General features: G+C 38.7%; 1 protein-coding gene and 1 pseudogene across 1 annotated transcript; one reads left to right on the forward strand and one right to left on the reverse strand.

Annotated features, from left to right (window-relative positions):
- Positions 1–45,459: 45,459 nt before the first annotated feature.
- On the reverse strand, positions 45,460–52,179 carry LOC100157015 (olfactory receptor 5AK3-like; annotated as a pseudogene).
- Positions 52,180–58,496: 6,317 nt separating this feature from the next.
- LOC146406257 (olfactory receptor 4A47-like) lies at positions 58,497–59,423 on the forward strand. Its single transcript, XM_085013716.1, has one exon. The coding sequence runs from the start codon at positions 58,497–58,499 to the stop codon at positions 59,421–59,423; it is 927 nt and encodes a 308-aa protein (XP_084869842.1).
- Positions 59,424–72,089: the final 12,666 nt, after the last annotated feature.

Here is a 72,089-nt window from a genome sequence, read left to right on the forward strand (position 1 = left end):
TTCTCATGTCTAGTCAGACACCTCGTCTAAGGAGAACACTTTTGGAATGACTTTCCAGCAAAGGAAACTCCCTTCCACACACCAGTGCTCCGAGAGGGAGAGGCAGGACATTATTAGTGTCTGTGCCATAATGATAGGAGATGTGTATGTGGGACGGAGGCATGGGTGGCTTTCCTGAGCAATGAGGCACTGAGGATGGAGTCCATATACTGAGGTGAAAGTACAGAGCAGCCAGGATGCTTCCAATCTCTTGTTTTCTGGAGTTTTTGCCGTGGCCATTCTGCCCTGTTTATACACACTAACCTTGTGCCACTTTCCCCCACTTGTGCAAACAAGGCATGTTCAAATCAGGCTTCTCCTCAAAGGAGATCAATTTTGAGGTGCCTATCCTGGGATGGGAACCCCATGCACAAAACCAGTGCTCAGAGATCAAGAGGCAACACAATAATTTATCTCCCACAACATGTAGGAGGAATAAGCCTAGGCTTGCTTTCCTGAGCATAGATGCATTTGGGATACTGTCTTTTCACTGAATTGAATACACATTTCAACATTGTCTCTTCCAATCTCTTGTCTGTGATGTTTGTGTAAAGGCCAGTTTTCCCTGGGTGTATGATATAGCTATATGCTGCTTATCCCCGAGACTGAAAAAGAAAGTTTTCTCATGCCACATCAGACTTCTTTTCTAAGGAGAACACTTTTGGTGTGTCTTTCAAGACATTGATCCTTCCCTCACCAACCTATTGCTCAGAGAGGATGAGGCAGAACATGTATTTATGAGCCCCATTGGTGCTGCTGTACCTTCATAGGGTATGTTTACAATTTGAACCTGGAGTGCATTTTCATAGATGGGAAATCCTTGCAATAAACCAGGGCTCAGAGAGTAAGAGGCAGCATATTGCTGTATTTGCCACAATTTTCTGGGAAAACTAGTTTGGAAATAGGCAAGTGTTGATTTCCTGAACCAAAACACATTGGGGATTGTGTCTATTCATTGAGTTGAATATGCTCTGCAACCATGATGCTTCCAAACTCTTGTTTCTGAAGTGAGTGAAATGTATATTGTGCCTTGGTTGTATGAACTATCTATGTGCTGATAGTCCCTGATATTTAAAAGAAGAACTTCTCATGTCTAATCAGACTCCTCCTCTGCATAAGACACATTTGGAATTCCTTTAAAGCAAAGGAAACTCTCTGCCACATACCAGTGCTCAGAGATGAAGAGGCAGGACATTGTTGTCTTTACCACAATGATTGAAATCTATGTGGGAAAGAGGCAAGGTTTGGCTTTTCTGAGCAAAAAGATATTGATGATGGAGTCAGTATACTGAGGTGTATGTACGAAGGAACCAGGATGCTTCCAATATCTCGTTATCTGGAGTTTTAGCAATGGCCATTCTGCCCTGTTTGTGTGAACTAACCATGTGCTGCTCTTCCCCACTTGTGCAAACAAGGCATGCTCATTCCCAATCAGATGTCTCCTGAAAGTAGAATATGTTTGACATTCTTTTCAGGAAATGGAAAGTAACTGAACCAAACCAGGGCTCTGAGACCAAGAGGGAGCCCATTGTTTTCTGTGACTTAATTATAGAAGTCCAGCTGTGAATAAATCAAGGGTTGATTTCCTGAGAGAAGTCACATTTTGGCTGGTGGCCGTTCATGGATTTGATGATACAGTTGAACAGGAAAGCTTCCAAAATCTTGTTTGTCGTGTTTGAGAAATGACTCTTGTGCCCAGGTTGTATTAACTAGGTCTGTGCTTCTTTTCATTACATGGAAAATAAAGAATTCTCCTGCCAAATCAGGGTTCTCCTCAATGGAGATCAAGTTTGGAGTGGCTTTCATGAAATGGAAACACCATGCAGGGCACCAGTGCTCAGAGAGCAAGAGGCAATTCATTGGTTTTTACCCCACATCTTGTAGGTGTATTGTACGTGGGAAAAAGGCAAAGTTTGCTTTCCTGGGCATAGATTCATTTGGGCTAGTGTATTTTCACTTAGTTTAATACACATTGCAAAATTTTGCTGACAATCTCTGGTTTGGGAATTGTGTTTAAAGGCTATTTTGCCCTGGTTCTACGAAATAACTATGTGCTGATTATCCCCGATATAGAAAAAAATGATTTCTCATGTCAATTCTGAATTCTCTTATAAGGATATCATGTTTGTAGCGGCTTTCAATCCACCTAATCTTCCTGCACCAACCAATTGCTCAATGAGGATATGGCAGTACATTGTTTTTTGAGCCAAAATTACTGGAAATGTCTACATGGGAAATAGGCAAATGTTGCTTTCCTGAGAATAGATCCATTTGGGCTAATGTCTTTTCACTGAGTTGAATACACATTTCAGTAATGTCTCTTCCAATCTCTTTTTGGTAACTTTTTTGTAAGGGCCATTTTGCACAGGTTGTACAATCTAGCTATGTGCTGCATATCCTCTAGTTTGAAAAGCAGTACTTCTCATGCCAAATCAGACTTCTCTTCTAAGGAGAATATGATTGGAATGTCTTTCAAGCCATCTAAACTTTCTGTACCAATCTAATTCTTAGAGAGGTTGAGGTAGCACATTTGTCTATGAGGCATAATTACTGGAAATATCTAGTTGGCATATAGGCATGGGTTGCTTTTCTGAGCACAGAGGCATAGGTGCTGCTGTACAAACACAGGTTTGGTTTACCTGTTGAACCAGGGAGATACCAAATGCTAGTTGACTCACTTTGTGAAATGGCATTTTTGTCCTGGTTTTACAACCTGGCTATGTGCTTATATACCCTGATATGGAAAAGAAGGATTTCTCATGGCACCTCAGATTCCCAAAAGGGAGTACACGTTTGGAGTCATTTTCATGGATGGAAAATCCGTGTAATGAACTTGGGCTCAGAGAGTAAGAGGAAGCACACTGGTTTATTTCCCAAAATTGTAGTGGAAATCTAGTTTGGAAATAGGCGTGTTGCTTTCCTGAACCAAGACACATTGGGGCTGGTTTCTGATCACTGACTAGCACTGACTAAAATATCTTTTGCTACCATGAAGCTTTCAAATTCTTGATTGTGATGTTTGTGAAATGTCTATTTTGTCCTGGTTGAATGAACTAGCTGTGTGCTGATATTCTCAGATATTAAGTAGGACTTCTCATGCCACATCAAACTCCTCCTCTACACAGAACACTTTTGGAATACATTTCAATCAGTGGAAACTCCCTGCCACATACCACAGCTCAGAGAGGAAGAGGCAGGACATTTGTGTATTTGCCATAATGATAGGAGAATTATATGTGGGAAAGAGGCAAGGGTGTCTTTCCTGAGCAAAGAAGCATTGGGAGTGGGGTCTGTATACTGAGGTGAATGTACAACGCAAACAGTATGCTTCCAATCCCTTGATTTCTGGAGTTTTCTCAGTGGCATTTCTGCCCTTTTTGTATGAAATAGCCTTGTGCTGATTTTCCCTGCTTGTGCAAACAAGGCATGGTCATGCCCAATCTGTTGTCTCCTGAAAGGAGAACATGTTTGTAGGGACTTTCAGGAAATGGAAAGTCCCTGCACCAAACCAGGGCTCCAAGACAAAGACAGAACCCATTGGATTTTGTGCCATAATTATAGTAGAAGTCTAGCAGTAAAAAAAGCAAAGGTTGATTTCCTGAGTGAAGTCACATTGGGCCTGGTGTGAGCTCATAGACTTGATGATATAGTTGAAAAGGGAAGCTTGCAAACTATTCTTGTGGTGTTTTTGAAATGGCTATATTGCCCTTTTTTAACAACTAGCTATGTGTTTCTTATCCCTGATATGGAAAAGAAGGTATTCTCTGGCCAAATCAGGCTCCTTCTCAAAGGAGATCAGGTTTGGAATGTCTTTCATTGGATGGAAATACAATGCATGGAATCAGTGATCAGAGATCGAGGCACTACATTGGTTAATCTCCTGCAATGTGTAGGAGAATTCTGGGGTGGGGGAAGGCAAGGGTTGTTTTCCTGAGCATAGACACATTTGGGCAAGTGACTTTTCACTGAGTTGAATACATATTGCAACAAAGTCACCTCCGGTCTCTTGATTGTTACTTTGGTGTAATGGCCATTTTGCACAGGTTGTAGGAACTAGTTATGCGCTGCTTACCCACGAGATTGAAAACAATAATTTCTCATACCCAATCAGAATTGTCTACTAAGGAAAACAAGTTTGTAGTGGCTTCCTAGCCACCTAAACTTCCCGCACCAACCCATTGTTCAGAAATTGATGCAGCACATTGGTTTATGAGCCATAATTACTGGAACATTCTAGGTGGGAAATAGGCAAGTTTTGCTTTCCTGAGCACTGTGTCATTGGAGCCACAGTACCTCCACTGTGTTGGTTTCCCTGTTGAACCAGGAAACTTCCAAATGCTTGTTGGCTGAGTTTGTGAATTGGCAATTTTGCCCTGGTTGTATGAACTGGCTATGTGCTGTTTTCCCTGATATGGAAAAGAAGGATTGCTCATGGCATCTCAGAGTTCTCCAAAAAGGAGAACAAGTTAGTAGTTCCTTTTCAATGATGGTAAATCCACACAATGTACCTGGGCTCAGAAATAAAGAGGCAGCACTTTGGTTTATTTCCCAAAATTGTAGGGGAATTCTAGTTTGGAAATAGACATGGGTTGCTTCCCTGAACCAAGAAGCATTGGAGCTGGTGTCCATTCCTTGACTTGAATATCCTCTGCACCCATGACACTTCCAAACTCTTGCTTGTGAAGTTTGTGAAATATCCATTTTGCGCTGGTCATACAAACTAGCTATGTGCTGATATTCCCCGATATTGCAAAGACGGACTTCTCATGCCATATCATACTCCTCCTCTACAGAGTACACTTTAGGAATGCCTTTCAAGAAATGGAAACTGCCTGCCACAAACCAGAGCTCAGAGAGGAAGAGGCAGGTCATTGGTGTCTTTGCCATAATGATAGGAGACATCTATATGGGAAAGAGGCAAGGGTGGCTTTCCTGATCAAAGATGCATTGGGGATGGAGTCCATATACTGAGGTGAATGTATGAAACAACCTGGATGCTTCCAATGTTTTGTTTTCTGGAGATTTTTTATGGCAATTCTGCCCTGTTTGTACATACTAGTCATGAGCTGCTATTCCCTGCTTATGCAAACAGGTATGGTCATGCCCAATCTGATGTCTCCTGAAATCATACCACGTTTGAAGTACCTTTCAGGCAGTGGAAATCCCTGCACAAATCCAGGGATCTGAGATTAAGAGGGAGCCCATTGGATTGTATGCCATATTTATAGGAGAACTCTAGCTGTGAAAAAAGCAAGGGCTAATTTCCTGAGTGAGTTCACAGTGGGGCTGGTATGCTTTCACACATTTGATGATACAGTTGAATGAGGAAATTTCCAAGCTCTTGTTTGCGGTGTTTGTGAAATGGCTCTTTTGCCCTGGTTGTAACATCTATCTCTGTGCTGCTTTGCCCTGATATGGAAAAGAAGGAATTCTCCTGACAAATCTGGCTTCTCCTCACAGGAGATCACGTTTGTAGTGCCTTTCATTCATGCAAAACCTGGGCACGGAATCAGTGCTGAGAGAGCAAGAGGCAATATGTTGGTTTCTATCCCACATCTTGTAGTAGTATTCTAGGTGGGAAAAAGGCAAAGTTTGCTTTCCTGAGCATAGATGCATTTGTGCTAGTGACTTTTCACTGTATTGTGTACATATTACAACAATGTCACTTCCAATCTCTCATTGGTGACATTTGTGTAAAGGCAGTTTTGCACTGGCTGTATGAACTAGCTATGTGATTCTTGTCCCAAATATAGAAAAGAAAATTTCTCGTGCCAAATCAGACTTCTCTTCTAAGGAGAACATGCCTGGAGTGACTTTCAAGCCATCTAAACTTCCTGCACCATCATATTGCTCAGAGAGGATGAGGCAGGAAATCATATATGGGGTGCCTTTTAAACAATGGTAACTTCCTGCACCTAACCAGTAGTCAGAGAGGAAGTGGCAGGAAATTTTTATATTTGCCATAAATGTAGTAGAATTCTATGTGGGAAGTATGCCAAGATTGCTTTCCTGAACAAAGAGCATTGGGGCTGGACTCCATATACTGAGTTCAATGTTCTAAGCAAACAAAATTCTTCCAAACTCTTTTTTTCAAGATTTTTTTAGATGGCCATTCTGCTCTGGTTGTATGAACAAGCTATGTGCTGCTTTTACCCACTTGGGCAAAGAAAGCATTGCCATGCCCTATTTGATGTGGCCTGAAAGCAGAACACCCTTGGAGTGCCTTTCAAGCAATGGAAAGAACATGCAACAAACCGAGCTCTGAGAGAAAGAGGAAGCCCATTGGTTTATTTGCCATATTATAGGAGATATCTAGGTGGGAAAAAGAAAGTGTTCATATACTGAGATAAGACACATTGGGGCTGGTGTTCATTCACATATTTGATTATACTGTTGAACCAGGATGCTTGTGAAGTTTGTGTAAAGGCAGTTTTGCTGTGGTTGTACGAACTAGGTATGTGCTGCTATAGATTTCTCATGCAAAATCATACTTCTCTTCTATGGAGAACAGGTTTGGAGTGAATTTTAATTGATGGAAAATCCTTGGAGTGTGTCAGGGTTCAGAGAATTAGAGGCAGCATGTAGGTATATTTCCCCAAATTGTAGGTGAATTCTCATTTGGCAATAGGCAAGGGTTGCTTTCCTGAGCAAAGACACATTTGGGCTGGATTCCACATATGGATTTGAATTTACTTAGAGCCCAGGTTGATTCCAAACTCTTGTTTTGTGAAGTTTGTGAGATGGCCATTCTGACAGCTTTGTATGAACTAGCTATGTGCTGCTCCTCCCCTCTTGAGCAAAGAAGGCATTATCATGCCCAATCTGATGTCTCCTGAAAGGAGAACACGTTTGGAGTGCCAGTCAAGCAATGCAAAGTCCCTGCACCAAACTAGGTCTCAGAGAGGAAGATGCAGCCCATTGTCATACTTGCCAAAATTATAGGAGAAATATAGGTGGGAAAAAGTAAGGATTTTTTTCCTGAGTGAAGGTACATTAGGGCTGGTGTTCACTCATGGATTTGATTATACTCTTGATCCAGGAAGCTTCCAAACTGTTGTATGTGGTGCTTGTGAAATGGCTACATTGACCTGGTTGTACAAATTAGCTATGTGCTGCTTTCCCCTGATATTGAAAAGAAGGATTTCTCATGCAAAATCAGGCTTCTCATCAAAGGACATCATGTTTTCAGTGCCTTTTCTACAGTGGAAATTCCGTGTATTGAACCAGGACTCATAGAATAAGAGGAAGTATGTGACATATCTCTCCAATGTGTAGGAGAAATATAGGGGTGGGAAAAGGCAATGGTTACCTTCCAGAGCAAAGATGTATTTGGTCTGGTATCTTTTTACTGAGTTGATTATATATTGCGACCAGGTCACTTTGAATCTCTTGTTTGTGTAGTTTTGTGTAAGGCCGATTTGACCTGGTTGTATGAACTAGCTATATTCTGCTTATTCACAATATAGAAATGCATGATTTTCCATGTCAAATCTGACTTTTCTTCTTAGGAGATCACGTTGGGTGTGCCATTCAAGCAATCTAACCTTCCTGCACCAACCTATTACTCAGAGAGGATGAGTCAGTACATTGGTATATTAGCCATAATTATTGGAAAATCTAGGTGGGAAAAAGGCCAAGGTTGCTTTCCTGAGCAATTAGGCATCAGGGCTGATGTCTGTTCAAGGAATGATTATACTGTTGAACCAGGAAGCTTCCAAACACTAGTTTGTGTAGTTTATGTAATAGCAATTGTGCCCTATAAGCTGCTTTTCCCCAATATGGAAAAGAAGTTTTTCTCATGCCAAGTCAGAGTTCTCCACAAACAAGAACAGGATTTTAGTGCCTTTTACGTGATGAAAAATCCTTGCAATGTACCATGGCTCAGAAAGCAAGAGGCAGCACGTTGTATTATTTCCCCAATTTGTAGGTGAAGTCTAGTTTGGAAATAGGCAAGGGTTGCATTCCTGAAGCAAGAAGCTTTGGAGCTGGTATCTGTTCCCTGAGTAGAATATATTTTGCAATCATGACACTTCCAAACTCTTGATGTGAAGTTTATTAAATGGTAATTTTGCCCTGGTTGTAAGAGCTAGCTATGTGGTGATATTCCATGATATTGAAAAGAAGTATTTCTCATGCCAAATCAGACTACATCTCTAAGGTGAACTTGTTTGGAGTGCCTTTCAAGCAACAGAAACTCCCTGAAGCTAATCAGTGCTCAGAGAGGAAGAGGCAGGATATGGGTTTCTTTGCCATAATTATAGAAGAAATCTATGCGGGAAATAGGCAAGGGTTGCTTTCCTGAGCAAAGATGTTTTGGACCAGAGTCCATATATAGAATCGAATGTACTAAGCAACCAGGATGATTCCAATCTCTTGTTTTCTGGAGTTGGTGATATGACCATTCCGCCCTAATTGAATGAACTAGCTATGTGCTGCTTTTCCCTGCTTGTGCAAACAAGGCATTGTCACGCCCAATCAGACATTTCCTGAAAGCAGAACACGTTTGGAGTGCATTTCAAGCAATGGAAATTTCTTGCATCAAACGAGGGCTCCAAGAGGAAGAAGCAGCCCATTGGTCTACCTGCCATAAGTATAGGAGATGTCTAGGTTGGAATAAAGCAAGGATTGATTTCCAGAGTGAAGACATATTGGGGCTGGTGTTCGTTCATGGATTTGATTAAACTGTTCATCCAGGAGTCTTCCAAACTCTCGTTTGTGGTGTTTGTGTAATGCATATTTTTCCCTGGTTGCATGAACTATGTGCTGCTTTCCCCTGATATTGAAAAGGAGCATTTCTCCTGCCAAATCAGGCTTCTGGTCAAAGGAGATTAAGTTTGGATTGCCTTTCATTTAAAGGAAACTCTGTGCAATGTACCAGTAATCAGAGAGCTTGAGCTAGCTCATTGGTATATCTCCCCAATGTGTTGGAGAAATGAAGGGGGGAAGAGGCAGGTGTTCTTTTCCTGAGCACAGAGGCATTGGAACTGGTGTTTGTACATGGAAATGATTATACTGTTGTACCAGGATGCTACCAAACTCTTGTTTGTAGAGTTTGTGATATTGCTATTTTGCCCTGGTTGTATGAACTAGCTCTGTGCTGCATTTTCCTGGTATTCAAAGGATTTGTCATGTGAAATCATGCTTCTCCACAATGGAGATCACTTTTGGAGCACTTTTCAAGTGATGGTAATTCTGTTTACTGAATCTTTGCTCAGAGAACCAGAGGCAGCACATTGGTATATCTCCCCAATATGTAGGAGAATTCTAGGGGGAAAAAAGGCAAGGGTTGATTTCCTGAGCTAAGATTTTTGGGGCTTGTGTCTGTTCACTGAGTTGCATATACATTACAACAGGAGGCTTGCAATCTCTTGTTTGTCGAGTTTGTGAAATGGCCATTTGCCCTCTTTGCAGGAACTAGCTATGAGATGATTTACCCTGATATTTTAAAGATGGACTTCTCATGCCAAATCAGACTACACCTCTAAGGTGAACATGTTTGGAGTGCATTTCAAGCAATGGGAAATCCCTGACCCTACCCAGGGATCAGAGAGGTAGAGGCAGGACATTGGTTTATTTGCCATAATTATTGTAGAAGTCTATGTGGGAAATAGGCAAGGGTTGCTTTCCTGAGTAAAGACGCAGTGGAGGTGGAGTTCGTATACTTAGTTGAAAGTATTAAGTAAGGAGGACTCTTCTAAACTCTTGTTTTCTGGACTTTGTGAGATGGTCATTCTGATAAGCTATGTGCTGCTTTTCCCTGCTTGTGCATAGAAGGCGTTGTCATGACTAATCTAACTTCTGCTGAAAGGAAAACATGTTTGGAGGGCCTTTCAAGCAATGCATAGTCCCTGCAACCAACCAGTGCTCAGAGAGGAAAAGGCAGGTCATTAGGATATTTGCCAAAATTATAAGAGAATTCTATGTGGGAAATAGGCAAGGGTTGCTTTCCTGAGTGAAGATGCATTGGGGCTCCAGTCTGAATCCTGAGTTGAATGTATTAAGAAACCAGGAAACTTCCAATCTCCTGTTTCCTGGAATTGGTGAGATGGCCATTCTGCCCTGGTTGTACAAACCAGCTATGTGCTCATTTTCCCTGCTTGTGCAAAGAAGGCATTTTCATTCCCAATCTGATGTCTCCTGAAAGGAGGACACATTTGGACTGCCTATCAAGCAATGCAAACTCCGTGCACCAAACGAGTCCTCAGAGAGGAAGAGGCAGGACATTGTTTTATTTGCCATAATTGTAGGACAATTCTACGTGGGAAATATGCAAAGGTTGATTTCCTGAGCAAAGATGCTTTGGGGCTTGTGTCTTTTCACCGATTTGAATACACATTGCAGAAATCTTCCTTCCAATCTCTTGTTTGGAAATGTGAGAAAAGGCCTTTTGCCCTGGTTGTAAAAACTAGGTATGTGCTGCTTATCCCCAATATGGTTAAGTAGGATTTCTCATGCAAAATCAGACTTTTCTTCTAAGGAGAACATGTTTGAGTGCCTTTCAAGCAATCTAAACTTCCTGTATCAACTTATTACTCAGAGAGACTGGGGCAGCACATTGGTTTGTTAGCCATGACTATTGGAATATTCTAGGTTGGAAATAGGCAAATGTTGCATTCCTGAGCAAAGAGAAATTTGGGCTGGTGTTCATTCATGGAGATGATTATATGGTTGAACCAGGAAGCTTTCAAACTCTTGTTTGTGGAGTTTGCAAAATGGCTATTTTGCCCTGGTTGTACAAACTAGCTCTGTGCTGCTTTTCCCTGGTATTAAAAAAAAAAAAGGATTTCTCATGCCCAATCACGATTGTCTGCAAAGGAGATCACGTTTGGAGTGCCTTTCAAGCAATGGTAACTCTGTGCACTGAACGAGTGATCAGAGAGTAAGGATGGCCCATTGATTTATTTCCCAAAATTGTAAGAGAAGTCTGGGGGGTGGATGGCAATGATTGCTTTCCTGAGCTAAGATACATTGGGGCTTGTGTCCATTCACTGTGTTGAATATTCATTTCAAACATGAAGCTTCCAAATTCTTGTTTTTGAAGTTTGTGATGTGGCCATTGTACCCTGGATGTATGAACTACGAAGATGCTTCTTATGCCCGATATTGAAAAGAAGGTCTTTTCATGACAAATCATACTACTCCTCTAAGGAGAACACATTAGGTTTGCCTTTCAAGCAATGGAAACTTCCTGCACCAAACCAGGGCTCAGAGAAGAAGAGGCAGGACATTGGTATATTTGCCATAAGTATAGGAGAAGTCTATGTGGGAAATAGGCAAGGGCTGCTTTCCTGAGCAAAGACACATTGGGGCCAGACTCCATATACCGAACTGAATGTACTAAGCAACCAGAATGCTTCCAAACTCTTGTTTTCTGGAGTTTGTGAGATAGCCATTCTGCCCTGGTTGTATGAACTAGATATGTGCTGCTTTTCTCCGCTTGTGCAAAGAGGCATTGTCGTGACAAATCTGACATCTCCTGAAATTAGAACATGTTTGGGGTGCCTTTCAAGCAATGAAAATCCCTGCAACATACAAGGGGCCAGAGAGGAAGAGGCAGTCCACTGGTTTATTTGCCATAATTATAGGGGATGTCTAGTTGGGAATAAAGCATGTGTTGATTCCTGAGCAAAGACACATTGGGGCTGATGTTTTTTCACGGAGTTGATTATACTGCTCAACCAGGAAGCTCCCAAACTCTTGTTTGTGGAGGTTTTGAAATGGCTATTTTGCCCCGGTTGTACAAACAAGCTATGTGCTGCATTTTCTGGATTTTGAAAATAAGTATTTCTCATGCTACATGGACCTCTCTTGTAAGGAGAATATGTTTGGAGTTCCTTTCATGCGATGGAGACTCCCTGCACTGAACCAGTGTTCTGAGAGCAAGAGGCAGCACATTGGTTTATCTCCAAAAAATGTAGGAGAATTCTAGAAGGGGAAAGGGAGGGGTCTCTTTCCTGAACAAAGATGCATTGGGGCTTGTGTCTTTTCACTGACTTGAATACACATTGCAACACTCACTTCAGATCACTTGTGTGTGAAGTTTGTGAAAAGGTGTTTTTGCCCTGATTGTATGAATTAGCTATGTGCTGCTTATCCCTGATATTTAAAATAAGGATTACTGATGCCAAATCAGATTTTTCTTGTATGGAGTACTTGTTTGGAGTGCCTTTCAAGGAATCTAAACTGATTGCACCAACCTATTGTTCATAGAGGATGAGAAACCACATTGGTGTATTAGCCAAAATATTGGAAAATTCTAGGTGGGAAACAGGCAAATTTTGCTTTCCTGAGCAAAGATGCACTATGGCTGTTGTTCATTCCTGGAGTTGATTGTCCTGTTGAACCAGGTGCCTTTCAAAACACTGTTTTTTGAGTTTGTGAAATGGCAATTTTGATCTGGTTGTCTGAACTATCAATGTTTTGCTTTTCCCTGCTTGTGCAAAGAAGACATTGTCATGTCTAATCTGATGTCTCCTGAAAGGAGGACAGGTTTGGAGTGCCTTTCAGGCAATGGAAAGTTCCTGAACCAAACCAGGGCTCTGAGATGAAAAGGGTGCCCATTGGATTATTTTCATTATTATAGTAGAAATCTAGGTGGTAAAAAAATCACGGGTTGATTTCCTGAGCAAAGAGTCATTGGTGCTGGTGTTTGTTCATGGAGTTGATTATACTGCTCAACCAGGAAGCTCCCAAACTCTTGTTTGTGGAGGTTTTGAAATGGCTATTTTGCCCTGGTTGTACAAACTAACAATGTGCTGCTTTTCCTGGTATTGAAAGGAAGAATTTCTCATGCAAAATCTTGCTTTTCTGTAAAGGAGATCACATTTGGAGTGCCTTTCAAGAGATGGTAACACTATGCAATGAACTAGTGCTCAGAGAGCAAGAAGCAGCCCATGGTTTTATTTTCCCAAATTGTTGGTGATGTCTGGGGAGAGGGAAAGGCAAGAGTTGCTTTCCTGAGTAAAGATGCATTGGGGCTTGTGACCATTCACTAGGTTGAATATACAAGGCAAACATGAATCTTCTAATCTCTCCTGTGTTAAGTTTGTGAAATGGCCATTTTACCTAGTTGTGTGAACTAGCTATTTGCTGCTTTCCCCTGATCCCCAGAAAAGAAAATCATGGACTTGGAGAAAAGACTTGTGGCTGCCTGATGGGAGGGGGAGGGAGTGGGAGGGATCTGGAGCTTGGGCTTATCAGAGACAACTTAGAATAGATTTACAAGGAGATCCTGCTGAGTAGCATTGAGAACTTTGTCTAGATACTCATGTTGCAACAGAACAAAGGGTGGGAAAAAATGTAATTGTAATGTATACATTTAAGGATAACTTGATCCCCTCGCTGTACAGTGGGAAAATTAAAAAAAAAAAGAAATGAAGGCACTCCACACTTGATCTACTTTGAGGAGAAGCCTGATTTGGCATGAGAAATCCTTCTTTTCAATATCATGGAATAATAGTTTGACAACAGGGCAAAATAGCCATTTCACAAACACCATAAACAAGAGTTTGGACGTTTTCTGTTTCAACAGTATAATCAAAACCATGTAAGAATACCAGACCCAATGTGTCTTCAATCAGGAAATCAACCCTTGCTTTTTTCCAAATTAGGCATCTGCTATAATTATGGCAACTATACCAATGGGCTCCCTCTAACCCACGGAGCCATGGTTTGTTGTAGGGATTTTACATTGCTTGAAAGGAACTCCAAATGAGTTTTCATTTCAGGTGACATCAGATTTGGCATCACATAGCCTTATTTGAACCAGCAGGAAAAAGCAGCACATAGATATTTCATACAACCAGGGCAGAATTGCCATCTCACAAAAGTCAGAAACAAGAGTTTGGAAGCATCCTCATTGCTTAGAACATTCAAGACTATAAACGGACTCCAACCACAATGCCACTTTGCTCAGGAAAGCAACCCTTGCATATTTCCCCACATAGAATTTTCCTATAATTATGGCAAATAAATCAATGCCTGCCTCTTCCTCTCTGAGCACTTGTTTGGTTCATGGAGTTTCCATTGCTTGAAAGGCACCCCAAACATGTTCTCCTTAGAGCAGTAGCCTGATTTGGCATGAGAAATCCTTTTCAGTATTGGGGAATATCACACATAGAAGTTCATACAACCAGGGCAAAATTGACATTTTACAAACTTCACAAACAAGAGATTGGAATCATCATGTCTGCAAAATACATTCTACTCAGTTTACATACAGCAGCTCCAATGCGTCTTGGTTCAGGATAGCAACCCTTGCCTATTTCCAAATTAGACTTCCCCTACAATTTTGGGAAATAAACCAATATTCTGCTTCTTGCTCTCTGAACCTTGTTCATTGCATGGATTTTACATCACTTATAAGGCACTCCAAACCTGTTCTCCTTTTGGGAAAACTCTGATTTGTCATGAAACTTACTTCTATTCCATATTGGGGGAAAGCAACACATAGCCATTTCCTAAAACCAAGGCAAATTTACCATGTTGCACATTCAACAAACAAGCATTTGGAAGCTTACTGTTTCAGCAGTGTATTCAAATCCATGAAGGAACATCATCCCCAATGCTGTTTTTCCCATGAAAGTAACCCTTTCCTATTACCCACATAAATGTTTCCAGTAATTATGGCTAATAAGCCAATGTGCTTCCTCATCCTCTCTGAGTAATAGGTTGGTGAAGGAAGTTTAGATTGCTTGAAAGGTAATCCAAACTTGTTCTCCTTGGAAGAGAAGTCAGATTTGGCATGATAAATCCTTCTTTTCAATTAAAAGATAAACAGCACATAACTCATATGTACAACCAGGGTAAAATGGCCTTTAAACAAACTTCACAAACAAGCAATTGGAAGCAACATTTTTGCAATGTGTATTAAAATCACTGAAAAGACACTAGCCCCAACACATCTTTGCTCAGGAAAGCAAGCCATGCCTTTTTGCCACATTGATTTCCCCCTCATGTTGGGGAGATAAACCAATGTGTTGCCTCATGCTCTCTGAGCACTGTATCAATGCACAGAGATTCCATCACATGAAAGGAAATCCAAACATGATCTCCTTTGAGGAGAAGCCTGATTTGACATGAGAAATCTTTCTTTTCAATATCAGGGAAAAGCAGAACATAGCTAGTTGATACAACCAGGGCAAAATAGCCATTACACAAACATCACAAACAAGAGTTTGGAAGCTTCCTGTTTGAACAGTATAATCAAATCCATGAACAAACACCAGCCCCAATGCGTCTTTGCTCAGGAATCAACCCATGGATTTTTCCCACCTAAATTGCTGCTGTAATTATGGCAAAGTAAACAATGGGCTTCCCCTCATCTCTGAACCCTGGTTTGGTGCACAAACTTTCCATTGCTTGAAAGACCTTCCAAACATGTTCTCCTTTCAGGAGAAGTCAGATTGTGCATGACTATTCCTTCTTTGCACAAGCAGGGAAAATCAGCACATAGCTAGTTTGTAGAACCAGGCCAGAATGGCCATCTCACAAACTCCAGAAAACAAGAGTTGGCAAGCTGCCTCATTGCTTAGTACATTCAACTCTGTGAATGGACACAAAACCCAATGTGTCCTGACTCATCAATGCAACACTTGCCTTTTTCCCACCTAAATTTTTCCTATAACTTGGCAAATAAACAAATGTGCTGCCTCTTCATCTCTGAGCTATATTTTGTTTCAGAAAGATTCCATCACTTAAGAGGCACTCCCAACATGTTCACCTTTGAACTGAACTCGATTTGTCATGAATAATACTTGTTTTACATATCAGGGGAAAGCAGGACATAGCACGTTTTTACAACGAGGGCAAAATTACCATTTCATCAATGCCACAATCAAGAATTTTTAGGCATATTGTTTAAACAGTGTCTTCAATCCATTACCAAACACCAGCCCTAATGCATCTTTCTCGGGAAAACAAAACTTGCCTTTTCCCTTTTATTTATTTATTTATTTTATTTTATTTTATTTTTTCCATTTCTTGGGCTGCTCTCGCAGCATATGGAGGTTCCCAGGCTAGGTGTTGAATCGGGGCTGTAGCCATTGGCCTACACCAGAGCCACTGCAATGCAGGATCCGAGCCGCGTCTGCAAACTACACCACAGCTCACGGCAATGCCGGATCATTAACCCACTGAGCAAGGGCAGCATCCAAACCCTCAACCTCATGGTTCCTAGTCGGATTTGTTAACCACTGCGCCACGATGGGAACTCCTGCCTTTTCTCTTTTAGATTTCTGCAATAACCAGGGCAAATAAAGCAATGTGCTGCCTCTTGCTCTCTAAGCAATAGTACGGTTCAGGGAATTTCCATCACTTAAAAGGCAGGACAGGAGTGTTCTCCTTGGAGAAGAAGCCAGGTTTGGCATGAGACATCCTCCTTTTCAATATCAGGGAAAAGCAGCACATAGCTAGTTGGTACAAATATTGCAAAATGGCCATCACATGAACACTGGACAACAAGAGTTTGCAAGCATTATGGTTGCAAAGTATATTCTACTCAATCCATGGACACCAGCCCAAATGCATCTTGGTGCAGGAAAGTAACCATTGCCTATTTCCAAACTAGACTTCATCTACTATTTGGGTAAATAAACCAATATGATGCCTCTTGCACTCTCTGCCCTGGTCTTTTGCATGGATTTTCCATCACATCAAACACACTCAAAATGTATTTTCCTTTGTGGATAACTCTGATTTGTCATGAGAAATACTTCTCTTCCATATTGGGGAAAAGCAGAACATAACTCATTTTTACACCCAGAGCACAAAGACCATTTCACAAACTCTACAATCAAGAGATTTTAAGCCTACTGCTTTAACAGTATATTCAAATCCATGAGCAAACAACAACCCTAATGTTTCTTTCTCAGGAAATCCACCCCTGCCTTTACCCATCTAGATTTCTGCAATAACCAGGGCAAATAAACTAATGTGCTGCCTCTTGCTCTCTGAGCAATAGTTCGGTTCATGGAATTTGCATCACAAACAAGAGTGTTCAAAGCAACAAGGCAAAACAAGAGTGTTCTCTTTTGAGAAGAAGCCAGGTTTGTCATGAAACACCTTCTTTTCAATATTGGGAATAAGCAGCACATAGCTAGTTTGAACAGCCAGGACAAAATGGCCATCTCATGAACACAAGACAACAAGAATTTGGAAGCATCATGGTTGCAAAGTATATTCTACTCAGTGAAAAACACCAGCCACATTGCATATTCATTCAGGAAAGCAACCCTTGCCTATTCCCAAGCTAGACTTCACCTACAATTTGGGAAATAAACCAATGTGATGCCTCGTGCTCTTTGAGCCCTAGTTCATTGCACAGATTTTTCCGTTACTGAAAAGGCACTCCAAACGTGTTCTCTTTGAGGAGAGCCCTGATTGGCATGAGAAATACTTCTTTTCTATATCGGGGAAAAGCAGCACTAGTCTAGTTCATTAAACCATGGCAAATTTGCCATTTCACAAAATCAACAAACAAGCGTTTGAAAGATTCCTGGTTCAGCAGTTTAATCAACTCTGTGAACCAACACCAGCCCCAATGCCTCTTTGTTCAGGAAAGTAGCATTTGCCTATTTCCCACCTAGACTTTTCCAATAATTATGGATAATAAACCTATGTGCTGCCTCATCCTCTCTGAGCAATATATTGGTGCAGAAATGTTAGATTGCTTGTAAGGCACTCCAAATGTGTCCTAAGAAGATAATTCTGATTTTGCTTGATAAATCCTTCTTTTCAATATCCGGTTTAAGCAGGACATTGCTAAATCATACAAGCAAGGCAAACTTGCCTTTAGAAAAATTTCACAAACAAGAGATTGGAAGAGACATTGTTGCAATGTGTTTTCAACTCAGTGAAAAGACACAGGCCCAATGCATCTTTATTCATGAAAGCAAAGCTTGCCTCCCCACCGCCAGATTTCTCCTACATGTTGGGGAGATAAACCAATGTGCTTACTTATGCTCTCTGAGCACTGCTATGTACACGAAATTTCCATTTCATGAAAGGCACTCCAAAAATGATCTCATTTGAGGAGAAGCCTAATTTGGCATGAGAAATCCTTCTATTCAATATCAGGGAAAAGCAGCACATAGCTATATTGTACAATCAGGCCAAAATAGCCATTTCACAAACACAACAAGAGTTTGGAAGCGTTCTGTCTCACCAGCGTAATCAAATTCGTTAAAGAACACCAGTCCCAATGCGTCTTTGTTCAGGAAATCAACCATTCCTTTTTTTCCTACCTAGACTTCCCCTATAATTTTGCAAATAACAAAATGGGTGACCTCTTACTCTCGGAGCCCTGGTTTAGTGTAGGGACTTTTCATTGCTTGAAAGCCACTCCAAACGTGTTATTTCTTGAGAAGTCAGATTGGGCAAAACAATGCCTTCTTTGCACAAGCAGAGAAAAACTGCACATTGCTAGTTTGTACTACCAGGGCAGAATTGCCAATTCACAAATTCCAGTAAACAAGTGGTTGGAAGCATCATGGTTGCTTATGACATTCAATAGAGTATATGGACGTCAGCCCAAATTTATCTTTGTTTAGACAAGCAACACTTGCCTATTTCCCAGTTAAACATCTCCTATAATTATGGGAAAAAAACCAGAACCTGTCTCTTGCTCTCTGAGAACTGGTCAGGTGCAGGGACTTTCCATTGCTTGAAAGGCACTCCAAACATGTTTTCCATAGAGGAGTTGTCTGATTTGGCATAAGACATCCTTCTTTTCAATTTTGGGGAGATCAACACATAGCAAGTTTGGAAAACCATAGCATAATGGCTATTTCACAAACATCACAAACAAGAATTTTGAAGCATCATGGTTGCAATGTAAATACAACCTAAGGAAGGGAAAAAGATCCAAAGCATCTTCATTCAAGAAAGCAACACTTGACTTTTTAAACTGTATATTTCTCCTAAAATTGGGGAAGTAAAACAAAATGCTGCCTCTTGAGCTCTGAGCAGTGGTTTAGTGCACAAGGTTACCATTGCTTGAGAGGCAATCCAAACTTGATTTCCTTTGTGGAGAAGCATAATATCACATGAGAAATCCTTCTTTTAAATACCAGGGGAAAGCAGCACATAGCTAATTCATACAACAAGGTCAAATGGCCATCTCACAAGCATTCTGGTAGCTTAGTACATTCAAATCAATGAACGGACTCCAGCTACAATGCGTCTTTGCTCAAGAAAGCAACCATTTCTTATTTCCCACATAGATTTCTCCTATAATTATGGCCAAAATACCAATGTCCTGCCTCTTCCTCTCTGAACACTGGTTTGGTTTAGGGAGTTTCCAATGCTTGAATGATACTCCAAACGTGTTCTCCTTAGAGGAGTAGTCTGATTTGGCATGAGAAGTCCTTCTTTTCAATATCAGGGGGAATCACATATCCCCCTGATATGAACATATCTAGTTCATACAACCAGGGCAAATAGGCCATTTCAAGAACTTTAAAAACAAGAGTTTGGAAGCATCATGTTTGCAATGTATATTCAACACATGGAAGGGGCACAATACCCAGGGAATATTAGCTCAGGAAAGCAACCCTTGCCTTTTCCCATATAGACTTATCCTGAAATTTAGTTAAATAAACTAATTGGCTGCCTCCTGCTCTCTGAGCACTGGTTCAGTGCACATAGTTACCAGCACTTGATAGACACACAAAACATTGTAACCATTGCAGAGTGTCTTGATTAAGCATGAGAAATCATTCTTTTCAATACCAGGGAAAAGAAGCATACAGCTTGTTCTTACATCCAGGGCAAAATAGCCTTTCAGTAACTCCACAAACAAGAGTTTAGAAGCTTCCCGGTTCAACAGTATAATCAACTCCATGAATAATCATCAGCCCAATTGCATCTTTGCTCAGGAAATTAATCCATGCTTGTTTCCCCCTAGATTTCTCATATAATTATGGAAAATAAACCAATGGGCTTCCTTTTCCTCTCAGAGATCTGGCTTGGTTCAGGGACTTTCCATTGCTTGAAGGGCACCTCAAACTTTTTCTCCTTTCAGGAGAAGCCAGATTTGGCATGGCAATGCCTTCTTTGCACAAGCAGGGAAAAGCAGCACATAACTAGTTTGTACAGACAGGGCAGAGTGGCCATCTCACAATCTCCACAAAATATTACTTTGGAAGACTGCTGGTTGCTTAGTACATTCAGTGAACAGACATAAGACACAATGCATCTTGAATCAGTAATGCAATGCTTGCCTTTTTCCCACCTAGATTTTTCTTATAACTAGGGCAAATAAACCAATGTGCTGCATCTTCCTCTCTGAGCAATAGTTTTCCCTTGCTGAAAAGGCAAAACCAACGTGTTCTCCTTTGAGCCAAACTCTGGTTTTGCATGAGAAATACTTCTTTTCAATATTGGGGAAATCAGGACATAACTTGTTTGTACAACCACCACACAATGGCCTTTTGGCAAACTCCACAAGCAGTCATTTGTAAGCCTACTGCTTAAAAAATGTATTCAACTCTGTGACCAAACACCAGCCCTAATGTGTCTTTGCTCAGGAAAGCAACCCTGGCCTTCTTCCTGTCTAGATGTCTCCAATAACTAGGGCAAAAAAAAATGTGCTACACCTTGCACTCTGAGCAGTAGATTGGTTCAGGGAATTTCCATCAATTACAAGGCACAAGAGTGTAATCTTTTGAGAAGAATCCAGATTTGGCATGAGACATCCCTCTTTTCAAATTCAGGGAAAAGCAGCACATAGCCAGATCACACAACCATTGCAAAATGGCCATCAACAAGGGTTTGCAAGAATCATGGTTGCAAAATATATTCTACCCAGTGAACGGACACCAGCCCCACTGCATCTTTGTTCAGGAAGGCAACACTTGCCTATTTTTAAACTAGATTTCACCTAAAATTTGGGGAAATAAACCAATGTTATGCCTCATGCTCTCTGAGCCATGGTTCATTGCATGGATTTTACATCACTAAAAAGACACTCCAAGAGTGTTCTCCTTTTAGGAGAAGTCAGACGTGGCATGAGAAATACTTCTTTTCCATATCAGGGAAAAGCAGCACACAGCCAGTTAATACAACCAGGGCACAATTGCCATTTTGTGAAGTCAAAAAACAAGCATGTGGAATCTTCCTGGTTCAGCAGTATAATCAACTCCTAGAAGGAACACCAGCCCCAGTGCCTCTTTGAACAGGGAATCAACCACTGCCTATTTCCCACCTAGACTCTTCCATTAATTTTGCCTCATAAATCAATGGGCTGCCTAATCCTCTCCCAGCAATAGGGTGGTTCAGGAAGTTTAGATTGCTTGTAAGCCACTCCAAGCATGTTCTCGTTAGAAGATAAATCTGATTTTGCACGAGAAATATTATCTTTTCTATTCGGGAATAAGCAGAACAAAGCTAGTTCGTACAACCAGGGCAAAATGGCATTTACACAAACTTCACAAACAAGAGATTGGAAGTGACATTGTTGAAATGTGTATTCAATTCAGTGAAAAGACACTAGCCCAAATGTATCTTTGCTCAGAAAAGCTAACCTGCCTTTTCTCCCCCTAGAATTCTCCTCCATGTTGCGGGAGATAAATCAATATGTTGCCTCATGCACTCTGAGCACAGGTGCCGTGCACGGTGCTTCCATCCCATGAAAGGCACCCCAAATTTGATCTCCTTTGAGGATAAGCCTGATATGGTATGACAAATCCTTCTTTAGATATCAGGGAAAAGCAGCACACAGCTAGTTTGTACAACCAGGGCAGAAAAGCCATCAAACACAAATGCCAGAAATCAAGAGTTGGAAGCATTCTTGTTGCTTAGTACATTCAACACGGTATACGTGTTCCAGCCACAATGCGTACTTACTCAGGAAAGCAACCCTTGCCTACTTCCCACAGAGACTACTCCTATAATTATAGCAAATATAACAATGTCCTGCCTCTTCCTCTCTGAGTACTGGTTAGGTGCAGGGATTTCCATTGCCTGAAAACCACTCCAAATGTGTTCTACATAGAGGAGTACCCTGATTTGTCATGAGAAATCCTTCTTTTCAATATCAGGGAATACCAGCACATAGCTAGGTTGTACAACCAGGGCAATATTGGCATTTTATAAGCTTGACAAACAAGAGTTTGGAAGCATCATGATTGCAAGTATATTCTAAACAGTGAATGAACACCAGCCCCAATGGGCCTTGGTTCAGAAAAGTAATGCTTGCCCATTTCCAATCTAGAACTCACCTACAATTTGGGGAAATTATCCAAAGTGCTGCCTCTTTTCACTGAACACTTGTTCATTGCAAGGATGTTCCATCACATAAAAGGCACTCAATACGTGGTCTCCTTTGTGGAGAACTGTGATTTGGCATGAAAAATACTTCTTGTCCATGTCAGAGAAAAGAAAAACAGGCAGTTTGTACAACCAGGGCAAAATTTTGATTTCACATACTCAACAAACTAGTGTATGGAAACTTCCTGGTTCAACAGTATAATCAAATCCCTGAAGGAACAACAGCCCCAAATTGTGTCTTTGCTCACTAGAACAACACTTGCCTATTTCCCACCTAGAATTTTCCAGTAATTATGGCTCATAATACAATGCGCTACCTCATCCTCTCTGAGCATTAGGTTGGTGCAGGAAGTTTAGATTGCTTGAAAGCACCCCACACATGTACTCCGTAGAAGAGAAGTCTGATTTATCATGAGAAATCCTTATTTTTCTATTCAGAGATAAGCAGCACATATCTAGCTCATGCAACCAGGTAAAACGGCCTTTACACAAACTTCACACACGCAAGATTGGAAGTGACATTCTTACAATGTGTATTCAACTCAGTGAAAATCACTAGCCCCAAAACATCTGTGCTTAGGAAAGCAACCCTTGCCTTTTCCCCCTTGATTTCTTCTCCACATTAAAGAGATAAACCAATGTGTTGTCTTTTAATCTCTGAGAACTTGATCAATGCACTGATTTTCCATCCATTGAAATGCTTCCAAAACTTGATCTCCTTTGAGGAGAAGCCTGATGTGGCTTTCAAAATCCTTCTTTTCAATATCAGGGAAATCAGTGCATAGCTAGTTCATAGAACCAGGGAAAAATATCCATTTCACAAACACCACAAACAAGAGTTTGGAAGCTTCCTGGTTCAAGAGAATAATCAAATTAGTGAATGAACACCAGCTCAAATATTTCTTCACTCAGAAAATGAATATTTGTTTTTCCCACCTAGCCTTCTCCTATAATTATGGCAAATAAACAATTGGCTGCCTCTGCTTTGTGGAGGCCTGGTTTGGTTCAGGGACTTTCCATTGCTTGAAAGGCACTCCCAACATGTTTTCCTTTCAGGAGAAGGCAGATTTGGCATGAAAATACCTTCTTTGCACAAGCGGGGAGAACACAGCATAGCTAGTACATACAAACAGGGCAGAGTGGCCATCCTACAAAGTCCAGAAAACAAGAGTTTGTAAGCATCCTGGTGGCTTAGTACATTCACCTCAGTATACAGACTCCATCCCCAATGCCTCTTTGCTCAGGAAAGCCACCCTTGTCTCTTTCCCACATAGACTGCTCCTATAATTATTGCAGGTAAATGAGTGTCCTGACTCTTCCTCTCTGAGCACTGGTTATGTGCAGGGGTTTCCATTGCTTCAAAGGCATTCCAAACATGTTCTCCTTAGAAGAGAAGTCTGATTTGGCATGAGAAGTCCTTCTTTTCAATATTGGGGATGATCAGAACACAGCTAGTTAATACAAGCAGGGAAAATGGCTATTTCACAAACTTCACAAACAACGGTATGGAAGAGTCAAGCTTGCAAAGTATATTATACTCAGGAAAGTGACACTAGCCACAATACATTTTTGTTCATGAAAGAAACCCTTGCATATTTCCAAAGTAGATTTCACCTACAATTTGGGGAAATAAAACAATGGGCTGCCCCTCTTTTTCTGAACCCATGCTCATTGCACAGACTTCCCAACACTTAAAAGACACTCAAAATGTGTTCTCCTTTGTGGAAAACTCTGATTTGGCATGAGAAATACTACTTTTCCAATCAGGAAAAGCAGCACATAGCTATTTTTTACAACATGGGCAAATTTGCCATTTAGCCTACTCAAAAAACAAGCTTTTGGAAGCTTCCTATTTCACAGCTATAATCAATTCCTAGAAGGAACACCAGCCCCAGTGCATATTTGCCCAGGAAAGCAACTCTTGCGTATTTCCCACCTAGACTTTTCCAGTAAATAGGGCTCACAAACCAATGTGCTGCCTCACCCTCTCTGAGCAATAGGATGGTGCAGGAAGTTTAGATGGCTTGAAAGCCACACCAAACGTGTTCTCCTTAGAAGAGAAGTCTGATTTGGCATAAGAAATCCTTATTTTCAATTCAAGGATAAACAGCACATATCTAGTTCTTACAACCTGGTCAAAACCACCTTTATAGAAACTTCAAAAACAAGAGATTGGAAGTGACATTGTGGCAATGTTTATTCAACTCGGTGAAAAAACACTAGCCGCAATGCGTATTTCCTCCTGAAAGTAACCCTTGTTTCCCCACCCCCTAGATTCTCCTTAATGTTGGGGAGATAAACAAATGGGTTGCCTCATGATCTCTGAGAAATGGTTCAGTGCATGGTGACTCAATCACAGGAAAGGCAGCACAATCTTGATCTCCATTGAGGAGAAGCCTTTTTTGGCATTAGAAATCCTTCTTTTCAATATCAGGGAAAAGCAGCAAAGAGCTAGCTCATACAACCAGGGCAAAATAGCCATGTCACAACCACCATAAATAACAGGTTGGAAGATTCCTGGCTCACCAGTAAAATCAAATACATGAACGAACACCAGACCCAATTTGACTCTGCTCAGGAAGTCAACCCTGGTTTTTTCACAGCTAGACTTCTCCTATAATTATGGCAAGTAACCCAATGGGCTGCCTCTAACTATCAGAGCCCTGGTTTGGAGCAGGGACTTTCCATTGCTTGAAAGGCACTCCAAACATGTCCTCCTTTCAGGAGATGTCAGATTTATCATGATGAGGCCTTCTTTGCACAAGCGAGGAAAAGCTGCACACAGCTAGTTCATGAAACAAGGGCAGAATGGCCATCTAAAAAAATCCAGATAACAAGAGTTTGGAAGCATTAGGTTTATTATACATTCACCTCAGTATATGGACACCAGAACCAATGCCTCTTTGCTAGGAAAGCACCGCTTTCCTATTTCCCACCTATACATTTCAAATAATAATGGCTCAAAAACAAATGTGCTGCCTCATACTCTCTGAGCAATAGGTTGGTGCAAGAAGATTCAATGGCTTGAAAGGCACTCCAAACGTGTTCTCCTTAGAAGAGAAGTCTGATTTGGCATTAGAATTACTTCTTTTCTATATTGGGGATAAGCAGTACATAGCTAGTTCATATGACCAATGCAAAATGGCCTTTACACGCACTTCACACACAAGAGATTGGAAGCGATATTGTTGAAATGTGTATTAAAATCTTTTAAAAAATGGTAGCCCACTTGCATCTTTGTGCGGGAAAGAAACACTTGCTTTTTCCACCCTAATTTTCTCCTATAATTTGGGAAGATAAAACAATGATTTTCTTCTTGCTCTCTGAGAAATGGTTCAGTGTGCAGAGTTTCCATCCCATCAAAGGCACTCCAAACATGATATCCTTTGAGGATAAGCTTTATTTGACATACAAACAATTTCTTTAAATATCAGGGAAAAGCAGCACATAGCTAGTTCGTGCAACCATGGCAAAATAGTCATTCCACAAACACCACAAACAAGCAATTTGATGCATCCTGGTTAAACAGTATCATCAAATCAGTTAATGAACACCAGACACACTGTGTCTTAACTTAGGAAATCAACATTTGTTTTTTCACATCTAGACTTCTCCTAAAATTAGGGCACAGAAACCAATGTACTCCCTCTTGGTCTCTAAGCCCTGGTTTGTTGCAGGGAATTTTAATTGGCTGAAAGGCATTTCAAATGTGTTCTAGTTACAGGAGATATCAGAGTGGGCATGAGCAGGCATTGTTGGCACAAGCGGGGAAAAGCAGCACATGCCTAGTTTGTGCAAACAGGGCAGAATGGCCATTCCCAAAACTCCAGAAATCAAGAGATTGGAAGCATCCTGGTTGTTTTGTATATTAACCTCCATATACGGATTCTAGCCTCATGATCTCTGAGGAAAGCCATCCTTGCCTCTTTCCAACATAGATTCTCCTTTAATTATGGAAAATGCACCAATGTCCTGCCTCTTCCTCTCTAAGCACTGGTGGGTGGCAGGGAGTTTCCTTTGCTGGAAAGGCATTCCAAAAGTGTTCTTTTTAGAGGAGGAGTCTGATTGGGCATGAGAAGTCTTTCTTTTCAATATTGGGGAATATCAGCCCATATCTAGTTGGTTGCAGAGCATATTCACTTGAATGAACAGACACCAGCCCCAACGCATCTTGGTTCAGGAAAGCAACACTTGCCTATTTCCAAACTAGATTTCACCTACAATTGTGGGATGTAAACCAATGGGCTGCCTCTTGCTCTCTGAGCCCAGATTCATTACACTGATTTTCCATCACTCAAAAGGAACTCCAAACGTGTTCTCCTTTGTGGAGAAGTTTGAGGTGGCATGACAAATCCTTCTTTTTCATATCAGGGAAAAGCAGCACATAACTAGTTCATATAACCAGGGCACATTTGCCATTTCACAAACTCAGCCACCAAGCATTTGGAAGCTTCCTGGTCCAACAGGTGAACCAACCCCATGAAGGTACAGCAGCCCCAATGCCTCTGTGCTCCGGAAAGCAACCCTTGCCTATTTCCCACCTAGACGTTTCCAGTGGTCTGGAAATCAGGGCTCTAAAACCAATGTGATGCCTCATACTCTCTGACTATGAGGTTGGTGCAGGAAGTTTTGATGACTTGAAAGCCACTCCAGACTTACAGGAGAAGTCTGATTGGGCAGGAGAAATCTTTCTTTTCAAACTCTTGGATAAGCCATCCATAGCTACTTCATACCACCAGGGCAAAATAGCCTTTACACAAACATCACCAACAAGAGGTTGGAAGCAACACTGTTGCAATGTGTATTCAGCACAGGGAAAAGAGACTAGCCCAAATGCATCTATGCTCAGAAAAGCAACCCTTGCCATCCCCCCCCCAAGAATTCTCCTACACATTGTGGGAGATAAACCAATGGGTTACCTCCTGCTCTCTGAGCACAGATACCATTCATGTGGTTTCCATACAAAGAAAGGCACTCCAAACTTGACCTCCTTTGAGGAGAAACCAGATTTGGCAGGAGAATTCTGTCTTTTACTTGTCAGGGGAAAGCAGCACAGATCTACTTTGTACAACAAGGGCTAAAGAGCCATTACACAAGCACCACAAATAAGAGTTTGGAAGCTTCCCTTTTCAACTATATCATCAAATAGTGATGGCACACCAGCCCCATTGTAACTTCGTTCAGGAAATCAGCCCTTGCACCTTCCACTATAGAATTTTCCTGCAATTATGGCAAAGACAGCAATGGTCTCCCACTTGGTCTCGGAGCCCTTGTTTGGTGCAGGGACTTTCCATTGCTTGAAAGGTGGGGGAAAAATTTTAATTGCAATGTATACATGTAAGGATAACCTGACCCCCTTGCTGTACAGTGGGAAAATAAAAAAAGAATAAATAAAAAAAAGAAAGGCACTTCAAAAGTGTCATCCTCTCAGGAGATGGCATATTGGGCATGACCAAGCCTTGTTTGCACAAGCAGGGAGCAGAGGCCCAGGGCTAGTTCATACAACCAGGGCAGAACCGCCATCACACAAACTCCAGAATACAAGAGATTGGAAGCATCCTCATTGCTTCCTATATTCACCTCATTTAACGGACTCCATTCCCAATGCATCTTTGCTCAGGAATGCCACCCTTGCCTCTTTCCCACATACACATCTCCTAACATTATGGCAAAGACAATTTCCTTCCTCTTCCTCTCTGAGCACTGGTGTGTGGCAGGAAGTTTCCTTTGCTGGAAAGGCATTTGAAAAAAGTTATCTGTAGAGGAGTAGTCTGATTTGTCATGAGAAGTCCTTCTTTTCAATATCAGGGAATATCATCACATAGCTAGTTTGTAAGACCAGGGCAAAATGGACATTTCACAAATATCAGAAGCAAGAGTTTGGAAGTGTCATGTTTGCAGAGGTTATTCAACTAAATGAGGGCACGAGCCCCAATGCCTCTTGGTTCAGGAAAGCAACCCATGCCTATTTCCAATCTACATTTCCCCTGCAATTGCAGGGAAAAAACCAATGTGCTGCCTCTGTTTTCTGAAGCCTGGTTCATTGCATGGATATTCCATCAAACAAAAGGCCCTCCAAATGTGTCTTCCTTTGTGAAGAATGCTGAGTTGGCATGAAAAATCCTTCTTTTCCATATCATGGAAAAGAAACACATAGCCAGTTCATACAACCAGGGCATATTTTCTATTTCAATAACTCATCCCCAAGCAATTGGAAGCTTCCTGGTTCAACAGGTAACCCAACCCTGTGAATGTAAATCAGCCCCAATGCCTCTGTGCTCAGGAAAGCAACACTTGCTGATTTCTTACTTAGATTTCTCCAGGAAGTATGGCTAAAAATCAAATGTGCTTCCTCATCACCTCTGAACAATAATTTTGTGCAGGAAGTTTAGGAAGCTGGAGCTACCCCAAACGTGTTCTCCTTAGAAGAGAAGTCTGACTGTGCATGAGAATTCCTTCTTTTAAAACTCAGGGATAAGCAGCCCATAGGTAGTTCTTACAACCAGTGCAAAACGGCCATTACACCTACATCCCCAACAAGAAATTTGAAGTGACATTGTTTTAGTGTGTTTTCAACTCAGGGAAAAGACACTAGCCCAGATGCATCTATGCTCAGGAAAGCCACCCTTGCTTTTTCTCCCTTAGAATTCACCTCAACTTTGCCAGAGATAATACAATGTGTTTCTTCTTGCTCTCTGGGCAATGGCATCATGCATGATGTTTCCATCCCATGAGAGGCACTCCAAACTTGAGCTCCTTTGAGGAGTATCCTGATTTGGCAGGAGAAATGCTTCTTTTCCCTATGAGGGAAAAGCAAAACAGAGGATGTTGATACAACCAGGGCAAAAGAGCCAATTCCCAAGCACCACAAACAAGAGTTTGGAAGATTTCCTGTTCAACTCTATCATCAAATCCATGAATGTGCAACAGCCCCATTCTGAATTCACTCAGGAAATCAACCCTTGCTACATTCTCCTATAATTATGAACAGAAACCAACGGGCTCCCTCTTGTTCTCAGAACCCTGGTTTGGTGCAGGGATGCCATTGCCTTAAAGGTATTTTAAACGTGGTCTCCTTTCAGGAGATAGCAGATTGGGCATGACCATGCCTTTTTTGCACAAGCGGGGAAAAACAGCCCAGGGCTAGATCGTACAAACTGGGCAGAATCTCCACCACAAAAACCCCAGTAATTAAGAGATTGGAAGAAACCTGTTTGCTTCATACATTCACCTCTGTATATGAATTCCATCACCAGTGCCTCTTGGCTCAGGAAAGCCACCCTTGCCTCTTTCCCACAACAAATTCTCCTATCATAATGGCAAAGACTACTACGTCTTGCCTCTTCTTCTCTGACCACTGGTGTGCAGCAAGGATTTTCCTTTGCTTGAAAAGCATTCCAAAAGTATACTCTGTAGAGGAGGATTCAGATTTGGTATGAGAAATCTCTCTTTTCAATATCAGTTCATATCAGCACATAGCTAGTTTGTACAAACATGGCAAAATGGACATTTCACAAACTTCACAAACAAGTGTTTGGAAGCATCATGGTTGCAGAGAACATTCAACTCAATGAACGGACACCATCCCCAGTGCTTCTTAGTTCAGGAAGACAACCTTTGCTTCTTTCTTAACTAGATTTCCCCAATAATTGCAGGAAATAAACCAATGTGCTGCATTTGCTCTTTTATTTCTGGTTAATTTCAAGGATTTTCCAAAACTCATATTGCACTCCAAACGTGTTCCCCCTATGGAGAATGCTGAGATTTCATGAGAAAATCTTTTCCATATCAGGGAAAGGAGGCACAGAGATAGTTCGTACAACCAGGGTAAAATTGCCATTTCACAAACTTATCCAAAAAGTGTTTTGATGCTTCATTATTCAACAGGTAAAACAAACCCATGAATGTACAGCAGCCCCAATGCCTCTGGGCTCACGAAAGGAAGCCTTGCCTATTTCTCTCCTAGACATTTCCAGTAATTGTACCTCAAAAACCAATGTGCTGCCTCATCCTCTCTGAGCAATAGCTTGGGTGCAGGAAATATAGATGGATTGAAAGCCAATCCAAACGTGTTCTCCTTAGAGGAGAACTCGGATTAGGCATGATAAATCCTTCTTTCCCATATTGAGGATAAGCAGCACACAGCTACTTCGTACAAGCAGGGCACAACGGCCTTACACAAAGATCACCGACAATAGATTGGAAGCGACATGTTTGCAACCTGTATTCAACTCAGTGAGAAGACACAAGCCCATATTCATCTATGCTCAGGAAAGCAACCCTTGCCTATTTCCCCCCTAGAATTCTCGTCCACGTTGCAGGAGATATAAAAATGTGTTGCCTCTTGCTCTCTGAGCACTGGTTGTGTGCCCGGTGTCTCCATCCAAAGAAAGGCACTTCAAAATTGATCTCCTTTGAGGAGAATCCTGATTTGGCAGGAGAACTCCTTATTTTCCATACCAGAGAAAAGAAGCATAAATTGAGTTTGTACAATCAGGGCAGAAGAGCCATTTCAAAAACAAAACTAACAAGAAGTTGGAAGCTTCCCTGTTCAACTGGATCATCAAATCTGTGAATGCACACCAGCCCCACTGTGACTATGCTCAGGAAATCAATCCTTACTTCTTTGACAGCTATACTTCTCCTATAATTATGGCAACAAAACCAATGGGCTCCCTCTTGGTCTCAGAGTCCTGATTTGGTGGAGGAAATTTCCATTGTCTGAAAGGCTCATCAAACGTGTTCTACATTCCAGAGAGGGCAGATTGCACATGACCAGGCTTTGTCGGTACAAGATGGGAAAAGAAGCACATGGCTAGTTTGTACAACCAGGACAGAATGGCCATTAAAAAAAACTCCAGGAAACAAGAGATTGGAAGCATCCTGGTTGCTTCATACATTCACCTCAGTATACGGACTCCATCCCCAATGCCTCTGTACTCAGAAAACCCACCCTTGCCTCTTTCCCACAATGAATTCTACTATCATGATGGCAAAGTACCCATGTCCTGCCTCTTCCACTCTGAGCACTGGTGTGTGGCAGGGAGTTTCCTTTGCTGGAAAGTCATTCCAAAATGTTCTCTGCAGAGGAGGACTCAGATATGGCATGACACGGCCTTCTTTCAATATCAGGGAATATCAGCATATTGCTAGTTCATTCAACCAGGGCAAAATGGACATTTCACAAACTCCACAAACCAAAGTTTGGAATCACCATTGATTTAGAGGATATTCAACTCAATGATCAGACATCAGTCTGAGTGTTTCTTGGTTCAGGAAAGCAACCCTTACCTATTTCCAAACTAGACTTCCCTTACCATTGTAGGAAATAAACCAATGGGCTGCCTCTTGCTCCCTTAGCCCTGGTTCTTTTCACGGATTTTCCATCACTCAAAAGGCACTCCAAACGTGTTCTCCTTTGTGGAGAAGGCTGAGGTGGCATGAGAATTCCTTCTTTAAACTATGAGGGAAAAGTAGCACATAGCCTATTCGTACAACCAGGTCAAATTTGCCATTTCACAAACTCAGCCTCCAAGAGTTTGGAAGATTCTGGTTTTAACCAGTAAACGAACCCCGTGAAGGTACAGCAGGCCCAATTCATCTGTGCTTCGGAAAGCAACCTTGCCTATTTTGCACCTAGACATTTCCAGTAATTATGGCTCATAAACCAATGTGCCACCTCATTCTCTTTGAGCATTATCTTGTTGCAGGAAATTTAGATGTCTTGAAAGACACTCCAAAAGTTTTCTGCTTAGGAGAAAAATCTGATTCAGCATGAGAGGTCCTTTTTTTAAATATCAGTGATAAGCAGCCCAAAGCTGGTTCATACAATCAAAGCAAAACTCCCTTTACACAAACATCACCAACAAGCGATTGGAAGCAAAAATGTTTCAATGTGTATTCATAAAAAAACACTAGGCCAATGCATCTATGCTCAGGAAAGCATCCCTTGCATATGTCCCCCCTCCTAGAATTCTCCTCCAGGTTGTGGGAGATAATCCAATGTGTTTCCTCTTGCTCTCTGAGCACTGGTGCCATGCCTGGTGTTTCCATCCCATGAAAGGCACTCACTGGATCTCCTACCAGGGGAAGCCTTATTTGGCAGGAGAATTCCTTCTTTTCCATATCAGAGAAAATCAGCACAGAACTAGTTCATACAACCTGGGCAAAAGAGCCAATACAAAAACACCACAACCAAGAGTTTTTAAGTTTCCCTGTTCAACTGTATCACCAAAACTTTGAACGCACACAAGCCTGGATCTGACTTCACTCAGGAAAACAAACATTGCTTATACCACAGATAGACTTCTCTTATAATTATGGCACAGAAACCAATGGCCTCCCTATTGGTCTCAGAGCTATGGTATGGTGCAGTGAAATTTCCATTGCTTGAAAGACACTTCAAACGTGTTCTCCTTTCAGGAGAGGGCAGATTGGTCATGACCATGTCTTGTTTGCACAAGTGGGGCAAAGCAGCCCAGGGCTAGTTCATACAAACAGGGCAGAATGGCCATCGCAAAAACTCCAGAAAACAAGAGAATGAAAGAATCCTGGTTGCTTCATACAATAACCTCAGTATACGGACTCCATCCCCAATGCTGCTTTGCTCAGGAAAGCCACACTTGCCTCTTTCCCAAACAGATTTCTCCTATCCTTATGGCAAAGACACCAATGTCCCGCCTCTACCTCTCTGAGCACTGGTGTGGGCCAGGGAGTTCCCTTTGCTCGAAAGGCATTCCAAAAGTGTTCTCTGTAGAGGAAGGGTCTGACTTGGCATGAGATGTCCTTCTTGGCAATACTGGGAAATATCACAGAGCTAGTTCTTATGACCAGGGCAAAATGGATATTCCACAAATGTCACAATCAAGAGTTTGGAAGCATCATGTGTGCAGAGGATATTCAACTCAATGAATGAACACCAGCTCCAATGTGTCTTCATTCAGGTAAGCATCCCTTGCCTATTTCCAAACTAAACTTCCCATACCATTGCAGGAAATAAACCAATGGGCTGCCTCTTGCTCTCTGAGCTCTGGTTCATTGCACTGATTTTCCATGACTCAAGAGGCACTCCAAACATGGTCTCCTTTGTGGAGAAGGCTGAGGTGGCATGAGAATTCCTTTTTTTAAATATCAGGGAAATGGATCACATAGCCAGTTCATACAACCAGGGAATAATTGCCATTTCCCAAACTCAGTAATCAAGAGTTTGGCATGATCCTGTTTAAAACAGTAAACCAGCCCCTTGAATGTACTGCAGCACCAAAGCCTTTATTCTCAGAAAAGCAACCCTTGCCTATTTCCCACCTAGAAATTTCCAGTAAATGTGACTCACAAACCAATGTGATTCCTCATCCTCTGAGCAATATCTTTGTGAAGGAAATTTAGATGGCTTGAAAGCCACTCCAAATGTGTTCTTCTTAGAAGAAAAATCTGATATTCAGGAGAAATCTTTCTTTTCTATATTGGGGATAAGAAACACATAGTTAGTTCATACCACCAGGGCAAAATTGCCTTTTCCAAAACATCACCAACAAGAGATTGCAAGATACAACATTGGAACGTGTATTCAACTCAGAGAAAAGACACTAGCCCAAATGCATCTATACTCAGGAAAGCAACCCTTGTCTTGGTCCCCCCTAGAATTCTCCTCTAGGTTGTGGGAGTTAAACAAATATGTTGCCTCTTGCTCTCTGAGCCTGGGTTCCGTTCCTGGTGTATCCATCCCATGAAAGGCCCTCCAAACTTGATATCCTTTGAGGAGAAGCCAGTTTTTGCAGGAGAATACCTTCTTTTTCATATCAGAGAAAAGCATCACAGAGCTAGACTGTACAACCAGGGCAAAAGAGCCATTTCACAATCAGCACAATCAAGAGTTTGGAAGCTTCCCTGTTCAACTCTCTCAACAAATGTGTGAACACACACCAACCCCATTGTGACTTCACTCAGGAAATGAAATATTGCTTTTTTCACAGATAGATTTCTCCTATAATTATTGCACAGACCCCAATGGGCTCCATCTTGGACTCAGAGGCTTGGTTTGGCTCAGGGAAAGTTCATTGCCTGAAAGGCACTGCAAAAATATTCTCCATTCAGGAGACAGCAGAATGGGCATGACCATAACTTGTTTCAGAAGCGGGGAAAAGCAGGACATGGCTAGTTTTTACAAACGGTTCAGCATTGATTGCACAAGCAGGGAAAACCAAGACATCACTAGCTCATACAAACAGGTCAGAATGGCCGTCACAAAATCTCAAGTAAACAAGATATTGGAAGCATCATGGTTGCTTCATACTTTCACCTCATTATATGGACTCCATGTCCAATGCCTCTTTGCTCAGGAAAGCCATCCTTTCCTCTTTCTCACATAGATTTCTCCTATCATAATAGCAAAGATATCCATGCCCTGCCTCTTCCTCTTTGAGCACTGGTGTTTTGGCAGGGAGTTTCCTTTCTGGAAAGGCATTCTGCAAGTGTTTTCTGTAGAGGAGTAGTTTGGCATGAGATTTGGCATGAGAAATCCTTCTTTTCAATATCAGGGAATATCAGCACAGAGCTAGTTCATAAAACCAGGGAAAAGTGGACATTATGCAAACTTCAGAAACAAGAGTTTGGAAGTGTCATGGTTGCAGGGGATATTCAACTCAATGTACAGACACCAGCCCCAAGGAGTCTTGGTTCAGGAAAGCAACCCTTGCCTCTTTCCCAACTAGAATTCCCCTACAATGGCGGGAAATAAACAAATGTGCTGCCTCTTTCTATCTGAGGTCTGGTTAATTGCACGTATTTGCAATCACTCAAAAATCACTCCAAACGTGTCCTCCTTTATGGAGAACTATGAGGTGGCATGAGATGTCCTTCTTTAGCATATTAAGGAAAATCAGCACAGAGCCAGTTTGTACAACCAGGGCAAAATTGTAATTTCTCTACTCAGCCCCCAATCATTTGGTAGCTTCCTGTTTCAACAGGTAAACCAAACCCATGAATGTACAGCAGCCCCAATGCCTCTGTGCTCAGGAAAGCAAACCTTGTCTATATCCCACCTAGACCTTTCCAGTAAGGATGGCTCATAAATGCATGTGCCGCCTCATCCTATCTGAGCAGTAGGTTGGTGCAGTAAATTTAAATGGCATGAAAGCCACTCCAAATGTATTCTCCTTAGAGGAGAAGTCTAATTGGGAAAGATTAATCATTCTTTTTTGTATTAGGGATAAGAAGCTCATAGCTAGTTTGTAACACTGGGGAAAATCGGCCTTTACACAAACATCACCACCAAGAGATTGGAAGTGATATTGTTGCAATGCATATTCAACTCCGTGAAAAGACACTAGCCCAAATGGATCTATGCTAAGGAAAGCGACCCTTGCCTATTTCCACCTTAGAATTCTCCTCCAGGGTGTGGGAGATAATTAAATGTGTTGCTTCTTGCTCTCTGAGCACTGGTGCCATGCCCAGAGTTTCCATCCCATGAATGGCACTCCAAACTGGATCTCCTTTGAGGAGAAGCCTGTTGTGGCAGGAGAAATGCTTCTTTTCCCTATGAGGGAAAAGCAACACAGAGGAAGTTTGTTCAACCAGGGCAAAAGAGCCAATTCCCAAGCACCAAAAACAAGAGTTTGGAAGCTTCCCTGTTCTACTCTATCATCAAATCCTTGAACACACACCAGCCCCATTGTGACTTCGCTCAGGAAATCATTCCTTGCTTTTTTCGCAGCTAGATTTCTATTATTATGGAGTGGAAAACATTGGGGTCCCTCTTGGTCTTGGAGCCCTGGTATGGTGCAGGGACTTTCCATTGCCTAAAAGGCACTTCAAACATTTTCTCATTTCAGGAGACGGCAGATTGGGCATGACCATGCCTTGGTTTCACAAGCCTGGAAAAGTGGCAGAGGGCTAGTTCATACAAAGAGGGCAGAATGACCATTGCACAAACTAAAGAGAACAAGCGATTGGAAGCATCCTGGTTGCTTTGTACATTCACCTAACTATACAGACTCCATCCCCAAGGACTCTGCTCAGAAAAGCCACCCTTGCCTCTTTCCCACATAGACTTCTCCTATGTTTATGGCAAAGACACCATTGTCCTGCCTCTTCCTCTCTGAACCCTGGTGTGTTGTAGGGAGTTTCCTTGGCTTGAAAGGCCTTGCAAAAGTGTTCTCTGTAGAGGAGGAGTCAGATGTGCCCTGAAAAGTCCTTCTTTTACATAACAGGGTATATCAGCATACATGTAGTTCATATGACCAGGGCAAATTCAACATTTCACACACTTTCCAAACAAGAGTTTGGAAGTGTCATGGTTGCAGAAGATATTCAACTCAATGTACAGACACCATCCCCAATGCATCTTTGTTCAGGAAAGCACCCCTTGCCTATTTCCAATCTAGACTTCCACAACAATGGTGGGAAACAAACCAATGGGCTGCCTCTTGCTCTCTGAGCCCTGGTTCATTGCATGGATTTTCCATCACTCCAAAGGCACTCCAAACGTGTTTACTTTGGGGAGAACTCTGAGGTGGCAAGAGAAATCCTTCTTTTTGATATCAGGGAAAAGTAGCACAGAGCTAGTTCCTACAACAAGGGCAAAAGAGCCATTTCACAAACACCACAACCAAGAGTTTGAAAGATTCCCTGTTCCACCCTACCATCAAAACCGTGAATGTGCAACAGGCTCATTGTGACTTCGCTCAGGAAATGAACTCTGGATTGTATCCCAGATAGAATTCTCCTATAAATATGGCAGAGAGAGCAATCGGTTCCCTCTTCACCTTGGAGCCCTGGTGAGGTGCAATGAATTTCCATTGTGTGAAAGGCACTTCAAACGTGTTCTCCTTTCTATAGATGGCAGTTTGGGTATGACAATTCCTTGTTTTCACAAGTGGGAAAAACAGCACAGGGCAGAATGGCCATTGAAAAAACTCCAGAAAACAAGAGATTGCCTTCAACGTGGTTGCTTCATACACTCACTTCCACATACGGACTCCATCTCCAATGCGTCTTTGCTCAGGAAAGCCATGCTTGCCTCTTTCCCACATCAACTTCTCCTGTCATGATGGCAAAGACACCAATGTCCTGCCTCTACCTTGTGGAGCACTGGTGTGCGGCAGGGAGTTTCCTTTGCTTGAAGCCATTCCAAAAGTGTTCTCTGTAGAGGAAGTGATTTGTCATGAGAAGTACTTCTTGAAATATCAGAGAAGCTAGTTTGTACAACCAGGGAAAAACAGACTTTACTCAAACATCACCAACAAGTGATTGGAAGCGACTTGGATGCAACATATGTTCAACTCTGTGAAAAGACACTAGCCCAAATGCATCTATGCTCAGGAAAGCAACACTTGCTTTTCCCCACCTAGAATTCTCCTACACGTTGTGGGAGGTCAACTAGTCAGTTGCCTCTTGCTCACTGAGCACGGGTACTGTGCAAGATGTTTCCACCCCATGAAAGGCACACCAATTTTGATCTCCTTTGAGGATAAGCCTGATTTGGCAGGAGAAGTCCTTCTTTTCCGTATCAGGGAAAAGCAGTACAGAGCTAATTCATTCAATCAGGGTCAAAGAGCAATTTCACAAACACCAGAAACAAAGACTGGAAGATTCCTGGTTCATCACATCCGTGAAAGCACCCCACCCACAGTGGAATTTTGTGCAGGAAATCAACCTATGCTTTTGTCAGACCTAGACTTCTTCTATAATTAGGGCACTGCAAAAACATTTGTCCCTCTTTGCCTTGGAGCCCTGGTGATGTACAGTGAATTTCCATTGCATAAAAGGCACTTCAAACGTGTTCTCCTTTCTGTATATGGCAGGTTGGGCATGACCATGCCTTGCTTGCACAAGTGGGGAAAACAGCACAGAACTAGTTCATACAAACATGGCAGAAAGGCCATATAAATAATTCCAGTAAACAAGAGATGGCCAGCAACGTGGTTGTTTCATACATTGACATCCATGTATGGACTCCATCCCCAATGCCTCTTTGCTCAGGAAAGCCACCCTTGCCTCTTTCCACATCAAATTCTGCTATCATGATGGCAAAACACCAATGTCCTGCCTCTTCATCTCTGAGCTCTGTTTTGCATCAGGGAGTATCCTTTGCTTGAAAGGAATTCCACCAGTATATTCTGTAGATTGAGGATCTGATTTGGCATGAGAAGGCCTTCATTGCAGCATTGGGGAACATCAGTACAGAGCTAGTTAGTACGACAAGGGCAAAATGGACATTTCACAAACTTCACAAATAAGAGTTTGGAAGCATCAAGGATGCAGAGGATATTCAACTCAATGAATGGACACCAGTGGCAATGCCTCTTGGTTCAGGAAAGCAACTTGTTCTACTTTCCGAACTAGACTTCTCCTACAATTGTGGGAAAAATGCCAATGGGCTGCCTCTTGCTCTCTGAGCCCTGGTACATTGCATGAATTTTCCATCCCTCCAAAGGCACTCCAAACCTGTTCTTCTTTGTGGATACATCTGAGGAAGCATGACAAATCCTTCTTTTCCTTATCAGGTACATCAGCACAGAGCCAGTTTGCACAACCAGGCTGAAATTGCCAATTCACAAACTCAGCCCCCAAGCATTTGGAAGCTTCTGGGTTCAACAGGTCAACCAATCCCATAAGGTACAGCAGACCCAATGCCTCTGTGCTCAGGAAAGCAAGCCTTGCCTATTTCCCTCCTAGACATTTCCAGTAAGGATGGCTCATAAACACATACACTGCCTCATCCTCTCCAAGCGATATGTGGGTGCATGCAGGTTAAATGGCTTGAAAGCCACTCCAAATGTGTTCTCCTTAGAGGAGAAGTCTGTTTGGTATGAGAAATCCTTTCCAATCTCGGGAATAAGCAGCACATAGCTAGTTCGTACAACCTGGAGAAAACGGTCTTTACTCAAACATCACCAACAAGTGATTGGAAGCGACTTGGTTGCAACATGTATTCAACTCTGTGAAAAGACACTAGCCCAAATGCATCTATGCTCAGGAAAGAAACCCTTGCTTCTCCCCTCCCCAGAATTCTCCTAAAGGTTGTGGAGATCAACCCATGTGTAGCCTCTTGCTCTCTGGGAGCTGGTACCATGCAAGGTGGTTCAATCCCATGAAAGGCACTCCAAAATTGATCTCCTTTGAGGAGAAGCCTGATTTGGCAGGAGAAGTCCTTCTTTTCCATATCAGGAAAAGTATCACAGAGCCAAGTTCGTACAATCAGGGTAAAAGAGCCATTTCACAAACACCACAAACAAGAGTTTGGATGCAAAACTCAGGAAAGCAACCCTTGCTTTTTTCCCCCCTAGAATTCTCCTACATGCTGTTGGTTATAAACCAGTGTGTTGCTTCTTGCTCATTCATTAGCTACTCTCTTCTGAATAAAATTCAGGCTTTCACAGGGGATAAAAAGTATTTTTTATTGCTTTTAGGGACTTCTTGGTTTTGCTGTTAAGGACAGCCCTATTATTGATGAATTTCCCTCTTTCCCTCCCTTCCTCTCTGTTTTTTCTGTCTCGCCTGTCTTCCCTCTTTCCTCCCTACCTCCCTTCCTTCCTCTCTTCTATCCTGACTCTTTGCCTTCCTTCTTGTCTATCTTTCTCTCTTTTTTTTTCTTTTTATGGCTGCTCCTGTGGCATATGGACAGTGTATGCTAGGGGTTGAATCTGACTTGTAGCTGCCAGCCTGATCCACTGCCACGGGCATGCCAGACCCTAGATGTGTCTGTGACCTACACTGCAGCTCACAACAATGCTGGATCCTTAACCCACTGAGCAAGGCCAGGGATGGAACCTGGATCCTCATGTGTTTTAGTCAGTTTCTTAACCCACTGAGTCACAATGGGGACTCCTTGCCTCCCTTTTTGCAGGGGAAGTGTCTAACAAATCATCCACGTGGTTAAAAACTCAGAAGTATCAACATCTCCCCCTCTATCCCTTGCTTCCCAATTTCTAGTTTCCTTCCCCAGGGAATTTCACTGTTAAACTCTTATCCCTTAGATTAGGCTTGCATTGCATCTACAAACACTCTAATGTTATATTCTTTCTTCCTCACCCATATAAATGACAGCGTATCACACACATTTTTCTCTGGAGCTTATATTTAACTTAATATTCCTGGGTGATACACATGGAAAGAGAAATCTTATGCTTTATGGACTGTATGATATTTTGTTGAACAGCTACATTGCTTCATATGTTTAATAATATTATCTTCCCTTTTGGTGGATATTTACATGGTTTTGATCATTATTAATGAAATAATCTTATAATAAATAGACTAGTGTGCATAAATGTGAATACATCTATAGGATTAAAAGATATTTAGGAGAAGAACCTCCAGGTCAAAGGGTACAAAAACAGTAGATAGACATTGCCCAACTGTCCTTTGGAACAAGGCTCTGTCATTTAAATTGCTTCTAGCAAATCCAGAGCAATTATTCTGCAAATACTCTCTAACACACTGTGAAGAATAAAAAATTCTATTAATTTTTTGTCATTGTGATAGGAAAAAAACATATATGTTATTTTTATTTGCTTTCTCCTTTAAACCAGATTTAGCATTTTTTCCTATGTCCAAGAACCATTTGTATTTCTTTTTCTGTGATTTCCCTGTTTACATATTTTGCCCTCTGAAAAATATTTTGTTTGCTTTTATATTAATATCTTGAGTCAAAAACTCTTCCTTCCTTATAAAATTTGCAAACATTGATTTCTCAATATGAATTATTTGCCTTGTTAAATTCTGTATTTTGACTGGCAAAAATTCTTTATTTTCATGCCAGAAATTTATTTTGTATTTTGTGTTATATTTATAAAGACCTTCTTTACCTCAATGTTTAAAAAAAATACCTACTTTTAATTTTTTTTTGTCTTTTTATGGTCACACCTAGGGCATATAGTCATTCCCAGGCTAGGGGTCAAATCTGAGCTGTAGCTGCTGGCCTACTCTATAGCCACTGAAGTGAGGGATCTGAGCTGTTTCTAACCTACACCTCTGTTCAGGGCAATGCTGGATCCTTAACCCACTGAGTGAGGCCAGGGATAGAGCTTGAGTCCTCATGGGTATTAGTCAATTTCCTTACTGCTGAGCCACAACGGGAACTCCATCTATTTTTTTTTAAATGGAACTTGGGGTTTAGTATTTATTTATTCATTGTTTACAATGAAGTTACTTTAGTCATCAGATTTAAATATACCTTCATATTTTAACCAAGGTTGAATTTTTATTCCTTAGTCTACTCCTGAATAAGACAAGTTACTGAGAGTTTTTCACTTCCATCTGAAGAGCTTATTCCTGTTTCAAGGTATTCTATCTAGAATTTTAATAATAGTGCATTTAGATACATATAAAAATTCGTTACTACTTTATTTTAAATTTTGTTTAAACACTGGAATTAAGAATAAATGTTTAACCTGAGGAAAAGTTTTTAAGTATCTTTGGGCATGATTTAATGATTTATCTTTTAAAAATTAATACATACATTATTATATTAAAATATTTTTCTAATATCAAAGTATGTTGTTCTCCTGTAATACAACTAACCCAATTATTGTGTATTATTCTTCACTATGCTCCTGAGGTTGTTTTCTTTGTGTGTGTTTATATTTTTAGCACATATTTGTATATTAATCTTTGAGTGTGGCAGTGGAGTATAGTTTTTAAGCTGTCTTTGATGCTTACTTTATAAAACATATGTTGAAACATTTGTTATATTCCCATGGTCAATGACAGATCAAGGTACTGATATTGTCTATTTCTTAATATTTGTTTAGAACTCTAGGTCTTGGTGCTTTTTGGCAAAACTGTTGCACTTTCACAAGTTTATTTCTTCTATGTTACCTGCTCTTTAACTTTTCCTGTGGTAACATTTTGCAATCAGTATTCCCTTGGAAAATCAATCATTCCATCAGATTTGATAATACATTTGGATATTGTTATTGTTTAGTATTCTCTCATTTACATATTTTTTGTTCCCCAGTATTATTTTTCTTGATCAATCAGCAAATGATTTATCCATTTTATTGTGATGTTACCTTTAGCACCAGAAAATGAGTTCTTGATATTACTATTACTGTTACTTAATAGATTTTATATATTAATTTAAAAAATAATTATCACTCTCTTATCCTTGCCTTATATTATTGTCTCATGCCTTAAAATGTATGCTTACAGGAGTTACAACTAGGAACCATGAGGTTCAGAGTCAATCCCTGCCCTTGCTCAGTGGTTAAGGATCTGGTGTTGCCATGAGCTGTTGTGTGGGTTGCAGATGTGGCACGGATCCCACATTGCTGTGGCTCTGGCATAGGCTGGTGGCTACAGCTCTGATTTAACCCCTAGCCTGGGAACCTGATATGCCATGGGTGCAGCCCTAGAAAAAGGCAAAAAGACAAAAAAAAGTATGCTTACATAATTTGTTATAATTATTTACTATTTACTAACACTAGTATTTATAGAGCTATAAAATTTTATTTGAAAACCCTTTGTAGTTTATAGAGGATTATGTAATTGTTTGCAAATTATTGCTTTATAGATATGTAGCAATATTGTTTTTATTTCATCTTCACCCTAAGGTTTGTTTCAATGAAGATTTTCAGTTTTAGGTGGAAGAATTTAGCTTTTACTTTCAAACTTTATTATTAAATTCCAGCTCTAGGATTTCAAAGCAGAGAATATTTTATATACTCTTCCTGATTTTTGCTATTGATTGTATTTTTATATTAATGCCATGGACACATGACTAGGAAAAAAGAAAGGATGGAAGGAAGAAAAGGAAAAAAAGAAAGAAAGGAAAAAGGGAAGAAAGAAAAAAGGAAGTTAGTTTCCTGGCTCCATGTTATTATGAAGATAAAATTCAGTTCCCCCAATATATCAGACTGTCATGTGTCTAACACAATGTCAATAGTCACAAAAAGCCAGTAAGAAACATGTTTCTACCTGGACCTCCCATGGCCACAAGGCAATGGGAAAGGCTAACAGCTCCTTCTTGTAAGGGATGAAGACTTTTTCTCACCAACGACATACCTTTCCTACCTTTTCCTTTCCCCCTCTTGAGCACTGCTTACTGAAATACCTATGCTTTATGACAGTGTCCAAATCTAGAGGGAGTACCTGGGTCCCTGGTCCATACCTGGAAACCTTCAGCAAAGCCCATAGCCCATACCCCATAAAAAGCCCAGCCCCATGCCTTCTTTCTGAGCTGTCCACAGCTTCTGTGGAATGTGCTGCAGAAGCCAAATTTTGACTCCTAAACTTTGCCTCCAGGTGTGTTTGGTTGGTGGGCCTTAAGAATATAGAGTTTCTCAATACAAATTTGTTCTCATTGATTATGTCAAGTAGCTCTTCTTCTGTAATCTCATTTTAAAATTTGTTGGCCTATTATGGACAAGAAGAAATTTACTACAATTTTGTGTTTTCTTTGTCCCTGTATTTTCTATTTTTCTACTTTATGAATATTAAGTTGTTATCATTTAATACACATTTTTCCCATGAACATTTTTGCCCTGTTAAATTCCACATATGAAGATAGTGAAACCTAAGATTTGTCTCTGTCTCCTGAGACAATTCATCTAAAGGTAGAAGTAAAGATTTCTTCTTCCCCTTCAAGAAAGGACTTGCTGGAGTTCCCGTCGTGGCGCAGTGGTTAACGAATCCGACTAGGAACCATGAGATTGCGGGTTCGGTCCCTGCCCTTGCTCAGTGGGTTAACGATCCGGCGTTGCTGTGAGCTGTGGTGTAGGTTGCAGACGCGGCTCGGACCCCAGGTTGCTGTGGCTCTGGCGTAGGCCAGTGGCTACAGCTCCGATTCAACCCCTAGCCTGGGAACCTCCATACGCAGCAGGAGCGGCCCAAGAAATAGCAACAACAACAACAACAAAAGACAAAAAAAAAAAAAAAAAAAAAAAAAGAAAGGACTTGATAACCTACCACATTGAAAATAGGGTTTCTCTCCGCAGAGGGTAATATGGACATGTCACAAGAACTCCTGAAAAAAAATTTAGAGTCTCCTAATTTTGGCATTCATCTCCTTTAGTGCATTCCTATAGTGAGATGGTATTATCTGAATTTATTTGGTATTATTCAGGTTATCATCATCTCCAAATCACAGGATTTCTTCCTCAGTCCATAGTTTGGGACTTCTGGAAATATTGAGAAACCCTGGGAACTTCCATGCTGTCAGTTTTCTTATTCACAACTTCTTATGGTTTTACTGAATAATGAGATTGAGAGAATAAATACCACATGGGATCTCACCCTTTTTGATAACATGTCTGTCTATAGGATGGGCATATGCTTGATTTTATTTTCTCCCAAGTGGATAGAACACTCATGTTCAAGTCCAGGCATGACTTCTTGTGTTTGGCCTGGTTTCTTCCATCTTTCTCCACTCTTGGAGATTGACGGAAATAAAGTAGCAATTCTGGATTAGTGAGGCTGCTCTGAAGCACCAAATTCAGCATTGAATTTGACCCTTCAAGAAGGCACAGGTGGAGAGTCAAGTTATATTTAAAATACAACTTTACCAATAGTACACTGATATACTCCCTATCTGCCAGATGCCTGTGTCAGGTTCCTAGCTGGTTAGAGCTCATGTACACAGGGGAGAGGTATTGATCCATAGTGTCTCATACATGTGTGAGGATTCATTCAACTGTTCCTTTCTTCCTCTTGCTTTGTGCACATTTTCTCCAAAGATATGGAGAATTTCTGTAACTCATTCTTTACAAACAAGAAAATAGCTTAGCTATTGAGTAAAAGCAGGAGGAAAGGTATCTGTTAAGGGAAACCGAAAAGATTTTTGCCCTGGTTAGTGTTTATGCTACAGTTGTTGGAGGTACTTTCCAACACTGACTATCCACTTTTCTCTATTTTTATTTTCTATTTTAAAGGCAAGTATTTGGCAAAAGGGCATCTCAGAATGGACAAAAGAAATATCAAAGCTCTTTTAAGATGCTTTCTCTCCAAAAAATATATGAATTAGAGGTTATGTATTTCATCAATTTAGATGTTTTTATTACCTATCACAAAGTTTTCATATAGCTAAGAAATCACATTTTACATCATTTTTTTTTGTTTGTATCTCACACGTATTTGCCACACCTTCTGCTGTTGAGAAATGAGAGAGAAATTTTGGCTTGCTTGTTGAACATGCTGAGTTAGTAGTTGGTTTCCAATCTAGAAACACTTTTTTCCAACCCCTTTCAGAGCTTCCCTCACACCTTGGTTTCTCAGGCTGTAGATGAGGGGGTTTAACATGGGGATCACAATCCCATAAAACACGGAAGCCAGTTTTTCTTTCTCTTGAGACTCTAGGGAGCGATGGTGCAGATACAGGTAAGACAGAGTCCCATAGAAAATGGTGACTGCTGTCAGGTGGGAGGCACACGTGGAGAAGGCTTTTTTCCTCCCTGCAGCAGAGGAGATCGTCAGGATGGCATCCAGGTTAAATATGTAGGAAAAGATGATGACCAACACAGTGAACATCAGGTTAAACCCACAAAGGCTGATGTTGAAGTAAATACTGGAGCACGAGAGGAGAAGAATTGGGGGTTCATCACAGAAAAAGTGGTTAATTTTATTGGATTTGCTAAAGTTTAGTTGGAAAGTAAAACCTGTGTTTAGGAAGCCCATGAAGTATGAACCAATTATGAGCTGAATGAAGACTCTTCTGGGACATGACTGTTGGATAGCGGAGTGGGTTGCAGATGGCCACATAACAGTCTACTGCCATTGCAGCCAGGCTATAGCTGTCACTTGTTACAAAAGCAGCATGCAGGTTAGCAACTGCACCACGCATCCTATGAATGAGATAGATTGTTCTGTTCCTGTAAAGTTTTGCAGCAATTTGGGAGTGATTGCAGAGGTGTAGCAGAGATCCACAAAAGCCAAGTTTTGGAGGAAAAGGAACATGGGGGTGTGAAGGGAAGAACCGATCTTGATGAGCAGGATCATGCCAATGTTACCCACCAGGGTGACCACATAGATCACTAGAAACATTATGAAAAGGACAAGCCAAGGCTTGTGTTGACCAGCAAATCCAAGGAGAATGAATTCAGTCATTTCAGTGCCATTGTTTTGTTCTATGGCTGATAAAGATTAAATATCAGCTGAAAAGATGCAAAGAAAAAAGAGCAGAGAAATCTATGACCACTGCTATCCTTTAATTCTGGCATTGGAAATGGCATCATCTTTAATTTCATAGTGGGGTCAGAGAATAATTTCCATGACATAATTAACTTAGATTTTTGAAGTCTAAAACTTGATACCTGACTTAGATATTTTCATCTATAGTTTGAGGATGCTGTCATGGACCAGTATTGGTTTCTCAGTGTGCAGAGTGATTGGTATTTCTTAACTATATCAATTCAGGAACAAATCACATATACTTTTACTTAATTAATCTTTCTTTTATGTACTCCACATTTTAATTAGAATGAATGATTAGTTAGAATTTAATGATTGCTTAAATACTCATCATCATATTTGAAATCTTCAAATATCCATAGAATTCTATATGATCTTCCTTACACTTATCTCTATATTCTCATTTCAGTCTTTCTTAGTAATAACTTTTTCTGCCATGATGTTCTCATGGAATTGTAGCATTCTTTGTGGAAGTGTTTATCAAAGTATTGGTAGTAAAGTATCATTCTCTTTTTAAAATTTCAGTTTTGTCTCTTTTTGTAAAAAGCAACAAAAAAATTTTCAGCATTGTCAAAATTTGTGATCATTTAAAAGCTTAATCTCACTTTTGGTAGTTAAGTGCATCAGAGTGGAAACAGAGTCCAAGGACTGATGCTGGTCCCTGGGCCACATGAGTAGCACTGCTCTGTGGTGTCCATTCATCATAATTTATTCATGTGTTTTCCTAGTGATGGATAGTAGGTTATCTACAACTTGTCTCCACTACAAATAACTCAGGGTGAAATGTTCCTAGGGAGTATTCCTAGGAACAAAATTGTTGAGTCTGGAGGTATGCACACATTTAACTTGAATGAATTTTTCCAGATCACTTTCCATAATGGATTAGCCAGTATACACTCCTAGCATTTGTGCATGGGGGCTCCCATGTCTTTACCTCCTAGTGAACATTGGTATTTTCCTAATATTTTTTGCCCAGGAAAATGGATGCAAAGCGTTGTCTTGTTTTCTTTCATTCTCTGCCCTTTAGTTACAAGTAAATTTGATTACAGTCTAATGTTCTTTTTAGAATTTTGGGTTTCTATTATTCTGTAAATTGCCTATTTATTTTTTTTTGCAAATTTACTATTGAGTTGATTTAGATGTTCTTTGCTTATCCAAGAGTTGAATTTCTGGTCGGTTTTTGACTTAAAAATTTTCCTTACATTCTATCTATCATCTATTAATTTTGCCTGTGCTATCCTTTATAGAACATAAATCCTTAAATGTAAAATAATGGTTCTTATTTTGTGCCTTATTGTTTATCCTTTTGAAAAATAAATTTCATCCATTTAATTTCCTTAATATAGTAAAAAGTAATAAAAAAACTTTTTTTTTTCACTTTAGTTTGCTGGCATGTGGTATTGTGGCACCATGACATTTTGTATCATATATATAATTTGATAAATGTCATTTGTGTTTTCTCAATTTTTTTTTAAAAAAAGTAGGCAAGTAAGATAGAGAGTGATAGTAGTCACTGTGTGTCTCTGTGTGTATGCAAAAAATTTAAATACTTTAAAAATCAGTAAGTGATTTTACTTTTTCTAAATTTACACACAGACACTAGACCCTGTTATGTTACAGGAAAATTCTACCTAACATTTTTGGAACAAATAATTCTAATATTAAAAAATTTTTCCTGTAAGTTGCAAAAGAAAACATTCCACAACTCATTTTGTACAGCTAATGCAACCCGGCCCCCCAATAAGGACAGTTTGAGAAAAGAATATCGGAGAGATTTAATGTGTGAAAACAGATGAAACAGCATTTAATAAGTACACACTCAATAATCAAACCTATCCATTCATGAACAAATGATTGCTATGGTTTTAAAGAGGCTTTAGTAAATAGTGATTCTCTTCTTTTCTCTGTGTATGGACAGAGAAAAATAAAAGTGTATAGGTGGAGACCATTATGTCACCTTCAGACACCTGTAGGAAGACTTTCTTAGTCAGGTTACTTGTGCCCAGTGAACACCCTGAGGAGACAAGCTTATCTACACAGTGTTTGTGGCAGTGACTGGGTTATGCCTTTTGCACATTGTGGCAAAGCACCTCTGAGATGCAGGGGGACAAGGGCCCAGCAGGCTGGCTGTTCCTGAGCGGGTGGAGCAGAGCATGCCAGGTGGTTCCTAGATTTACTGATCAGATTGTTGTACCTTTCTAGGAAAACTGATTGACTAGAAAGGGAACAGGATGGCCATTATTCCACAAAATGAGCTCATTTTGCAGGACAGAAATATTAGAGGCAGGGAAAAAGTATTTTCCCATCAGTGGTCAAGAGACAGTTGTATCAACATGGTATTTCCTCTCATACTAATTTATAAGTTCAATGTAATTTCAATGAAATGCTTGAGGGAACTTCACAAGTACTTGCAAAAACTTACAAAATTTATATGGAAAAGAGCTAAAAATAGCTAGGAGAATTTGAAAAGGAAAAATGTTGGGAGCTTGTCCTGTCAGATATCAGAATTTATTATCAAGCAGTAATAATAATGACAGGTGGTACCAGTCTGAGGGTAGACAAATCAATGGAACTGACAAGAAGATATCATGAACAGACCCACAAGTCTTTAGAAGCTTGATGTATGAAAACAGTAGTATGTGAATCAGTACAAAAGACCCCGTGGACTGTGGTGCTATAAATGCTTACACATATGAATGAAGTATACTGTAATTCTACTTTTCATTTTATCAGTTCCAAATGGATTAAAGATTTACACTGAAAACCTGTGAGGGTAAAATATAGCAAAGTATCTATGACTTAGCTATGCAGTAAAAAATTTAAATGACATATAAAACATAAAACATGTTTATGTGTTTTATATAAACATAATACACTGAAAACTTACCTATATCTAAAGTAAAAATACCAACACTATAAAAAAGAAAATCCCAGGTACTGACTAAAAATTTACTTAGGTAAACTTGTTTGAAACAGATATAAATATCAAAGGATTAGTATCCAGTATATTTAAGTAATTTTTATAAATTTCCCCACGGGAAAAATTCACAAAAGATATAATCAGGATAATTATAGAAGGAGAGACTTAAATGGTTAATATAAATATGGATATACAAAGAACTCATTAGTATTTGGATAACTGTATATTGATATTTAATTGAATATAACTTTACACTCCTCAGGATAAAATGAAGTTTCTGTAACAATGTGGACTCGTATTTCTGGTCAGAAGGTAAATTAGGATAGTAACATTGGGTACCATATTGGGAACATTAATAAATTAAATATATGCCTCTCTTTGGTCCAGAATTTCCATTATAGGTATATATTCCAGATAAACTTATGACCACATAAAGAAGGATGCACAGACACACATATACGGAAGAATGTTCATCATAATCCTGACCATAGAAAAAAAATAAGAACTATTAATAAATCAATGAGAATTCCATATACTGATGCTACATATTTATGTGGACAAATTTCTCAAATGGAATGCTGAGTAACAAGCAAGTTACAGAACTCAGATGACAAGTACATGAATGGCTGCCACGTTATTTTATTTTGATTTTTTATTACAGTAAAGTTGATTTACAGGGTTGTGTCAATTTCTGCTGTACAGCACATTGACCAAAATATATATATGCATGATTTTTCTCATATTATCTTACCTCATGGTCTATCCCAAGAAATTGGATATAGTTCCCTGTGCTATACAGCAGGACCTCATTTCTTATCCATTCTAAATATAATAGTTTGCATCTACTAACCCCAAACACCCAGTCCACCTGACCTCTCACCCCCTTGGCAACGACAAGTCTGTGAGTCTCCATGTCTGCATCTGTTTCTGTTTTGTAGATGTACCATATGTTAGATTCCACATATAAGTGCTATCAAAGATACCTTATTTCAAATATATTTTAATACACTTTAAATGTTTCCTCACAAAGTAAAAAAAACACACGCCCACATATCAGCAGAGGGCTCCTTACTCTGATGTCAGTAACACCAGAAAGAGCTGCAGAGCCATAGATGTGATAGTCACTGTGGGATAAGAAGGGACTCCAGGGTTCAAAACCACATCCTCATGTATAGTAGTTGGGTTTGTTACCACTGAGCCACAACGGGAACTCCTATATTTTTTAATCTTTTGCTACATCTGTCTGGTCTCTTTTCCCCTCTGTGCTTCCAAAGGGAGAGTCTGTCATATATTCTTGCTGAATTATTTGGAATAAACTTCATTGTTATTGTAATCTCAACTCGTAATTCAAATTGAGAACATTGTTTTTACAATTTCGCTGTGTGAAGGAGATTTTATGTATCATTTTTACACATACATGTGGGAGGAGTGATAAGGTTTACTATACTATAATGGTTAATATCTCTGAATAAGATTGTTCTCAGATCAAAACTTATTGTTGCCACATAGTATGTGAGCTTTGGCAAATCAAAGCTCTTTAAATTTGAGTTAAAGGATAATGACAGAGATATTGTCAGGATTAAAAAATTCTTGTAGACCTTTTATTACCAATAAATGCTCCAGAGCTATTTGCTATCATGAACATTATTGCTGGATTCTCTATAACTGTGTAAAATGTTTGTCGCAAGACATGTTTCTACAATATTTTCTTAGCCTTTTTGCTTCTATTTTCTATGCTGAAAACTCCATCTTATCCTGCTTTACATTACCCCATCTTCCTGCTTGGAAAACAGTCTCAGTGCTGGTAAATCTCATAAGCTTAAGAACAAACACCCAAAGACATGAGTTATTCATGTGGTCAGCGGAATGAGGACATAATGTGTTGGTCTAGGCACACCGGACCTGTGCAGATTGGCATGCCATTTGCACAGCACATGTCCTCTAAAGAATAAGAGGAAGAAGAGCCTCATGGCCCCAAGAGGTTTAGGAGGGGTCCTTAGAAGTTTATGCATTAGCAAGGAGAACTGAGGGTGCATACCTAGGCATAAGGGGTTGCTGCAGATAGGCACACTGTTTGCAGAATCACAATGATGATTCTCTAGATGCTATGCATAGATAGCTGACACCAAGCTTCCTCAATGCTAATGATTGTTAAATGCCTAAAAGTCAGAATAAAAGCTTAATCAGCTACCGGCTCTGTGATATTTAAAATAATTAAAAAAAAAAAAACCTATACCCTGCACCTACAATCCTCTCCTCACTTGACATAATCCCAAAGAGCACAAAAAAAGCAGTGTGGTGTCTTGAGGTGGCACTCTTGGTCCCTGAGAACTTGGGTTCCTCAGTTCCCACCTTTACTTAAGATAAAGTCTTGTTTTCTGTTCACTTTTTACTTAAGTTTCACAGCACCCATTCTTCAGCCCTAACCTGCTGAGCTGGTCTCCACAAATGTTCATTAATCTAATGTTTCTGAGCATTAGAAGGGATAATACATAATTTCTCTGCAACTGCTGTGAAGAATGATACTTTTTTTTTTTGGCTTTTCTTGGGGGCGCACCTGTGGAATGTGGAGTTCCTAGGCTAGGGTGTTGAATCAAAGCTACAGTTGTCAGCCTACACCAAAGCTGCAGCAGCTTGGGATCCAAGGTGCCTCTGTGACCTACACCACAGTTCAGAGTAATGCCATACCCACAACCCACTGAGAGAGGTCAAAGAATGTTACTTTGAACTGACTGGCTTTGTAGGATTTCTTGGGGGCTGGAGAGATTTCCAACATCCTTGGCCATTGCTGTACCACTCTCTCCTGGTTTTCTGATCTCCATTGGCCTCATGCCTCTTAGGCTTTAGATCAAATTATGGGTATGGTTTTCTCATGATTAAAAGTCATTTTATGAACTTGAGATCAACACAGCAGGCAATCAGAATATGGAACAGATATTTGTTTAAAGGAGGTAGTAAGATGAAATGGCAAAAGCAGACTTGAGTCACATTTCCTGGTTTTAATGTAATCTGGAAAAGTTATTTAACCTTTCTACCTCATATTTTATATATGCAAATATAATAACAATGATGTCTATCTCATAATGTTTTGGAACCAATTAAGTGGATTTATATATATATTAAGTGCTTAAGAGAGTTCCTGGCATATTGTAAATACTACAAAAACTTTTTTTTTGTATTTTTCAAAAAGTTTTACTGACTTGAAGTAGACATTGTAGTAGAGCAGAATGGATATTTTTGAGAGACTATAAACTCAGTGTTATAGAAAAATGTTTTGTCTTGTTAGAAGGTAGAGAAGGGATAAATACTAAACATCCCATCTGAATTGTTTGGAAGGTCAAGGGGGAGTTTAATTTTCTGACACAGGTTTTGGAGGTTGGAGGTTTTGTGTTGTTTACTTCTCAAGTGTTTTGGGATTTTTCACCTATTTTTTATAACTGATGTTTAGTTTAATTCAATTGTAGTATGACAACAGACAGTATATGATTTCTATTGTTAAAAAAATTTAAGGTGTGTTTTATTGCTCAATATGTGGTCTGTCTTGGCAAATGTTCCATGTGAGCTTGGAGAGCATGTCCTTTGCTGTTGCTGGATGAAGTAGTCTATAGATGTTAATTATATCCAGTTGACTGTTGTTGCTGTTGAGTTTAACTATGTCCTTACTGATTTTATGCCTGCTAGATTTCTTTATTTCTGATGGTGAATTTTTGAAGTCTCTATAATACCTTACTAAGTTCTATTTTTTTATTGTCTGACTCTCTTATGAGAGTTATAATGTCAGTGTAAGCAGAGATTTTATCCTGATTTTTTTAAAATTTATTTTTATATCGTTAGCTCATAGCATAGAACATGGCACAAAATAGATGCTCATTTAAAAAAAATGAATGATTTGGTAAATAATTAGTTGATTACATATACCTTAGAGATGAAATTTTCACATATGCAACCTCACTCTTATACAGAAAACACTGAGTGTTAGGGAAAAGGAAAAAAAATGTCTCGCTATAGCAAAGAAGGGAAAATGGCAAATTCATTTTCACTGGAACAAAATGACAGGGCTGATATTTTTCACTGGAAATATTTCCATAATTGTTCTGACACTCTTTTTTCTCCTTGTTACATCTTCCTTACTCTAGTTATGTGATGGGATTGGTTTAATACGTTTTTTTTTAAATATATAGATGTTCTTTTAAAATATGGTAGAAAATCCTCAGTGAATTTAATTACGTAAAAATCTGTTTTGGACATATTCCAATTTCAGGAACATCATTAGAAGGTATAAAACCTTCATGATCTTTGCTCATATTTAGTAGAAGATGCTGTCCTCTTAAAAACAAATGTATTTATTTCAGGAACTGCCTAAAACATGATATAAATATATACAAAACTGCCCTCTCCAAATCTCAAGTATAACAATTGAATGAGACTGACTAAACCTCTGAATGGTAATTATTCTTTATTGATATTACTAAAAAAATAACTGATGAGATAAAAAGTTACCTGGTAAAATGGCTAGTTGCTATCTTCACATGTAGACCTAAAATTACGTACAATTTTTTTGCAATTCTGATAAGTTTTTCTAATGGGAAATTTTTAGTTTTTCCTGTTACACCATGACTCCTATATGCTACAACACAAGTGATAATGTTCTGAAATATTTAGAAGATTCCGTGGAGAGAATGAACTGACATAGGCATATGAAATCAAATATACCCTTAAATAGTAACACAGCTTTTTGCCTCCTGTGGGGAAAGTAGATGGAAGAAAAATTTCCAGTTCTATATTGTGAAATAAAAGTCCTCCTTCAAATTGAGATCGAGCTTCCAAAAGGTAAGACTTTAACGGTTATTAGTGGAAACCAGGCTTTGCAGTTGTGTATGTTTCTTTATCACAATACGTACAAAACAGTATCACTTGAATTTCTAAGAACCGAAAAGTTTAAAAAACCTTCTGCTGATAGTACAGAAATCTTGAAATAAGTCAAACTTAGATTCCAATTCCAGGTCTGTCACTTAAAAATAGGTAATTTTGGAAAAGTTAATTTTAAATTTTGAGCCTCAGGTTTTTTTTTTACTATAAAATTGAGATAATAATTTTTGTTATGAGAATAAAATGTGATACATTAAATATAATTATATGTATTTATTTCTTTAAATGTGCATGTATATGCATGTGTGTATCTTATTGTGTATATGTAACATATGAGTATGCATGGGTGTAACATCTGAACATGATTTTGCCAAACAAATGAACTTATAGATGTTATTATAACATTTTCTTTCATTACATTTTTGGGTCTATATCAATGGAAATGTTGGAATAAAGGAAATTATTTTTTTCACCATGTTGTTTTGTATTTTAGAGGGATATAAACTTTTTTTTTTATTTTCCCACTGTACAGCAAGGGGGTCAGGTTATCCTTACATGTATACATTACAATTACAGTTTTTCCCCCATAGAGGGATATAAACTTGTGATGCATGCTGATATACTTAAATTGAAGCTTCTGATGTTTTATAAGAAAACAAAAATTGATTACCCATTTAAGTCCAAGAACTGTGTTACATATGTTCATATATTTTAGCCCACTAGATACTCACAAAAATTCAGTATCATAAGTTACTGTATTAATATGCAAATTACCACCCAGTGTGGTCACTGCCACCTATTTAAGGTATTATAACTAGATTTATAAAAATATAACTTACTGATTCTATATCTTTCACTACAAAAATGATATATATTATCTAAAAGAAGAATTGTGTAGACATTTCAATAACATAAAATTGTTCCTACACATACATTAATGATAAGGGCTATGTGAAAGCAAGTATCACAAACCTTTTTGTTTTTCATGGCATATAAACTAAGTATCTTAAGTAAGGAGGGAGAGTTATAATCAGATGTGATAGTTAATTAGCAAAATGGAAATTTCCTCAAGGGAAGGTCAATATCATTGAGTAATAAGTGGAAAAAGATTATAAAGTGGCTGGTCATGACGTATGGTATTCATCATGTAGAAGTTAAAAAAATTCAGTGAATTCAGCAGCCATCTTATAACCACAAGAGGTGTACATATCTGCAAAAGCAGGAGAGTGATGAAAAGGTGATTCCTCCATCATTTCTGGTCTCTGATGATATGACTCTGGGTAAAGACCCTGACCCTTAATGAATTAGTAGACCTTCTGAGATAGCTGGGAGACTATGTTATCTGAAAGGTGTGATCCAATGTCAATTACTTGATAAACATGTGTCAAATGAGTAAACAAGTAAAGATTACATTTACATTATACTGTTCTACATATTTCCCATCATTTTTAGAGGGAAAATGTTTCTTATCTCTGAAATTAGAATCTACAAAAGAATTAATGGAGCTGAAGGAATGGAAAAGCACTTTGCATATTTGAGGACTAGCATAAAGTCCTGAGCAGACTGAACATGGAGAATTATTGGATATGAGTTTGGGGAGGTGGCCAGCTCCTAAGCTGTCTGGGGTCTCTTAGCCAAATGTATACCAAGGAATTAGATTTTAGTGAGTGTTATAGAAATCAGCTGTAGAAGTTTTCAACAGGGGAATAATATGATTTGAATACAATTTAAAGAAAATTGGGAGTTCCCTTTTGGTGCAGTTCGTTAACAGCAGCTCAGGATGCTGCTGTAGCAGGAGTTTAATGCCTGACCTGGGAACTTTCACATGCTGCAGGTGCAGCCAAAAAATAAAAATACAGACTAAAAAGATTACTTGGGCTGCTTCATGAGAATAATTTATGAGGGCCAGAACAAAAATGGAGAGAACATGCAGGAGGCTACTAGAATAGATAAAGGAAGGAATGGGTGGTGTGTTAATGATCAAACTTGCAATATATTTTAAAGGGAGTCATTGGGACTGGTTATAACTTTCCATAGATAATGCAAGAAAAACAAAGGAGTGAAAGATATTGTCAGATATAAATTCTGAATAATAACATGCAAGATGGTACCATTTAATTAGGGAATGCCTAGGAAGGAATAAGTTTATTGCAGAAAAGTAAATAGTTTTATAAATATTTAATCGATATTTATTTCAAGATGTCAGTTAGATAGTTGCATATACAAGTTTGAAAATTAAGGGAGAGATAGAGAATGAAAGCATTTATTTATTTATTTATTTATTCATTTATTTTCTGCTGTACAGCATGGGGACCACGTTATACATACATGTTACAAAATTTTCCTCCCATTGTTGTGCTGCAGTGTAAGTATCTAGACATAGTTCTCAATGCTACACAGCAGAATCTCATTGTAAATCCATTCCAAGAGGATTATTTTGGATCCGTTAACCCCACGCTCCTGATCCCTCTCACTCCCTCCCTCTCCCCCCGGGCAGTCACAAGTCTGTTCTCTAAGTCTATGGAAACATACAATTTTAGAGTGATTTAGCATTTATAGTTAATGAAAAAGAAGAGGATCTAAGTAAAGACACTAACTAAGAAGGAGTTTTGGAGTAGTGTTAGACTATTGGGACAACAATTGCTATGGGTTATATGAGAGTCAGCTTATACAACTATGGTTCTATTGTGTCCTCTTAAAATGTATGTGTTGGTTCCCAATCCCCAAAACTTTATAATATGACCTTATTTGGATACAGGTTCTTTTTGAAGGTAATTGAGTTAAAATAAAATCACTTGGTGAAACTTAATCCAACATGATGGGTTTTCTCATTAAAAGGGGAATTTGGATAAAGGCATGCTCACATGGAGAACATCATGCAAACTCAAATCTGTTCATCTATAAGCCAAAGAAGGAAATATGGAACAGCTAATTTCCCTACAGGCTTTAAGAGCACCCAACCCTGTCAACACCTTGATTTTGAATTCTATCATCCACAATGATGTGGTGATAAAATTCTATGGTTTAATCCATCCAGCTGGTATTATTTTGTTATAGAAGTTCTAGTTAACTAAAAAAAAATTTGAGTCTGAGAAGTGGAGTGCTGCTATAAGAAATATCAGAAAATACAGAGGTGGCATTTGGGTTTCAGCATCTGCTTAAAAAGTTTTGGAATGTATGATGGAAAAGATCATAGGTTGCTTTGAAGAGGCCATTTGTAGAAATATGAGCAATGAAAAGGGATCTTGGTGCTGGACCAGAAGGGTGCATGGATGGTTGAAGAGAAAGCACTTATCATCTAAGAGAACGTAGATACGAACATCATGAACAGAATGTTGCTAGAAATATGATGTTAAGGTGGAGGCCTCAAAAGGAAAGAAGAACAACTTATTGGAAACCAGAAGAAAGAACAATTGTTATACTAAATAAGCAGTCCTAGCAACTATACAGTGACCTTATATCTATAACCTTACTTCACATTTGTTTTACTGACTTTTGAGTATGTAAATTGTCTTAAATGAATCCTCAGTATCACACTTTTATGACTTTGTACAAGGTGCAACTTATCATGTTATTCTCTTCCTATCCTTTTTTGTTTTCTCCCTTCTTCTTTAAACTCAGCTAAAGCATTGCTTCCTCTGGGAAGCACTTCCTACTCCCAGCTTGATTCAAGTATTTCTTAGCACAAAATGAATATGTTTATAATGTTTATTAAATTGGCCTTACATTTTATGATCCCATCATTATGTATCATGTCACTGAGATATGGAAATATACATAATATTATTCAAAATGTAATCCCAATTTTTTTATTAGAGTATAGTTGATTTACAGTGTTCTGTCAATATCTGCTCTACAGCAAATGTGCCCAGTCATATATAGAGAGAGAGAAAGTTTCTTTTTCTCATATTATCATCCACCATGGTCTATCCCAAGAAACTGGGTATAGTTCTCTCTGCTAAATGGTAGTTGCTGATTGCTTATACATTCTAAAGAGAAACAGACTCATACACATAGAGAACAGACCTGTGTGTGGTTGCAAAGGGGGAGTGGGGAGAAGTGGGATAGATGGGAAGTTTGGGGTTGGTAGATGCAAGTTATTACTTTTAAAATGGTAATTCCAATTTCTATGGCAGGTTGATACACATAGATCCTCCATGGGCATTTAAAAAATTGAATCAATAAGGAAAATATTAAGCTTATAAGACTTTCAAACATCTTTTCCTTGATTTTCAGGCAAACTATTTCTAATATCTGAAATCAGTATGTATAAAAATAAATGGAACCAAGGAACAATGTGACTTACTTTGTCCTCCTGAGCCTCACACAGAATCCAAATGAACAGAAGTTCCTATCTGTTATGTTTTTGCTCTTCTACATGTTGACTGTGGTGGGGAACACGCTCATTGTTGTGACTGTCACTTTCAGTAAGACTCTGGGCTCACCAATGTACTTTTTTCTTGGTAGCTTATCATTTATGGATGTCATTTATTCCTCATCTATTACTCCCAAACTGATTTCAAGTTTGTTCATTGGGAAAAATACCATAACGTTCCAATCCTGTATGATCCAGCTTTTTATAGAGCACTTTTTTGGTGGATCAGAGGTCTTCCTTTTGTTGGTAATGGCCTATGACCGCTATGTGGCCATTTGTAAACCCTTGCATTATTTGGTTATCATGAGGCAGTGGGTGTGTATTGTACTCTTGATGTTGTCTTGGGTTGGGGGTTTTCTCCACTCAGTCATTCAACTTGGCACTATTTATGGGCTCCCATTCTGTGGCCCCAATGTCATTGATCACTTTATCTGTGACATGTACCCTTTATTGAAACTTGTCTGCACTGACACCTCTGTCATTGGTATCTTAGTGGTGGTTAATGGAGGACTGATCTGCAGTATCGTGTTTCTGCTCTTACTCATCTCCTATGGAGTAATCTTGCACTCTCTAAAGAACCTAAGTCAGGATGGGAGGCAGAAAGCCCTCCAGACCTGTGGTTCCCACGTCACTGTGGTTGTCTTCTTCTTTGTTCCCTGTATTTTCATGTATGCAAGACCTGCTAAGACCTTCTCCATTGACAAATCATTGAGTGTGTTTTATACAATCATTACCCCCATGCTGAACCCATTAATATATGGTCTAAGAAATTCTGAGTTAACTAATGCTATGAAGAAACTCTGTAGAAGAAACATGAGGAGGATCATATGACTTTTGGGCTCATCTCCTTGAAAACTAAAATTCTCTTAAAACTGACGCACCTATTTCTTTCCTTTAAAACATTTATTATAATGAAGAATTAACTATATGTTTGGGTTATTTTCTGGTATAATATTACCTCTATATGTAGTGCCTTGTTTATCACATCCCCTAGAAAATTGTGATACATGTAAGGTGGGAGGTGCTATAATAAAATTTTTATGGTGTCAATGATTTTTAATCAATTTATGCACTTATCTTTAACTTTTTTCTGAGACCCTTTAATTTTTACTTATATTCTTGCCATTTTTGTCCATTCTTTTTGTTTTACTGGTGAAAATATTTAGTTCTATATATAAGTATATTTAATTATATTGATTATGTATAAATATATATAATACATATGTAATAGTCTCTGTATTCAATTTCTATTGTGAGTGAAAATTCTTCTTTCACAATATTTCAAAACAAGGTAAGAAGAAAAGAATGATAAATTTGACCATATTAAGAACCTCTGTTCAACAAACACATTTGAAAGAAAGCAAAAAGGCAAGTTACAAACTGAATTGAGATTCACAGGATGTGTTCATACAAAGTTGGGATGATTTGCTGCTTGAAAGCTTAGTAAAACATCCTGTAAAATAAAATGCAACCAAACCAAAAAAACAAAACCAAACCTCTTTTCCATCCCTTTTTAGTGCTTCCCAGTGTTCTTTCCCAGAGTAATAACAAAAGTCTGTGTCTTAAGATTCTTCAAATATTAATCCTTTTAAATATAAGCATATTTTTTTATGTATGGGTATGTGTACATATGTCTGCACATAAACATTTGTGTTTTACTATACAATGTCTTGTGGATCTTTCCATACCAGTCTATATAGATCTAACATTCTTGATTATTCTTATAATATGCAATATTTGCTTATAATATTCCTGAATAAATGTATCCAGTACTTTTCATGTCATTTCCAGTTTTTTACTATCACATATAATTATGCAATAAATATATTCTTTCTGGATTATGTGTTCCTAGAAATATTAGTTACTAGAAATAGTGTTTTGGGGTCAGAGAAAATATGTATTTTAAATAATGATATACATATTTATTGCCAAAATGTGATTCATGAGGTTGTACCTACATTTCTGCTCTCAGTCCGTGAGAGTACCTGCTTGTCCACATTCTCAACAATCAGTGAAGGATGAAGATTTTTTGTTTATGGCAATATAACTCATTAACAAAATTGTAATCCATTTAGATACTTTAATTGAAATTCTGAAAACATCATTGATTTAAGCCATCTTTCCCATTTTAAAGTTATATGTATGTATCTTTGAATCATGTATTAATGTTTTTTAACCTATTTTCTTTGATTTCTAGTCTTTTTCCATAGTGTTTTTTATGAGTAATTGTGTACTAAGAAAGTAATCTTTAAAAAGTTATTATCTATGTACCTAATTTTCTGTGTTGTGACATGATTTTGACTTTCTTCTCTGATATGGAATATTTTTGGATATATAGTTTTTCTTATTTAACTAGTCAGTTTATGAGTATTTTATTTGGTTTTTGTATCATCCTTAAAAGATTTTGCTCATTTCCCCCTACCAAAATTTTTCCACATCTTTTTAGAAGTTAATAATTATTAGCACTTTTGTGATTTTACATTTTATATGAAATTTTTGATCTATCAGGTATTTATTTTGGTATCTAAGGTGTTAAATATAAATTGTGTTTTGTTCTCTGAATCAACTTTTTTTTTGTAGTTGCATAATTACCTTCCACCACGGATTTGAAATTCTAACTTTATTGTATTTTAAAGTTCCATTTCTATCTGAATGCAATTCAGGACTCTATTTTATTTCACTATTCTCTTCAGTCATGAATAATATAATGCAAGATGTAATTATAAATAATCTATAATACATTTTAAAATCCAACAAGTCTAACCTTTCCCCATTCCTCTTCTTTTTCAGAATTAGGTCTGTTCTTACATATTCATGGTGTCAAATTAAATTTATAATAAGCAAAGCTAGTCACAATAGTGTTTATATGTTCCAATATGTTTTGAGTTAGGAAGATTAATTTAGGAAGGGTTTATATCTTTAGCAATTTCAAAATTCCTATCCAGATTGGGTCACATTTTACAAAGCATTAGAAAGTAGTTAATAAAACCTCAAGACCCCTGCTATATTCAACATATTGTTTCTCTTCCTTACTGGTGTGGTTGTAGCTGATTTTTACGTGTAATTTGTCTGTTATCTTTTGTTTCTACATCATTTGTTGTGTTCTTCATCAAGAGACATCAAACATGAGCAAGGAAATCAGAAGATTTTAGCCTCTATTGGTGGATGGGGATTGTAGAAAGGACACCCCTGCTCTGAAGTTCTTTCTCAAATACTTTTCACTTCTTTCCCTGTAGAGCGAGTGGGAAGGACATGGATTAAAGCCAGCAGTTTGTGGTTAAATTTCCAGATCGAGCATCTGCTATTTGTTATATTTTATCTCTTTAATTATGAGTTTCCTACCAGTAAAATAGGATAGTAAGATCTAAAATGGACAGTTTCCTATCCATGAGAACCTGAATAGACTGATCAAACTCAGTCATTAGTAGGAATTATTATTATTATTATTATTATTATTATTATTATTATTACTATTATTATTATTTACTTTTCAGGGTCGCACCCATGGCATATGGAGCTGGGGTTCTAATCAGAGCTGTAACTACTGTCCAATGCAACAACCACAGCAGTGCAGGATCCAGGGCACATCTGAACCCTACACCACAGCTCACAGCAATGCAAGATCCTTAACCCACTGAGCAAGGCCAGGGATTGAACCCACTACCTCATGGTTACTAGTTGGATTCATTTCTGCTGCACCACAATAGGAACTCCCAAGCATCTAATCTTAATTTAAAAAAAAAAAGAAAAGAAAACTCAATATCTCAAGTTAAGGAATTAATGCCTTTTCTGTGTATGGGGAAAATGCCACATTAGAGCACATTGTGGTCATTCCTTGGGTATGCACCTCAGTTCTCTGGGGCCAGTATGCTGGCTTCTCTCATCCTGTGTCTCCTCAGTGTGTACCATTGGGGCTGGCTGCAGTGGTGGGCATTGTTTCCATCTTGAGTTCCCTTAAAGCTCACTGTCCAGGTATCTGTAATGTAATGCTTGATGGTTGTCACATCCTTTGTTAACTGATATGGCAGGCAATATTGCTCATTCACCTGTCTAAAGCAAAATACAATGTAACACTCTCTTAAAATTGTTCAATAAGGAATGCATAATGAATTTACAACTACCTACAAAACTGGTTTTGTCTATAATGGCCAGAGACATTAAGAGACATCTACTGAAAGATGATGATTTCAGTAGATGGTTCTCCTTGTGGTTATGTCCTGTAACCACTGTGTGGGCATCTGTTGACCTCTGCATGGTGTGACCATCATGAACAATGACACATGGAAGTGGGTTTTCTTCACTTGACTGAACAGATCTTTGTCACATTCTGGCTTCAGTGCTGTGGTACAGACATCATGGCTTACATTTTACCCTTGATACACTTGCCTACACAGACTCCTTGATGGTCGCTTAGTTGTTGCAATGTTGGGATAATCCCTGTGATCAATTTTGTATCCTGTGTGCCTTGAGGACTCTGCAGGGATGTAAAAGTCCCGTCTACCTGTAGCTCTCTCATCACAATTTTGCCTTGTTCTTTGTGTCTGTATTTTTATGCATCTGTGATGAGTAGTTACATTCTCATGGATAAAGCCATAGCAGTATTCACTATTATTCTTACTCCCATGAAAAACCCTGTTCCTTACACAGTAAAAATACTGAGGTCAAAATGCAACTAAGGTGTTATTAAATAGGAATGCAATGCAGACAATAGATGACACTAAAAGAAAATTTTATTTCCATCATGATCTTTATATTTTCATATTTTATGACTCCAAATTTCTTCCCATGCCTCTCACTTGACACTAAAAGCACCTAAAAGGTTTCATGATTATTCCCATTCCACACATGAACAACATGCAGTTCAAAGAGTTAAATAACCCACCTAGTATTAGAGTCAGAGCTAGTGTTAAGATATCTATTCTTCTAAAACCAACTTGATTCTCTTTCAATAGTGCCAATGCTGTTAGAGAAAAGACCATTCCCTCAGTACCTCTCTTATTTTGTAGTAATTGAAAATTTTTCTTTTGCAAAGTTCCCATTTTCGGTCAGCAGGTTATGAACTGGACTAGGATCCATGAATTTGTGGGTTCTATCCCTGTCTTTTCTCAGTGGGTTAAGTATTCAGCCTTGCAATGAAGGATATGTGTGTAGGTCACAGACCTGGGTCAGATCCTGCCTTGGCTGTGGTGTAGGCTGGCAGCTGCAGCTCCAATTTGACCCCTTGCCTGGGAACTTCCAAATGCCACAGGTGGAGCCCTTAAAAGCAAAAACAAACATAAGAAATTTGTTCTAATTATGAATTTATATACTGTGCCCACATATAAAATCAATGGGTACTCAGAAAGCTGTATGACCTACCGATATCTAGGATGCTGTGGGTTATGAAGTAGAAAGAAGATACCTGCCAGTACTCTCTTGACCCATAATTGATACAGCTATCCACTGTTTATTGGGGTTTTTATTCTGTTGGCAAGAGTTGTCAGTGAATATAAAATTTAATGGTACACTATTTAAACTGCTGTTTAAATTATGAAGTATTCTGAAAAAGGTACAACAACATTATAAAATTAAAATTTTGTTTTCTTAATTTACAGAAATAAATGGGGTAAAAAAGAAAGATTAATTAGATTATAGGACCTGTACCTGTAAGTCAGATTGAGCCAAAATACTCTTCCTCTACCTCCTCTGGTGCTTGTATTTGATTATTTTATTATAAATTTGTATGAAATATTTTTGATTATATGCCATAGGAAGTGATAATTTTTTAGATTAACAGTTATTACTAGCAATTAAGTGTGGCTACTTTTCAAAAGCACACAATAAAATGCATCTGTAAAATAATTTCACTCTAAGATATTTGGCATTCTGCTCAGTCCTTTGAATCTGGAATCCTCTTTGGAAACTAAGATGAGGTATAAGGGATATGTATATTTAAAAAACAAAACAAAACAAAAAAACAGGAATCACTACTCCACAGTTGATCAGAGAAAGGATTTCTCAGCTAAACAAATACCTAACTTAAAAGATTTTGTTGTGAATTAATTGTGGCACTTTTCATAAATGATGCCTGTTTCTCAAATAAAAATAAATACAAATGTGTATATGTCATAGATGTTTATTGTTTGCTCTTTGACAGAAAGATCCTGCTCCAATTTCATGGCTACAATATGCTATTTTGAAGAAATCAGTGGACCATGGATATGGCAATATTTATAAGCTTATGGTAGTTATGAAAACATGATGAAGAAGAACAGCTTTAGGATGAGAAGACACAAATTTTATTTTACACAATTTGATCTTTTAAAATCTTAAACAATTTTCCCTATTTCTACAGGTCATTTACTTTGGTAAATTGGATGTTATTTCCAAGTTCTGTGATTCTGCCCAAGCTAATGTGTTTATTGCCATAAATACTGTTCTATTTGATTTTACTTCAATTATAAATAAAATTGGAAGAGTTCTGAGACCACAATACACCTCTCATTCCTGGCAAACAGTTTAGGGTGTGTCCTTATAGGAGGAAAGGCTTTTGGAATGGATTAATATGATGTAAGCTCTGCTCTTGAGTGCTTTGTTATTTTGAGACTGTTTCTCTAACCATTGAAATGCATAAAACTGGCTCAGTATTGGTAGGTTGTACCTTTGAAAGAATCTGTCCATTTCTTGTTGGCCATTTTATTGTCATATATTTGCTTATAGTCTCTTATTATCCTTTGTATTTTTGTGGAGTCGGTTGTAATTTCTCCTTTTTCATTTCTAACTTTATGGATTTGTTTTTTTTTTCTTGTTGAGTCTGGCTAGAGGTTGACCCATTTTGTTGATCTTTTCAAAGAACCAAGTTTTCATTGCATTGTTCTTTATTTTTTGTCTCTATTTCATTTATTTCTGCTCTGATCTTTATAATTTCTTTCCTTCTGCTAATTTTGGGCTTTGTCTGTTCTTCCTTGTCTGATTGTTTTAAGGACAAGGTTAGGTTGTTTATTTGAACTTTTTCTTCTTTCTTGAGGTTAAGATTCCTTCTTCATTGAAAAAGAGACATGAACCCTTATGTTCATAGCAGCACTATTCACAATAGCCAAGACAACTTAAATGCCCATCGAAGATGAATGGATTAATTACATATACACAATGAAATACTACTCAGACATGAAAAAGACAAACTAATGCCATTTGCAGCACCAAGGATGGATCTAGAGACTCTCATACTAAATGATGTAAGCCAGAAAGAAAAAGACAAATACCATATGATATCACTTATTTGTAAAATCTAAAGTATGGAACAGATGATCATATCTAAAAATAACAAACAAACAAACAGAAAAATGGAAACATATCATGGTCAATAAAAGCAGACTTCGACCTCATGGCGTGGGGGGAGGAGGGGAGGGAGTGGGATAGGTGGGCATTTTGGGTGTTTGGGGGATGCAAACTGTTAAATTTAGAAAGGATGGACTGGGATCCTACTGTACAGCACAGGAAAATGTGTGTGATTGGTTCAATTTGTTGTACAACAGAAATTGGTGAAACGTTATCAATCAACTACACTTGTAATAATAACAATCATAATAATAATTCATGTGGCTGTGGCATAAACACCAATTCTACTCCAGACCTGGGAATTTCCATATGGCAATGGGTGGCTATAAATAAAAAATTATAATGAAAGAAAAATCAGATAGTTACCTGGCTAAGTGTTTAATTTATATAATAATCAATATTCAGACTTCATATTATGCTCATTTCTTATCACATACAGGATTTCAGATGTAATCAACATTTTTCCCCTCATCATAGTATTTTGTTCTCATGTAGACCTAAAGTAGAATCCAAAATTAAAGATGAATAGAAAAAGTATTCTTCTGCTTTTTGCTTATGTGAAATTATTGGGTTGTTGGCATGATCAAATAGCCCTGAGGCCCAATTCGCCACAGTTAAGAAACCATGGAATTTGCCAACAAAGAGCCTATGTGGTAGCAATATAAAGCTCAAGAGAAAGACCTTATGCAAAGGTACTATTTACAAATCAACAGAGACACTTAAGGTCATTATAATTTTTACTCTTACAGGTTCTTTCTTGGTGAACCAATAGCTGCTGGGGGCCCTTTCCATGGAGCCATGTCAGACAAATTCATAGGTGAGATTTTTTTTTCCAAGGAAATACTATAGTCATAGACTCTTGGGTTTAAATGCATCTTACAAATTTATAAAATCACTTGTCATGCTCACCAATCTGAGCTTTAAATCCCTTATCTATTTAGCATGAAGAAAGAAAGACTCAAGTACATGACTATGAATTGAGAAGTAAAAATAGTTGATTTTCTGCAGTCATATGTATTTAAATTAGTTAGAAGAAGAATAAAATTAGTTGGAATTAAAATATGTGGAATAATTATACAATTCAAATTTGTGTCCAAAATTTTCTCCACTTTACAGTACAATTTAAAAATGTACCTATGATGTCATGCATCTTTTTAAAAATCTCTTTTGTTAAAAAGTACACATTAAACAAAAAGATACACCATATTTTAATAATCCATTTCTCTAATGTTGAATATCCCATGTCATCTCTAAGTTTTCCACAGCTCTTAAAAATTATATTAACATATATGTAAATAATGATTTTTATCCTTTAGAAATAATTTCCTTTAGGGTTTATTTCTAGAAAGAGTATTGTGAAGCCAAAGAAAAAAGAAGTAGCAAAATTCATTTCTTCACAATTTTTCTAAATCACTTTCAGTAATTATATCTAATTATAATTTTAAACACTACACTTTTCTCTGAACCTTTGCGGAAGACAAAGTCAGAAAAAAAGTTATGCAATGAAGTTGCTGGACTTTGTTTCCATGTATGTACAAGTTTTCCTCTTTGAAAATTAAAAAAAAAAAGTTATTTACACAATTATCTTTGAAAGGAGAAATACTTGCTTTTTGCATGAATACATTTTTTTTGGTCTTTTCTAGGGCCACACCTAGGGCATATGGAAGTTCCCAGGGTAGGGGTCTAATTGTAGCTGTAGCTGCCAGCCTATGTCAGAGCCACAGCAATCTGGATATGAGCCTCCTCTGGGACCTACACCACAATTCAGGGCAATGCCAGATCCTTAACCCACTGAGTGAGGCCAGGGATCAAACCTGTAACCTCATGGTTCCTAGTCAGATTCATTAACCACTGCACCATGATGGGAACTCAAGGAATACATTTTTATATTCATATTTCCATTCATTTCATTGGGACACAATTCCCCCAAGTTTCTCAATCTATTAGCAACACAGTATCCTGTAACCAGGAATGATGGAGGAAGGATACTGTGGAAAGAAGGGAAAAGTAGGCATGGGAATGCATGTAGCAGAAATATAAAGTAGTGGGAAGTTCATTTGTATCATGGAGGGATGACTCACTGCTATTTCATGATGAAATTTCAGGTATTAAATACATTTAACAGGGAGAATCTTCATGACTTTATTTAGACAAACGTACATTCACATACATAGTAAGAGTCTTTTAAATATTTGTATAATGAGTGAACATGGAAGTAGGTACTTATAGTCAGTAAAAGGCTTTATATATGTTTGTGTATACATGTATATATGTATATATGCATAGTTCGTTATCTATCTTACCAAGTAAAATATTTCTTTTTGATTTTCATTAATTTCTATTTTTAGAACTTTGAAAGTAAGGATTTCCATTGCTTGATAGATTCTTGCATATTGAACACCTATGCAAGAGATTTCTTAACTTTTCATCCAAATCTATGGAAGCAGTAAGTTTACTGAATATGACTATGTAAAGATGTATGTGGCACAGAATTAAAAACAATAAACATATTGATTACTAAATATAATACTATCTTGAAAAAAATGACCTAGTAACAAGCTCTTACCTAGAGGCAATTAACATTTTCACAGTTACCCTTTAAAATGTGTCAAAAAAAGCTAGAATGCTGCTTCTTTTCAAATATTTATGTCTGTTTTTCTTAATGAAGAGAATAATGCTAAACAGAGTATGGGGGTGAAAACACTTGAATTCCTCCCAGGTTTAGGGTCTGGAGAAGCATGCATATTCTCACCATGGAGAATGGCAATTCATAAGCATTTAGATAACAGCTAACAGGTTTCAGACTCTGTAGACATTATTCCAGGCTCTATGGTAAGTGAAGAAACAATTGAATAGAGCATATGTGTTTAAGTAGGTACCAGGGAGGGTGTTGCCAACTACATATACATCTCCCTAAACTGGCTGTTTATGGCAGATATTTACTGACAGTGTCTTTCTTTCCACATTTTCGAGTTGGGGGTTCAGTTGTCAATTCTCATGGAGGAGAGAATAACTCTTACCTGTATAAGGGACCTCTCAGCTCAAAAGATATGTCTGAGAATCACAATGTGTAAGCTCTCAAACACAGAGGAGGTCCCAGAATCATAGACACTGAGATGACTTAAAAAGTCACTTGTAGTTGGAACCAAGAGGAAAACCCAGATCTCTCAAAGATAGCACAGTGTTTTCTCAGTAAATTACACATCCAGTGTTTCCCTATAGATGTTTCACAGGTGAAAGGTACTAAGTGTCTGAAGATACATAAATCATCATGGCGAATGTAAGAAAAAATTGAAATAAGGACTGGGACAAGACTGTCAAATATATGCTCCTGACTGACAATGGCTATTTTACTTCTCAAAAATTGAGACTACAATTATTTTCTGACTAAAAGGTATCATTCTTCATTCCTTTGTAGATAATTCGGGTCTCAGGAAGGTGTTCCTTTGGTGAATGGATGTCCCCACATCTCCCAACAATGTGACTGAATTTGTTCTCTTGGGATTCACACAGAATCCGCACTTGTGGAAAATATTCTTCATTATCTTTTTGTCCATTTTCCTGGTTAACTTGCTCAAAAATCTGTTCATTGTCGTTATCATTTCCCTAAGCCCCACACTTTCAGCTCCCATGTACTTCTTTCTCACTTACTTGGCTGTCATAGGTGCCTCATTCTCCTCTGGCACTACCCCAAAAATTACCATTGACCTGCTGTATCAGGGGACAACCATCTCCTGGAGGGGCTGCCTGACTCAACTCTTTTAGGAACACTTCCTGGGAGGATCAGAAAACACTGTCCTCATTGCCATGGCTTATGACTGCTATGTGGACATCTGCAAGCCTCCACCCTACGTGACCATCATGCAACATGGGCTGTGCCTGTTCCTAGTGGTGGTGGCCTGGATTGGGGGCATACTCCGTAGCACTGTGTAGATTCTCTTTGTGCTTGAATTGCCCTTCTGTGGTCCCAAAGTCATTGACCACTTCAGGTGTGAATTCTTCTCACAGTTGGAAATTGTCTGCAGTGACACATACTGGTGTGGAATGGTGGTATCTGCTAACAGTTGGGGCATGTGCTTGCTCATCTTTTTCATGCTCCTCATCTCCTACATGGTCATTCTGAGCTCCCTGAAATCCCATGGCTCTGAAGGAAGATGCAAAGCCCTCTCTACCTGTCGCTCCCACTTTACAGTATTGGTACTCTTTTTCATCCCTGTATATTCACCTACATACATCTTGTGGCCACTTATACTGTGGACAAGTTGGAGAGTTTATTCTATGAAACCTTCACTCCCATGTTAAATCCTATTATTTATACAGTGAAAAATATGGAGGTGAAAAATGCCATGAAGAGTCTGTTGAAGAGGAGAGTAACTTTGGTTGTGCCTGATGCTTAGAATTTGATAATTTATATTCACAGGTAGTTGTAAATTCTAAAAGAAAACTAAGAAATCATGTAGATCATTGATAGGAAAAAAAGGCCAATTCTAATATTTGTGAATTATTTAAATGTTTCTAGGCCTTTATTAGGCATTTTGATAACATTTAACATTTTTAGCAAGCCTGTAATTTTCATGTTCATAGCTTCAGAATTGACAATGGGAAAAACCCTATATAACCCTAGTTTTATGATTATAGAGTATGTTTTACTTCAGAGTCTTTCATGACTTTACTAAATTCTTTACTTATGTTACTTGGATGGAATTGGCTTTTCCAGAGCACCTTGGTCTCAGAACTTCTTCCATTTTTGCCAAGCTTGCATTAAAGCAAAGAGGCGATGGATATTCTTAGTAGGTACCTAGGAAGGGGACAGTTGCAAGAAGGAATCATAGGAGATTTTTTCTAATGTGATATTACCAAAATCAAAAAGAAAGTCACTCATAAAAGAATAACTCATAATACATTTGTATACTTGGCATAAAATATAAGCCAGAAAATTTGAAATTACTCTAAATTTGCTCTATATACTGAAGTATCTTATGTCTCACAGCTTTGAATATAAAAGAAGTTTTCATTTTCCATACCATGACTTGAGTCATTTGAAACAAGATCGAGCATGTTTTATTAAATTTGAACATGAAAGACATATGACTAAGATATAAAGCTATTGCTCTGTATGTCTGATACACATATTTACATTAAATTAACACTGTATTGACTATCAGGCATAATCACATCACTTGATTTACCCTATAAAAACCTGTAGTTTCATTGCAAGTATTACAAATGCAAGAAAGTAAATTAAAGCCTAACATGTTTTACTGAATTACTTGCCTTTCACATCACCTATGCTTCCTCCATAAATTATGCTAGGAAATTTGACACTAGAATACAGCTTCCTTTCAAAGTTTTAACCATAAGTATCTAATCCAAGTCTTTAAAACTCAAAACTACTTTCTTTCTAATGAAATATGATTATCTGTGTTATGTTTAACTCTATAAACAGCAAAGCCATCTGCAGTCATAAGAAGTAAATCTTTTTGAACTTTAAGGAAATAGCATCCATGTGATGTGTACTTTCTCACATGTAGCAATGTATTTCATCACTATAGTTATTTTACTCTCTTTGAACATTCAAGATATACCACTTCACTTTTGCAAAAGACCAGCACTAGTATGGTAACTGTTTTATTGTGTGTGTGTGTGTGTGTGTGTGTGTGTGTGCAAAAGAAAATGTCCCCTCCAGATTTCTTTCTCATAAGTGAAAAATTGTCCTAACATAGACCTTCATAAAATCAAAATGGCTGAGTTGAACCTTCAGAAAGTGGGATATACTTGCAATGTGCTTCTCACTATCTGGAGAATACCAGGAAATTCCAAGTCATTACATCTCTGTTCATCCAAGCCTCTCTGTCTCCAACACTCCAACTCATGGTTACTTCTCACAAAAACACATTCCCTAAGTCAGTGGTTAACCTGAACTCTTTCTTCCATCATCTGGCCATACTTTAATGCCCCAGAATGGCACTGGGGAGAACATGGTTATGAGGTTGTATATGGTGTTCTCCAAGGAGGCAAGAATATACAATAGAGAAAAGAGAGTCTCTTCAACAAGGGGGACTAGTTCAAACCAAAAAAAAAGTGTACAACCTAACATTTGGGAGTTATGTTTTATTTTGTGGGTATTCTGAGAACTCAATCCTATGAGAGTACATCTCAGCTAATGCAGAGAAACTTGTT

The sequence above is a fragment of the Sus scrofa genome, chromosome 1 (genome assembly GCF_054392235.1).
Source record: "Sus scrofa isolate SSC_HxYL_T2T_F1_AM1 chromosome 1, Sscrofa_HxYL_maternal_Yorkshire_Landrace_v2.0, whole genome shotgun sequence".
Lineage (NCBI taxonomy): Eukaryota > Metazoa > Chordata > Mammalia > Artiodactyla > Suidae > Sus > Sus scrofa.

Coding starts and splice junctions, on each gene's coding strand:
- LOC146406257 (XM_085013716.1), top strand. CDS start 58,497: ATGGAACCAAGGAACAATGTGACTTACTTTGTCCTCCTGAGCCTCACA.